The following is a 72,089-nucleotide window of genomic DNA, read 5'->3' on the forward strand; positions in this document are numbered from 1 at the left end:
CTCTTGCTTGAAATTTGTTTAAGTAGTCATTAGGTAGTGGTAAAGCATCACATGAGTAATATGAAACAATTCCTTATATGTGGATGAGATCAAAAATCTAATCTTCCGCCTTCCTTTTCCTCTCTAGTCGAATCCTCTTCTCCCTCCCTCCAAGGTTTGGCCAAGGAAACCTAGGGCCCCAAGTCTTAAAGCTTTCAAAGGAGGGAATTTAAGGGAGAGTTTCTCCCAATGAGGTAGGATGCAAAAAGAGGGTGACTCGGAGGTTAAGGCACACGAGGGAGGATTTTGGGGTCTTTACTTGCACCTTATAATCGTAAGATCTAGCGAAAGGATGTAAGTACCTCTCGCATGTAGTATGAGTAGCTTCGTTAATACATGTTATAATATGTTTTAAACGTGTTGCATGTTAAAGGAGATAGATGCTATGAGATGTAAGATATCCTGTAAAGTTTTGAGATTAAGAGCATGCTTAGATCATCTTGGTTTGCTTCCCATTAAGTTTTGGGACTAAGAAGTATAATCAAATGCCTAAAGTGCTTTCCTATAAGTACGGGGTAATTAAGCGCACATAAGGTGTTTGGTTAAATGCCAAGCAAATGTAAGTACAAGAAATTAATAGTTAAAAGGAAGTATTTTACTTTAGAAAGGCATGTACTAAACACAAAGTCCTTGGGTGGGCTCCTAAATCGCTCCTAGGCTCCTAGACCGCCAAGTAGTACCTTAATGAGTTCGGGATTAGCTACATCGAATCTTATTAAGGATGCGCACTAAATGGTACAATGTCGAGCCAAGCAAGTGAGTATTATTTTCACTATTACGTAATATAAAGTTTTTAAACTTCATGGGTTGTCTTAGTTGAAGTTTTCCTAAGTTTAGAATTGAGTTATGTAGTGCAGTAGTGGCAAACTCAATAATATGCCAAGATGATTGTTTTATTTAGTTACTAGCATAATTTTTGGTTGATGGTTTGCATGATAAACTGGTTTGAAAATACATGTCATGTGCATATTTCCAAGGTACGATTTTGGGTATGAACTCCTGGCAAAAGCTTGTTACAATGTTGCATTTTTTTTCTTCAAGCAGTTTAAAAAGCATGTCTTCTTTTAATGTCTCGTTTTGTGAGTAGATTGTACTTACTAAGCATCCGCTTATAGATTGCATTTCCTTATACTGCAGATACAGGTAAAGGAAAGCTCGAGTAGGAGGAGGTAGCAAGAGCAGTGCTTGGGGGTGTGTGTGTGGTGGAACAATGGAAAGAGATCAGGGAATTTGTTATTTTGGAAGCATATAGAACTCTAGTTTTGTTTTTCTTCTCTCCGCTTTACTTAAGAATCTGACACTAATTGGTTTGGAATGGATTTGACGGCTTGGCAGAATTTTGAATGGCAAGTGAAAGTGGAAAAGAGGAGAACAAGCTTTTCGGGTGGAGAAAGGGGGTCCTCCGCACGGCTCGTGGCACGGTCGTGCGGGTTTGCACGGCCTTGCCCTTCCTCCTCTCGGCCAAGGTGACACGGTGGTGTGATTCCACACGGTCGTGCCCTTCCTCCTCTCGGCCAAGGTGACACGGCCGTGTGATTCCACACGGTCGTGCCCTTCTTCCTCTCGGTCGAGGTGGCACGATCATGTGGAATCACACGGTCGGGCACCTCCTTCCTTCGCCCAATGCTACACGGCGATGTGATTCCACACGGCCGTGTCTCTCCTTTCTCGGTCGAAGTGACATGGTCGTGTGGGTTCACACGGTCGTGCCCCTTTCATCCTCTACCAAGGGTCACAGTCGTGCGACCCTCACACGGTCGTGCCCTGTGTCAGTTGGGAGTGCAATAGCTGTCAGGGCCACACGACCCAGACTCACCAGAAGCTTCAGACTCCCTTCAGGCCTACGTGGCTGCAAGTCATATCCTACCAGTCATAACAGGTTAGGATAGATCTATGGACTAAGCAGCATGTAACGGGTAAAAATGCCTAAAAATTAGATGTACGGGGAAAGAGTAACGTTTGTCCTATAGCTTAAGGGTATGAGTAAGGGCGGGTGTTACATATCCTGTAATCATAAATGCTAATTTGAATGAGAAAGAAACTCAGAGATTATTGGAGGAGCTCAAACTACATAGGAAAGTCCTGAGATACACTATTAAAGACATAAAAGGGATAAATTCATCTTATTGCTTGCACAGAATTTTACTTGAAAATAATTATAAATATTTAGTAAAGCATCAAAGATGGTTGAACCCAAATATGAAAAAGGTGGTTCGGAAAGAGGTATTGAAGTTTTTAGATGAAGGAGTGATCTATACAATTTTAGATAGTCAATGGGTAAGTCTGATTCATGTGGTCCCGAAAAAAGAAGGAATAACAGTAGTTAAAAATAGTAATAATAAGTTAATTCCATCTAGAATAGTTATTGGATGGTGAATATGCATTGATTATAGAAAATTGAATAAGGAAACTAGAAAAAAAAACCATTTCTCTTTACCTTTTATTGATCAAATGTTAGAATGATTGGCCAAACACTCACATTACTACTACTTGGATAATTTTTCTATATATGGAACCAACTATTTCGATTTATATTTGACAAATCTTTCTAAAGTATTACAAAGATATGAAGATGTTAACTTGGTCTTGAACTAAGAGAAATGCCATTTTTGTAGGATCGAAAGCAATAGAAGGGGTGGATGAATATCGCTTATGACTTTCACATTCATTTAAAACTTGGAGAGTAAAAAATAGTAGAATAAAAAATAGAAGAGAAAGAAAACACAATGCTAACACGACTAAGTTTTATTTGGTTTGGAGTCTGTGATGACTCCTACTCTAAGGCTCACATGTGAGAGTTCTTTCGTTGGACAATCATTAATCAATTGAAGGATACAAATATAATTTTAATTGAATACAAGTAACTTGAACAATAAAAAAAATACCGACAACATAGAGGAAGAGATCTTCAGTGTAGTTGTCATTGGAGTAACTTTCGAGTATCATAGAGACCTTTTTATTGCAACATGCAGGAGCAGAAGTTGTTCAGAAGGATACTTTTAAGCTGTTGGTCGAAGCCTCCTTTTATATCCCCATTCGGGCGCCTAGATCCCCTCCCAGGCACCTAGAGTATGCTAATATGGTGAGCTCTCATTAAAACTTCATCCGAGAAGTTTATCCATGTCCGGGTGCCAGGACCCCCTCCTAGCGCTTGGACCACTGACATGGGTCATCCAGTCGTTGCACTCTAACTCAGTGTGATGATGAGATTTTGCTTGTCCGGGCACTTGGAGCAACTCCGGGCGCCCAGATCGCTAGGGTGGTTGGCTAGGCACCCACCCGGGGCGCTCCCTCATCGTTGCTTACCCGAGCGCCTGGAGCAATTCTAGGCACTTGGACATCCGGGCACTCGGACGTTCGAGCGCTTGGACAAGCTCCTAGGCTCCTGGAACCCTATTTTTCAACTAACTCTTACTTTCGACCACCTGCACCACAAAGTAAGAAAGATAAACAATAACATGAAAAGTAAAGTGGTTTTTGACTGCCTTCGGATTGTCCGGTCCTAACTTTGAGTTTCACTAAAACTCTAAATCGAACCGACGCCTATTGTTCCCTCTTCGAGAAACACGTCCTCACCTACTCCTCTCAGGATAGATTACCTTTTGCTAGACCGACCCTCCAGACTATCTGTACTTTTGCTCAGTATATAAGACCTCGGGTCTTTCACTTAGTGTCCTCGACCTTAGGATTTCCTGCCTGGTGTCTGCAACCCATAGGACTTTTACCAGCGTCCTCAACCCTAGGATTTCATCCAACATTCTTGACCTACCGAGTATTTGCCTAGTCTTCCAGATCATGACTTCGCTGCCTAACCGCAACTAAGACTTTCCACTTGCTTAATGCCCATTAGGACTTTTTTTGCCTAGTCTCAACTAGGACTTTCACCTTGCCTAAGGTCACTTAAAACTTTCCTACATACTTAGTTCAACTTGTTAGAACAACAATTAACCTTAACTTTGAACCTTTGCTAATCATCAAAATCAGGTTCGATTATCTGGTACTCCATACACCAATAGTTTTATAGTCAAAGAAGGGATAGTTTTGGGACACATGATTTTTGAGAGAGGCATCAAGGTTGATAAAGTAAAAAAATCTAAGTTATAAAGAAGTTACCTCCTTCGATAAATGTGAAGGGAGTATGAAGTTTCCTTAGGCATGCTGGATTTTATCGATGATTTATAAAAGATTTTTCTAGGACTTCTAAACCATTGACCAATTTGCTTTTGAAAGACACCGATTTTAATTTTGATTTGGAATGTTTGGAAGTCTTTCATAGAATAAAGAAAGCCTTGGTGACAACCCCAATAACGCAATCTCCAGATTGGAATATACTTTTTGAAATTACGTGTGATGCTAGTGATTTCACAGTTAGAGTAGTGTTGGGACAAGGAAAAACAAGAAGTTGAATGTCATACATTATGCAGGCAAGACATTAGATGATGCCCAACTAAACTATGTCACTACTGAAAAAGAACTGTTAGCCATAGTATTTGTATTTCACAAGTTCATATCATATTTAGTGGAATTAAAGGTAATAGTTTGCACTGATAATGTAGCAATTCGATATCTTTTGAACAAAAAGGATGTCAAGCCTCGACTCATTCGATGGATATTACTACTTCAAAAGTTTGTTTTAGAAATTAAAAATAAAAAAGGATCATAAAATATGATAGCAAACCACCTTTCTTGATTGAACTAAGATGATAAGGAGGGGAAGGATAACAACTTACCAATCGATAATTCTTTTCCCGATGAGTAACTTTTAGCTGTTAGAAGTTCAGGTGCTCCATGGTATGCAGACTTAGCTAATTTCCTAGCATTCAGAATTTTACCCTCAAAGTATACTTATCAACAAAAGAGGAAATTCTTAGCGGAAGCAAAATATTTTATTTAGGATAAAGCATTCATTCATAAAAGATGTGCAGATGACATTTATATAAGAAGTGCCCCTAATGAGGAGATTCGTGACATTCTTCACCATTGTCATTCTTTAGCATACAGTAGACATCCAGGGGCAATGAAAATTGTAGCAAAAGTTTTAAAAGTCGAATTCTATTGGCCTCATATATTCAATGATGCTTGGGTTTTTGTAATGGCATGTGATCATTGCCAGAATACAAGGAACATCACCAGGAGATAAGAAATGCCACAGAATGCCATTATAGAAGTTGAAATTTTTGATGTTTTAGGAGTGAGTTTTATGGGTCGTTCCCCCATATCAAGGGTGAACAAGTACATTCTGCTTAGGCCCGTCACAAGATTTCTCCTCCAAATGCTCCTGATCCCTCTTCCAAGCCTAGACGACATTGAATCCCCTTCAGATCATCTTCTCAAGTTGCCTTGGAGTCCTATGGCAACTCCAGATCGGGATCCCTTCTCAGGAGGTTGAAATCAGCCTTTTATGGGCAAAGGCTAAGTGGCACGACATGGATCGTGCCGACTGACACGGGTGCCCTTGTTGTGTTTGACGGTTGTAGAGAAGCTTTGGCCATAAGTTGTGCAGGCGGGCATGGGCGCTTGTGGCAAGTTGGGCTGATTGAAGTACGACCCGTGCCGACTGGCATGGGCACCCGTAGCAGGTTGTGAACTTTAATTTATTGATCTTCAATCTCCATTTTTACACCTTTTTGTGCCTTATCAAAAGAAATACATGGAAATAGTTTTCTAGAATAGAAAAGTATCAAAATGAAGCATAAAGGGATGATATCATGAAATATATGCATATACAATAGGTCAAAAAGTGCATCAAAACATAACAACCCTATATAAAATACTTACATCACTCGGGCATGTCAATCTCTAAGCAAGAAGCCACAGTGCTTGGGAAATTAATATCTGAATCTAGGTGCTCGGAGGAGCTGATACCATTAAGGGATAATTCCAGATACCATCACATTCCCCCCTTGAGTCGAACTGAAGAGAGATATCAAATGAAGTTCGATTAAAAGTGTTGGGTCAACAATGGTCAGCTTGGAGATAACTCCATATACCATTACATGCCCCCCTTCTAGTCAGACTAAAGAGTAGAGTCAAATGAAGTCTAATTAAAAGTGCTCAGTTGATGAGGATCAACTCAGAGATAACTCCGGATACCATCAGTAATCAAATAATATTTATTTGAAATGTAGTGAGTATCATGAAATCTCCATCATTTTTTGTTTGCTCATTGTAATATTATTTTAATTTGGTTATCACGAACAAAATCAAAATATATAAAGTCACGGTTGTAGAAGCTAGATGGTAATTTCTACAACGTATAGAAGCTAATTGTTAGATTCTACATGGATGAATTATTAGATAATGTAATAATATTTTTGATAGTTCATGTTAAATGAGGTACCTATTTGACTTTAATTAGAAATCAGGCAATGATGTCTCCATCTGATGATTTTACAAACGATGGATGCCCTTTTAATTTTTACCCTATAAATTTTTATAATATAAATTTACTCATAATATGTTAAAATTAAATAAATAATATATTTTATGAATTAGATAAATATTTAATTAATTTATAAGGAAAATAATGTTGCTACTTTAGCTCTATAAAAAGTTCAAGCTCGATTGGAGCTTAATAAGTTTTTTAATACGTAAACTTGAACAACCTCAATAAATCACTAAATAAGCTTGAATACTGTCCCTAACTTGAATATTGTCCTGAGGGCTATGATGCCACGGTAAAATATCCATGTTATCATTCAGATACTCGCGATTCAATCCTTAACTATGACGTATTTATAAGATTTTTTTTCTCAAAATAGGGCGCACAACTAAAGAATGCTGAGCTTTTGGGCTGCCCACTATGCACACTTCCCAATTTATCCTAGTGGTCAGTGGGAAAATTCCCTAGGGCCGGGTTGATCACCCTCAGAGCTAGTCAATGAGGTTAACTAAGTTTATCAATTTTTATCCCCGAGACTATGGTGTAATGACAGGACATTCAAGTTGTCACCCAGGCATCTACTATTCGATTCTCAGCTATGACTAATTTGTAGGAATTTTTTCTTTAAATGAGTTGTGCAACCAAAGGATGTAGGTCTTCTTGACCATTTGCCGCGAGCGCTTTCCAATTTACCTTGATGACTGGTCAAAATATTCCGTAGGGCCGAGGCGGTCACCTCCAGAGCTAGTTAATGAGGTTAACTGGATTTATCATTTTTTTATGGGGCAGGGCAAGTCATCTTCAAGGCTAGTTGGGTTGAATATTATTATTTTTAAATAAGCTTGAATACTTAAGAATGATAGACTGAGTTTAATATTATTATTTTAAAATAAGCTTGAATACTTAAGAATGCTAGACTGATGAATTATTCATTATGAACTTTTTTGATTTAATCTAGTGGTTGATAGAAACTTTTTTAGGGTATCATGAGTTATCCTAAATTAATCGATATAACTTGAATATAAGTGCTAATTAAAAAAAATAAAACTTAAATACAGATAGTTCAGTCCATTTGTACCCTTACCATCAATTTTGGCTCAAATAGGATACATCATAACAAACACCTTCAAGCAAAATATCCTTATGGTATCTCATTCGATATACAAATTAAATTTCCATATATTTTTTATGACATGAAATCAAAGTATGATCCTGAATAAATGTCCTGTCCAGTGTCCATACTACAAAATTTTCTAAATTTGACACTACCTTTCCTATCACAGGTTCGGTCCGACACTCGGAAGACGCCCGACGCAACGCAGGTTTGGTCGGCACACGGACTGTGCGTAACGCGACATGTGGGATAAATCATGGCTGCCTAACACGATACGTAGTCTGAGCTAACATATGGCTGACGGGCTATATCGGGTACGACTTCAACCGTATCGGGTCAGCTAGATGGACCTCTCTACTGGCAATACTACAAGTGGGCTTGTGGTCCTGGTCAGAGCATCGCTTTTACATTCATAACGCGGGCAAGTTGATCTGGTGCATATAAAAAAGTGACATCATTACTAATTGGAGCGTTTTTGCAACAGTGTCCATATACGGTCCATGTATTTTTCACATTCTTTTTGTCGATTAATTTTATTTATTTGAGAACACCTCCGACGCCCAATCTACTCCGCTTTGCTGCTTTACACCGTCGCCACTCGTTCGACAGTGCCTGATTCCGTCCCATTCGGTAGTCTCCCTCCGATCGATGGGCAGTTCCTCTGCTGGAGCGCTGGTGCCTTCCGTATCGAAGACGGAGGAGATGGGGGCTTCGGTCGCACCCCCCGCAGTCTCCTCCTCGGAGACCACGGACGTCGCCGGAACGCCAGCCGCGCCGGAGGCAGATAAGGTACCAGACGGAGTTCGGGATCCAGCGCCCGCGGCGTCAGAGGAGGAAGCTGAGCGCGACAAGGATCTTCGCTGCCCTATCTGCATGGGGGTCATCAAGGACGCCTTCCTGACGGCCTGCGGCCACAGCTTCTGCTACATGTGCATTGTCACCCACCTCAACAATAAGAGCGATTGCCCCTGCTGCGGAATTTACCTCACCAAGAATCAACTCTACCCAAATTTCCTCCTCAATAAGGTTAAATTCGCTTGCTAGTTATCTTCTATTTATTGGTTTTCCTGCTTGACGCTGTCGATTATTTTATTTTATTTGATTTTTAAGACCTATTTGATTTTCATATGGTCGGAGAAACAATTATCTAACTATTCAACTATGCACAATCTACTATCAACCATTTCATAAATGACGTTTTATATTTATAGCAAGATGAGCTTGGATTGGCATGAACCAAATGTGTTCTCACCATTGTAGAAGTCATTATAGGAAGGAAGCCAAGTCAAACTAATGTAGGTTTGTAGCACCTATGAATATTTGCTGATTGATCTCGAACGTGTAATGCTACTATTGCATGTTTGGTTTCAATATGCACCATTACATGAAATTTCTATACTAAGACAACATTTACACAGATGCTTTATCTCAATGTAAGGAGATACTGAGAAAATTGACAGGTAGGGAATGATAAACAATAGAAAACTCCTATTTTATGAATTGATTGGAAAATTATTAGGGAAGAAAGAGCTTTGTGGCATAAGGGCTGAGCATTATCACCGAATCAATGGTAAGTAGAGGAGAGGGTAAACTGGTCTAAACATGGCTATGATTTTGGCTGTCTACAAAATTGACAAAGTTCTTTTTTGTTGGCTTACTGGAAAATCTATAGCTGAGTGGATACCTATTTAATAGTGATCTTAACATGTTTATGTCAAATATTTATCCTATCTTGTGATGATTCTAATCTCTCACCAAAATAATTTATCATGATTTGTTAAGAACTATGATAGTTAAAGGATTATATGCTTCTTGAGAGTCATTGACTTACGGAAGGAGGATATGCTTAGGCAAAGGTTGTGATTCCTAAGCCCTTGATGGGTCTAGCTCTTTTAATCATAGTCATTAAAGCTCATTACCTTACATGAAAGTAGAAGAGTCAAACATTGTGCTTTGTGTTTGGATGCTTATTGTAATGTTACTAAACAACTGACCTATAGCTACTTGAGGAGGCCTATAGTTGGAGTTGTTTCACAAATTAAGTGTATTTGGAACCTAAAAGCCATTTGCAATCTTTGAATTCCTTTACACTTTTGTGACATGCACAGTGGAGGTAATACAATATTCAAGGTTATGCAGTTGACCCACTATATAGTACATATGCAGTTTGCAGAAGACACTTATGTTATCATTATTAATCATATTAAACAATTATTTAGATTGATAAAATAGGGATTGCCAACAAAGATTTAGATTTAAAGGTCAAGCAATATAGCAATGCAAAGGATAAGCATCATGTTAACATATACCAATAAGTAAAGAAGGAAATCATTAAATAACATTCACCCATGTTTTAGCCCCTTCTTTAAACTTGTTTCCCTATTCAAAACTTATAAACACCTATTTAATCCCTGTTTCTGAAATGGACACATAATCATTATATTATTGTTATCCACTTAACCATGCAAAAAATGGTGTTATAGAAGCAAGCAAGCAAGAGAGACCACCTGTTGAAGAACTCCCAATCCATTTGAAATCTCATTCTGAGCTGGGGTATTATTCCTCGATTGGAAAGAGATAATGTTGCGTCGTTAGGTGCCTACATGCCGTGTTGAAGGCACTATGGAGGAAAAGGAAGAGGAGAAGACGAAGAAGATTAGGAAGAGGAGGGGAGAAGAGTACTTACCGGTGAAGCCTAGTTGATCGAGCAATTGGTTGTAGAGAAATTGAATCAAAGTTGTTCCATCATTTTTCAAATGAAGTAGGTGCCATTGAGTGACACCCATGAGTGCTTTGTTGTGATGATGTCCAAGAGAGATGTGCCATGAATAATGGTGTTGTGATGAAGCGAGTGATGCCGTTGTGAGTGACACTACCACAAGTGATGCTGCTATTGTTTTATTTTTCGCCTAGCAACTTAGCTATGGTTTTTTTGTTCCATGTGGTCATTTTGGTTGTTTTCCTCATTGCACGTGGAGGAACGAAGAAGAAATGCAATTGTTATTGAGGAAGATGTTCTATGGTCTTAGGTATTATTGCATGCCAGATGGTAAGTGTAGAGGTAAATTTCACTTGTGCCAACTGACATAGAAAGATATATTAAATTGTGCTCCCAATTCACTGCTAATCTACCCTCAAGAACACTCCTAAGCTTCTTTAATTTCTAGTTGCTCAAGATATTGATATTTTTGACTATGATTCTACACCATCTAAAATGTAGATCATGGTAAAGGAAAAACTTATTTCACTCTCATATCACAGCCATCAAGTGAGGAAGGAAAGTCGACCAATTTCCAAAAACCTTCTCTAAGTAAAACTACAAGATCATACCATCATAAGAGAGCCATATTACAGTCCAGACAAATAACACCTTATTAAAGCTCGAACTCAAGAAAAAGGTATTGCCTATCCTATAATGACTTACCTAGAAGAGACTTAACATCCATAACTTGACGAGGGCTTCTGGAATTCTTCACAGCTATGGCCCTAGGTGGATGAAAGTTGCTCGATTTCAAACCATGAGAAACTCCCTTACCGGCGCTTAAGAAAAGTGGAAGCTTAAATCTTACTAGATTGGCTCACTCTAGGATTTGAATGCACAAGATTTGCTTGACTGATGAAATTCTTTGAGAGTTGGTTTAGAAGTTGTTGCCTAAATAATAGAGAAGGAAATCTTTGAGTTGGGTTCATCAATGATGTGGAAAGGAAAATAAGATGAACTCATCTCAATTTAGAGGGGATTAGCCGCTGCTCACTACCAAAGGAGAAGGAACATCACTGCGCTACAATGGAGGAGAGAAATGATACCACTATACTCCTTCAATGACCCTTATGAGATAACCTTATTGAGGTCTATCGACCACCTGAGAAGTGGTTGTGTTGAAGCTTGCGAATGAATGTCAAAGCTCATGGGGAAGAATAGTTTCTAGGAGATCAAGATGGGAGAGGGGCTGGTCTCAATTACTTGTTTGAGTCCAAATTAAACCCAATTTAAGACAGATTTGATCTCAACACTATACCCTTATTTATATATCCAATTATTTCCCTAGCAAAACCCAATTAGGGCCTTAAATAAACCTAAACTGATTTGGTTCAACACAATTATATAATGGAAATAACAACTGACCATAATTTAAAATGGAATAGGATAAAATTGATAGTATATAGTAGGTTATTAGTTGCCACTACTCTCTTTTTATCCCTGAGTCTTGATCTCCGATATATCAATCACCATACAGTTCTTTTTTACCATTTGACATGTTTAATCTTGTGCCTTGTGATGCTTGAATTGTCATGCATGTTAGTTCATGTTCAAATTAAGCACTAACCTAAGTTGTCTTTTACTTTAATTTCGCTAAAAATATCCACAATCCATTATGGAAATGTTTTATGCAAAGTCCATTCAACAAGAAATATAATAGAACAAGTATTAAAGGATAAGTAATGCAAATTAGGAATTTACTTCTAATAGTTTTTAGAATTTTCAGATATTTTGTTAGGTACTTTTTAGGAGACTAAATCTCTAAAGATTGTCCTTGAGGTGGTAATTGTTATATTTAGGATTACAGGGAACTTTTGGATAAAGTGTAATTTAATTTGGTTTCTGTCCTAGTTTGCAATTTATTTTTTTCTAGTTTGATTGAGTCTTTTAAAGTATGTGTCTTTTTTAGAATCTACTTCCCTTTCAATGAGCTTATGGAGTTTGGGTTTGTGATATTTTATGTGTAGGCTAGTATTCATTTTCAACATTTTTATTGTGTTAATGTTATATTCAATCTCCTGGGTTTGATATTGACTTTCTTTATTAAAGTAGATGAAAACAAGTTGCCTTCTCTATGAATTTTAGGCCTAAATCCACTTATAAATCTACCTTAACATGCATAGGCTTATATCTGTCATTTTTTTTTGGAAAATAATATGATTCTCCTCTTAACATAGGATAATGGGATTGTGACAAGGTGACTATTATCTATTGAGGAATGTGTGAAAATTAATTCATTAACACAATTTGTACAGTCCAATCTAGTTTTAATCAATTAGACCTTGACCTTTATATAAGCCTAGTTTGGTTTATGTCCCTTACTCTCAAAAGATTCATATCTCAGATATCTAGTGGGGCAATAGAGGTGTTTCCTTTTAATTTATTATATTGACCTAAGCAGGGATGGTGTCAATTTTTATTGTGGACTAAAATTTAATGGAAGATGGTTAAATTATACAAGAAACTATTTATATTATATTGTTTTTGTGATGATTTTTCAATTTGACAAATGGATGATAAACTAGGGTAAGATTGCATCTATGAATTTTATGAGGAAAATTAATTAATTTTTAAATTTGAACTAATCAACTAATTAAATTTAAGAAATCTTTAGAAGAAAGATTTTGATTTTATTGAGATATGTAAGCTTATTTTGATGTTGAAGTCACCATAAGATCAAGCCTTGATCAAAGAATGAAGGGATTGTTTTTGGTGTTTCTTCTCTCTTACATTTTTATAACTAGCTTTACACCAGATCTAAACCAACCTTGTTTTAGTTTTCAATTTTTCCCTTTTGCAAGATCTGTTTGAAATTACCCTTGGATTGGATCCAAGAATTGATATACTAGTACCCAATGATGACCCACTGCTCCAACGACACTGTGATTTATTTTTATATTTTTTGTAGCATTTTTTCAGTTTCATAAAAAAAAATTCATTTATTATCTCTTTATTTTGTGCTAGTTTAACCATAATCTATTACTAAAAAATGTATCATATTTTCTATGTTGTGGATAGATTATCATAAAAACTTCTTTTTGTTGGGATCTACTAGGCTCATAATGGTAGTGCAATAGAAATATAAATTTTTTATTTGACCTATTTAAGCCAACCTATAGATTTGAAAAGAAGACACACATACAAAAAATAATTAAGTCCGTAACTTATGAGCATTGGAGGTGCTAGCGTCTTGACATCCAATGCCTTTCAAAAGGAGGTCATCATTCAACCTATGAGCGATCACTAGAGGAGTTTATCAACTCTTGAATTAAGGACTAGGAGGAAGAAATGCACCATCATTTGATACAAAGGAGGGAGAGAAAGGGGGTTCAACTACCTTTGGTTATCAAAAGGAGTGGTTGATCACCCCTTTTTAATTGGGCTATTTGACCAAGAGGAGAGAGAAAAAAGTTCTAACTTAAATCTTTCCAACTCCCCCAATTAATTGCATGCCTCAATTACTCTTAGAAGATAAGATAGGTTCTCTTTCAATTAAAAAATAATTATTAATTAATCCAAGGAATAATCCCATTGAAATCCAATTCTACTTTTCAAATTTCTAGAACTTTTAATTGGACTTATAGAAAGGTAATAGACAATAGTTGAAAATTGATCCTTATAATTAAAAGCCAATTAACTCATAATTTTTTTTAATATTGTCCTCTAATGTGTGAATATAATATATCAACTACTTAATTTATTACAAACCCCTTTAGATTAATCACTCTAAGTAATAAATTGTGTTCCAACAAAATTCTTTTTTTTTTTTCTTCTTTTGATTACTACTATGCAACTATGTGTTGGAGACTCATATCTTGTGCGTGCGACTCTAGAATTATTAGAAGATCAAACTCTTACGTCCCACATGCAGATCTTTTTTTTTTTATTTATATACATAGGTAATGGATGATCTCTAGTAAAATATCATTAATTCCTAATATTCTAGAAGAACGTATTAATCCATAAAGCCTTGCTACGCAATTCGGTGCTTTTATTATTGTATGTCATGACGTGGCCTAAGGTATGGAAAAGTGTCTATCCCTTCAACCCACATCATATTGTCATTCAATTTCTTGATGATCCACTTGCTAGAAAGTGAACCTTGTCTCAATTCCACTTGTATTGTGCATAGAATCCTTAGATGATCTTTAATCGAATGGACAAGTAATATATCTCCTTCTACCAAGGGTGACCTTTGTCGAGTAAGCACCACATCCACCTCCATATAGCTCATAGTATTCTCAATGAATGTATATGAATTCTTAGGATAAGACCCACCCACAAGTGTTAGAGCACATCGATCCTCATATGAGATAGGTGTGATAATCTTAAATCTAAGGATTAATTGCACCATTGTTGTATGAGATTTCTATAGACATTGTAGATATCATATTATTTCTCATTAAGAACCACTCTCACTAGCTTGTCCAACAATTCCACCTATATATTTGTCTAAGCATCAACATGCTATTTGCATGAGAATATCTACTGCTATCCTATAACAAAATTATAATATATAGTAGTACATCTGTAATACTTAATGTCCAATCTTGAGATTATTACTATCAAAGATTTTTAATAATGCTACATATATGTATAAATTTTGTCTCACACCCTGTTGGATCAATATACTAATACATACTACATAAAATTTTATAATCATTGTTCAAATAAGTGAAAGATTACATAAAAGAATAATTTCATGAATAGTGCAATTACGTATTAGATGTCCATATTGTTAAAGTTAATTGGCTTATCACTTATCCCAAAAGCTACAGCTGTTAAGAAATTGATCAATTTCATATTCTTAATATTCCCCTTTATGTGTGTGTGGTATACTTTATTTGATTTAATAAAATATTAACACATGAATCGATGATAATTATTTTTGACACCCTTAGCATTCAAACTATAGACTATGTTAAAATTAATTAATTAATATTTATTCTTAAGCTTAAGCTAAGGGACCAATTTTTTATTCTTAATATCTTAAAAAATATTAAAAATGAGATCATTAGGAAAATTCCACTCCTTTAGTCCCAAATCTTAAAAATGAGGTTTCTTAAATATACTTAAATAGACATTTAAGTTTGTTGGCATTTTGGGTTGGATCAAACTCTTTCTTGTGATTGTGGTGTGAGGGGGCATATTAAAAAGTGGAAGTGAGACGAAAAAGTGTTGGCACAATCAATCCTTTTGGTGAGTGGGATTGATCACAGATTTTGATATTTGGGCAAAGAGTTTAAGGTAGGATTTATTCTTGTATTTGACATATGTGTTTGAGGCATTAGTATTTGGAGATATGCATATGGAGATGACTTGGCATAGCTAGGTCGGTTAATAACTCAATGGCCCAAGGTCTATGAAGATCGAAGAATGATGACGTGTAACATCTGAGGGACCCTAGTACGAGGAGCATCGGAATGTGATAGAGTCGAGGAAGTGGACTACATAGGCAAAAGGCATGAAGAATGAGGAGCCGAGGGCTCGGGTATATCTGAGAGACATATAGCCCGATGGTAGGCGACTTTAGGCCACAAGTATAACTCTTGTGAGTTGAGTGTTGAGAATAGACTCAATTTAAGTGAACTCAATCTTAAAAATGGTCGTAGTTGAGTATCTAGTTAATTGGTACTTGTAACTCTTGTGAGTTGAGTGTTGAGAATAGACCTCAATATAAGTGAACTCGACCTTAATTGACTGATGGTTGAAACACTTGATATCCCAAAATTTATTTTTGGGGATTGTGGTTATTTCAAGTTGACTAATGATGGACATTGTCCAACTGGTAACGGGTGGTAGCTAAGTCGACTAGGCAGTCTCAAATGGATAGCAAACACAATATTTTTGTTCATGGACTAGTCGACTAGATCGGTTGATTGATGGAAGTAACAATAGACAATGTGGAAAGTGTCGTTGATAAAGCAACAATAGTCAAATGTGCTAACTACATAAGAATAGTCGACTAGTCGACTGATGAATGTCACTAGTCGATTGATAGGTGTACAAGGAGGACTTCAAGTAAATTTGAAGCTAATGTTCCCAGATTCAATTCAAGCATTCTTCGGGTTTTCTTGTGTGCATTTGAGAGCCTTCTTGTGATCTTCATTGTAATCCAATCAAGAGCATTGTAAGAGGTTTTTCCACTCTAGTAATTGAACGAGAAGGAGAAAAGTAGTGGCTGATTCAGGGTTGATCCACTTGAAGGATCGATATTCCGTGAACTAGGAGCCATAGGCTGCTAAACCACGTTACATCATAGTGTTTTTGAGTTTGTTCTCTTTTCTTTATTCCGTTGCATTTTATTTTGTTTTATCTTTGCTGAGTAATCAGTAAGAGTTGTTAAGTTGTGAATTTAGGGACGTTCACTATTCAACCCTTCTAGTTTGGTCGTCGTGGTCCTAACAAAAAAGAACATTCCATCTCTTTAGTCACACATCCGAAGATAAATTGGGGTTCTTAAATATATATCTAGTATCCAGTGTGTTCGGATTTTGGATTACATTATATTCTCTTTGATATTAACATATACAAAATTACATTCCTCTAGGCACAATTATTAACAATCTCTCACTTGTACTAGCGCCAATCACCCACGTATCTTGTACTAAATAATGGAATATGATTTCTTCTAGGATAAAGATTTAGTCAGTGGATCCATGACATTGTCATTTGATGATTGTCTTTGCAATATGAATTCCCCACTTTTGATAACTCCCTCCTTGGCTTGTACGATTGTCTTTTTTTTTTATCACAATAAATTATTATTGCACTAGCAATGCTGGAACCACTCCAAGTTCATAGATGAAGTTGCAAATTTAAACTCCCTCTCTCTTGCCTCCGCAGCAACAGTCTACTCAACCTCAATATGGGTGAGCAAATGGATTTGTAGGGCTAATTAAGCAAACTGACAACTTTTATCAAGATAAAATGAAATAATGCTTTGCTAGAATTAGGATAGCACAATAATGCAATGAGATGATATGACACTCAAAATAATGATAGTCAAGGAATTCACATACAGTGAATGAGTAAACCAGTACTCTTCATAACTAAACCAAACTTAAATGGAGAAATCCCTTAACTACTAAGGTTAGAAATCATAGAAGCAAACAGTTGAGTAACCACCAAGGCAAAAATTATCAAAAGTTTATCTTTCACCCCTAGTTTAAATATGAGAATATGATGATAAATGGATTGGAAAAACGTCAATGTATATCGATTTCCAGATATTGTCTCTGCCTTTAGTATAAAAAAGCAACATTGGAATCATCTTCCATGATGTTGTCCAGTTCAATGGCACCTCAAATGTATAAGTTGATGAACTTTTACAAAAGTTGAATGCTTCTTCCCTTGGCAACTATATATCAATACCAAAGTAAACCCCAGAAATTTCTATTTTTGTTGCTTTGTGCATTTGACATGAGACAATGTTGCACTTGGCTATTGGGTTGCCTTCATGCTAGCCAAAGTGAACCACATTTTGTACCCTAACATAAGCCTTGTTTTGGCTTGACTCATACTGCCTTATGCTCCAATAGTTACATGAATACTTGAAGAAGATACCTATCACATGGTGGATGTTGTAAAATAAAAAGAATTGTCAAAAGGTAGATAAGATACCATATGAAAAGGTTGGATGGAGAGAATAGAGAAGAAATAAATATGGAGTTAACCAAAGGAAGAAAAGGTTGGTTGGAGAGAATACATAACAAATGAAGATGGAGTTTGTGTTAGTGCAATTGTACCCCAAGTGGTTGAGTTTACATTGTTTTTGATGTTTGTGCAAAGAGTTTAAGTTGAGACTTGCATTTTGATTTGATATTCAAGTGTACAGGGAGTTGACATAACACACATGGAGTTTGGAGAGCTCATAATTTGATAAGATCCAGTGATGTTGAACATGACTTGGCATGTTTAAGTTGGCAGCTTGATGGCTCGAGGTCTGTAGAGAACATAGAAGTATAGTATGGGATATCTAAGGGACTTCAGGATTGGGAGCATCAAGACATAACATTGACAATAGTTGGTGGAGGTGAACTATGTTAACAAAGAGTAGAGAGTGAACGATGACACGTGGAGCTAGTCAAGGGCTTAGGTGCATTTGAGAGACGGGCCTTGCTAGTGAAGTCAAGCTGCAGAAGGTAAGTTCTAGTGGTAAATTGTGAGAGTTGAGAGACTTGTACTTGTGAGTGAGGGTAGCCTTTACTTAGATGAGACTCGACTATTAGGATGATCAGAGTTGGAGTTCTAGTCATCTGGAACTGAGTCTAGCTGACTCGAGAGCTAAGTTGACTAAGGGGTCGACTTAGGGTGATGAGCTAGCAAAAAGAATGTTTCTGTGCAAGGCTGAGTAGATTGGGCAGTTGACTAACATATACTTAGTTGACTGATGACAGGATATAGTTAATTGATGCTCCAGTAGGAAAGCAGGGACCTATTACCTATTGATTTGATAAAGTTGTGCTGCAATAGTCAGATAACCTAAGGGCTATTATAGATAGATGGTGGAACCGAGTTGATTCAAATAATCATTAACAAACTTTGGTTGAAGTGACCAGATAAAGTGATAAAGCAGATAAAGCAGTTGACTGATGGGCAATTCAACTGATCAACGACAGATCAGTTGAACAACTAGTAAACATTAGACGAATAGAGACTATAAAAAGAGAGCAATGTGGATGTCTTATGGTAGGTGAAATAGGATTGGTTAGATCATATTGAACTATCTCTTGTATTCTCTTTGAGCCTCCTTTCTAAACTTCATTGTAGTGGTTTTTCCACCTCTAGTAGTTCTCCAGTAAGGAGAAAGATAGTGAGCATTCTATAAGTGATATAGTGAGGTTTTCGAGAGTGACTCATTTCATAGGTCGCAGAGTAGGAATGGGAGTATTGAGCCTCATTATATGCCTGCATTAACATTGTGGCATGCTTAAATTTTGTGTATTTTTTTTTTTTTATTTTACTGCTCATTGTTTGCATGACCTTGCTAGGCATTAGCAAGAGTAGTATAATAATTCATTTATATATATAATTGCTATTTCCCCCTCTTTAGTTCATTTGGCCATCCAACACATGGGGTCCCAACAGTTTGGTTGTTACTGCAGTACCATGTAACCTAAAGAAAACTGAATATAAAGGAGAGGGGAAGTATGGAGAAAAATAAAAGAGAGATATCTGGCAGAAAAATCTCTTATCTTTTCGATTTCTTTCTTTTATGGATGAATACCATGGACCTAATGCCCTTACATGACTAGTTCAAGCAATTTGGTTTAATTATACTGCTTCAACCATACCTCCCAGACTACATACATTCACTTGAGGTTGAACCACACTTCCCACTTTATTGTTAAGCTAGCAATGGGCAATGACTTCTTGTTTGGGTTTCATACAAAGCTTTGTAATCTCAAGCTGGTAGTCACTCACTATATTACTTGGACATTAGGGTTTGAGTATCCAACATGGGTGAGGATATAAATGTTTGACATTGTTATTTATTGAAATTTTTCCATGTGCTCAGTAGAGGTATCCAGTGTTGACCTTGAGTGTGAGTGTTGGGCATGGGTATGGAAAAGTTAAATGATTTATCCAAGTACCAATGGTTGCTTCATTTGTAAGCATTAATTGACATTCTGGACAATTAGACAAATTCAGTAAGTATATTGAAATTAGGACTTGGTCAATATTCTAACTATTATATGGCATAATGAATCCAAAATATTTGTCAAATGAATTTAAGTTAAACACATTCTTGTTCTCTTCCATTGTCTGACTTTAAATCAGCTCTAGGCGAAAGCATGTCTGATCTCATGGTAATGTTGCTATCTAAACTTGCAGCTTTTGAAAAAGCATTCAGCCTGTCAAATTGCAAAAACAGCATCCCCAGTTGAGCATCTTCGTCTAGCATTGCAACAGGTCAATTCTTCTTCTCTCCACCAGATATTGGATGTTTTATCAATGTATTAATTTGGAAGTAGTAAAAATTGGCTATGTGATTGTCTTAATCTATCAAGACACGATAACTTCTGTTTTGTTTCTCATTTAACATTTTCTCACATATAAATTTTAGGATGAATACTGATTGTTATTGGCATATTGCTTGTTCAATCATTTTATGAAGCAGTAGCACACTTTTATTATGTATTGCAGAAAGTTGTTCAATCATTTTATGAAGCAGTAGCACACTTTTACAAATATGTTGGACTACCTTAAGTTTTGCATGATTCTATGCTGCAATGTTTTTTATGCCAAACAGAAAGGTAATGCTCTGGGCTGCATCAGACTTCCATGAGTATTTAAGCATGCTGCTGATGATAAGGCTTTATTTCAGAATAGTTGGATGTGGTACTGATGGAAATATGCTACCAATGAGAAGCACTTTTTTGGATAATTTCTTCATATAATTCTAAATAAAATATTTTTCTGCTTAGCACAAATAATTTCCTGCCTGATTCAGTCATTGCTGGTGGAAATATGAATTTTTCTTGTAGACAGGGATGTGAGATGTCAGTTAAAGAGTTAGATGGTCTGCTGGGTCTGCTCACTGAGAAAAGGCGGAAAATGGAACAACAAGAGGCCGAAATGAATATGCAAATTTTGCTTGACTTTTTACAGTGTCTAAAGAAGAAAAAGTTAGAAGAGCTAAATGAGGTTGGTCTCACTAACATCATATGGCAAACTAATTCGAGCATAAGTTAGTTTAATTTGGTCTAAATTGACCTATATGTTAATATATATCTTTGTTCAGGTACAAACTGATTTACAGTACGTCAAAGAAGATATAAATGCCGTTGAGAAGCACCGAACAGAACTTTACTGTGCAAGAGAAAGATTCTCTGTCAAATTGCGCAGTTTGGATGATCCGATTGCAACAAAATTGTGGTCTCCCAGTGCTAACCAGCATAATAGTATACTTGTCTCAAATGCTCGAAGCTCTCTTGTGGGAACATGCTCTGGAAATTTACAAGCGAAGAGTAATGATGTAAAAGTTCAACTGAGCCATCAAGAGTACCAAAGGAAAGATGCTTTTAGTGGTTCTGAAACGAGTCCTCTGATTCAATCAGGAAGAATCATAGCAAGAAAGAGAAGAATTCAAGCTCAGGTTAGTGATTGGACTATTAATATTTTCTTAATCTACAACTACAGGTTTCTTATAGAGCCTTAATTGTGGGGTCAATTGCACATACCCTCTATCCTAATCTATAATTTTAGGCCTTTCTTAGTTTAATGATTGCTAAGACTCCCTCTGGATGTGCTCAGCCAACAGAGATGATATGATTAGTCATTGATGTTATCATCATCAAAGCATGCTTGTCTCAACTATTAGGGTTAGCTACAGGAGTTTTATTCCTTGATTGCATTCTATACAAGATTATATTACTAGAATGTTGGTGCAGGAAGCACTAGACGATCGAATCTGAGTTTTGATTATGTCAAAGGGTTCAAAGTTAAGTTGTCTTGTGATCTAACAAGGTTGATTGAGCTTGCAGGAAAGTCCTAAGTTGCCTTAGGCAAAAGTCCTAGTGGATTCTAGGCAGGTGGAAAACCCTAGGGGGAGGTAATCGTAGGTCCTAGGGGCAGTAACCTTAGGCGATGGAAAGTCCAAGTTGCGATTAAGCAGATGGAAAACCCTAGGGGTGGTAACCCTAGGTTATGGAAAATCCTAGGGGGAGGTAACCCTAGGTCCTAGGGGTGGTAACCCTAGGTTAAGGAAGGTAACCCTAGGTCCTAGGGGGTGGTAATCCTAGGTCCTAGGGGGTGGTAATCCTAGGTCCTAGGGGGTGGTAATCCTAGGTCCTAGGGGTGGTAACCCTAGGTTATGGAAAATCCTAGGGGGAGGTAACCTAGGTCCTAGGGGTGGTAACCCTAGGCGGAAAGTCTTGGCAGGTCGGGCGCTGTGCAAAAGTCCAGTCGGTCTGGAGGACCGGTCTAGCAAACAGGTAACTTCTCCTGAGAGGAGTAGGTGAGGACGCGTTCCCCGCTGAGAGAATAGTAGGCATCAGTTCGACCTAGGGTTTCCGGAGGAAATCCGAAGTCAGAACCGGATAGTTCGAAGACTGTCAAGTTATTTATTTATATATTATTTGCTGTTTTGTCTAACTCTATTTTGTAGGAAACTAACTTAGCTTTGATTGGTTGACCGAACAGCCAGATCGGTCGACGGAACCCCAGTACAACAGAGTTGATTTCCAGCCAGCTGACCAGATTCGACCGAAAGATCGGTTGACTGAATCTAGGATCGGTCGACCGAACAGTGAATATACGGTGACCGAGATCAGGTCGGATTGATCGGATCAGACCAGATAAGCCAGCGAGGATAGTAGGATCGGTCGACCGAACGACGAGATCGGTCGACCGAACGAGGACTCATCCGAAGCTGAATCTGGACGGGAAGACGGACAGATTCAGGCAGGATCGGTCGACCGAACCAGGGGATCAGTCGACCGACCAACGACGAGTTAAATTTGATCCCGAGATCAGTGGATCTAGATCAAGCCTAGCTTGGCTATTTAAGGAGGGTTCGACCAGTTGCTTCAACAACACAATTTCCGATATCAAGAACGAACAACTACTACTCTCTCTGACGCTACTCCAACAATCGACGAAAGACTTATATTTCTATTGTTGTCAGTAACTTTATTGTATCGCAATTGCACTTAATATCTGTACCTATTTCCGGATCTATAGTGATTGCCCAACGTAAGCGATCAACGATCGCGAGCCTTGGACTAGGAGTCGTCATAGGCTCCGAATCAAGTAAAAGAAATTGTGTTAGCATTGCTTTTGTCTTGTTCTTTATTCCGCTGCGTTACTTTGAGTTTTCCGAAACGAATGAATTAGCCACGAGTGCTATTCACCCCCCTCTAGCACGTCATCGATCTTACATAGAATAGCCATGTTAATTAAATTATTTTTACAAACAATGTGATTTGCTATCCCAATGTATTTTAGATTTAAACATAATATATGTTTAAATTTGCATTTGATTTGGGTACAATTTTGTTCATATGAGCTGTGCCACAATAAACTCAAATTAGGTTGACCAGTAATTAGATAAGAATAAAATGCAGTTTGATGGAGCACCATAGCGGTGGCATAGAGGTGGGGTTCTTGGTGATGTTGGAGGGAGGAAGATGGGATTTCTTGTGCTTCAAGAAGGCGGTATGGGTGGGCTCATGGCAAAGTCATAGGAGGAAGATAGGGATTCTCATCCTTCAAGAAAGTGCTATGGGAAAGGCGTCTAATTGTGCGATGAGCTTGTGAGATTGAAAAAGGGAGGCTTCGAGTTACTGTGACAACTTCACATGAGAGATGATGCGGTGATTTTGAGAAAGAGAGCAATAGAAGGATCTTAACAAGGTTTAAAATTTCTAGCCGTATCGAAGTTGCGATTTATGATTAGAAAGATACAATTTCTATACCATATTGTGCATATACAATTTTAGTACTTTTTAAAATATAAATATATTAATTAAAAAATATTTTTATTATCACTTGATTGTTATATAGAGGCTTACTATTGAGTTATAGTTGAGTTCAAGTTTTAATATTATCTTATAAAAAGTTTGATATTTATTGAATAAAAGACAATTTAGAGTTAGTTGAAATCAATAGTCTAAAATTTGTTAGGTGCTAGTCAGGCGCAGACCAACGCGTAACGCCTAATCCACCTAGGTGGGGACTAGGCGCCGCTAGGTGGATTCCATGGTATCAACATAAATTACATATTATAACTTCAACACAATAACATCAAATTTAAAATGAGTTCAAAATTATACAACTAATAAAATATCACATATTTACTTCTTCTCCATAATTTTCAACTTATTCTTAATCGGCCTCAAATTCAATATCATCATTGTGATAATATAAATATGATTTATATGAATTAATAAGATTTATTAGAGTTTTTAAATTTTATATATAAATTACTTAATAATATTTATTAGAATTTTTTAATTTCAAATATAAAATTATTAAATTATTAGAATATAAAATAATTAATAATATTTATTATATATATATTTTAATTTTAATTATAAAATTGTGAATATAAATATGATTTATATGAATTAATAATATTTATTATTATTTTTTTAATTTTAAATATAAAATTATCAATATATATAAATTAATAATATTTATTAGAATTAATTTTGTTCATGACGAACTAGTCATCACCGACCCCAAGTCCTGATAAAAGAGGAGGGTTATGTTAGGTTGCTGGCCAGTGTTAAAACTATGACAAATGTTCAATGAATGAATCCATTAAATTATTGTGCTAATGCTAGGTTGTTCCACGGAAGGAACGCGTTGTAGGGTATGACTGTAATGTCTCGGCAATGACCGCTACATCTCCAGAACTCGGGTGTAGTGCTAAATATGTAAGAGTTTGCGTTGTAGGGTCTGATTATAACGTATCGGCAAGGACCACTATATCTCCATGAGAAGTTGGGTGTAGTGTTAAATAGGTAAGAATTCTCATACAATAGGTTGGATAAGAACAAATATTATAGGAAAACTAATAGTCTAAGATTTGGAGCATGGAATATAGGAACCCTTATTGGTAAATTAATGGAGGTAGTAGATATGGAAGAATTAGTATTTTGTGTGTACAAGAGACAAAATGGTAGACGAGAAGATAAAGATGATAGAGAACTCGAGTTTTAAGTTATGGTACATAAGAAACAGTAAAGCAAAAAATGGAGTGAGTATTGTTGTAGATTGTTCGTTAAAAGATGAAGTTGTAGGAGTAGTTAGAAAAGGAAATAGAATTATAACCCTTAATATAATAGTGGTGACAGAAACTATGAATATAATTAGCATATATGCACCACGAGTAGAATTAGATGAAGTTATCAAATCAAAGTTTTGTGATGACTTAGATGAAGTATTATAAAATGTTTCGCAAAATAAAATGATTTTAATAAGAGATGAACTAAATAAGCATGTCGGAGTGAAAAATGAGGAATATGAGAGGGTACATGAGGGTTATGAGTTTGGAACGAGAAATGAAGAAGGGAAAACTATATATTTTTTAAGAAAAGATAACACTTAGTCACGTTCAAAAGTGGGAATAATAAATCGCAAATTGACTTTCTTATGAAGAAGGATAGAAAAATTTATAAAAATTGCAAGGTCATCCGTGGAGAAAACTTAACTACCCAACATATGTTAGTAGTATTAGATATATGCCTTAGAAATAAAATATATACGACTCCTAGAATTAAGTGGTGGACGTTAAAGGATGAGAAGCAAAATATATTTAAGGAGAAGGTAGGAGTACAAGTATTAGGTGAAATATATGGTGACTCTAATACGACATGGAATAAGATGATATTAAAGTTGAAAATAGTAGCTAAGAGTGAACTCAGTAAATCAAAGGGATATACACTACAAAGTAAGGAATCTTGGTGGTAGAATGAGAAAGTACAAGAGAAAGTGAAGGAAAAATGAATAGCTTATAAGGAATTATATATTTGTAAGAACGAGGAAAACTTAAAAAATATATAATAGCTAAGAAAAATGTTAAGAAAGTAGTAAATGAAGCAAAAAATGAAACTTTTGAACAATTATATCAAAAATTGGATAAAAAAGGGGAAAGAGGCATTTATAGAATAACTAAAGTGAGAGAAAGGAAAACAAGAAATCTTATCCAAATAAAATATATTAAAGATGAATGTATAGGGTACTAGTAAACGATGGAGAAATAAAAGAGCGGTGGAAGATGTATTTTTATCAACTTTTTAATGTAGGTTTAGGTGATCAATTTAACTTAGATAATTTAAGTAGGTCAAATAAGTATAAAAATTTAAATTTTTATTGTAGAATTCAAACTTTAGAAGTAAAAGAAATTAACTTAGATAATTTAAGTAGGTCAAATAAGTATAAAAATTTAAATTTTTATCGTAGAATTCAAACTTTAGAAGTAAAACAAACTTTAAATGAGCTGCACAATGGAAAAGCCGTTGGATCAAATGATATTCTAATAGAGGTATGGAAGTGCCTAGGGAAATAAGGTATTGAATGACTTGCAAAATTATTTGACATGATATTGAAAATGAAAAAAATGCTTTATATAAGAATAATGGAGACACACAAAATTGTGCAAGGGTATTAAACTAATGAGTTATACCATGAAATTTTGAGAAAAAGTAATAGGAAAAAAGATTAAATAAGGAAACCACAGTCCGAAAATTAATTTGGGTTAATACTTGGAAGGTTGATAATAGAAACTATACATCTTCTTAAATAATTAATTGAAAAATATCGGGAGCAAAAATAAGATCTACATATGATATTCATTGACTTAGAAAAAGCTTATGATAGAGTTCCAAGAGAAATTATATGCAAAATTCTAGAAAAGAGATTATTAGCGTAATATATATTGAACTAATTAAAGATATGTACGAGCATGTAACAACCAGAGTAAAGCGGAGTAATTATGGACAAACTCACTACACACATTCAAGACAGTACTGTGGTGCATGTTGTTTGTAGATGATATTGTTTTGGTAGATGAAACACGTGAAAGAGTAAATGTTAAACTAGAATCTTGACAGGAAACACTAGAAGGGAAAAAATTTAGGCTTATTAGAATAAAGATAATATATAGAATTTAAGTTTAGCAATATTAGACGTAATAAGACAATTGTTAAGATGGGAGATGACGAGTTATCCGAAACCGAGAGTTTTAAATATTTAGGATTATTTTTGCAAAACGATGGGTGGATTGAGAGAGATGTCTTATATAGAATACAAGCAAGATTGTTGAAATGGAGAGGAGTGTCGGGTGTTTTACGTGATCGTAAAGTACTTCTAAAACTTAAGAACTTAAAGGAAAGTTCTACAAAACTGCGGTTAAACATGCTATGTTATATGGAACTGAATGTTGAGCTATAACTTGAGCACATGAGCAGAAGATGAGAGTTGTAGAGATAAGAATGTTTAAGTGGATGTGTGGACATACGGGAATGTATAAAATAAGAAATGAGAGCATTAGAGAGAAAGTCGGAGTTGCATCTATTAAGAGAAAACTCTGAGAAACACGTTTAAGATGGTACGAGCATATATTTTGACGACCAATAAATGCTCCAGTTAGGTGATGTGAAACTATGATAAACACATATCAAATGAGGAAGACCAAAAAAGTCTTGGTAAGTAACAATAAAACAAAATAAAGTTTATTTAAGTATAGATGATGGTATAATAGGAGATAGAGCTCAATGGTGTAAAAAGATCTATATAGCGTTCTTCACCTAGTAGGATAAGACTTGGTTGTTGTTGTAATAATATTTATTAGAATTTTTTAATTTTAAATATAAAATTATTAGAATATAAATAAATTAATCAAATTTATAAAAAGATTTTAATTTTAGATATTTTTTTTATAGTTTATTGGAATAATTTAATTAAGATTTATAAAAGTCTATTCGAATTACCCCATTTAAGTGAGGAGTTGTTTGAATTAAATAAATCATAAATAAATAAAAAAAACATCGGCGATGCATTGTGACGCCTCTAGTGGCGTTGAACGCGTTGCGGGCGCTAGACATGTTGTGGGCGCAGGACGCGTCACGAGAACTTTCGATGACACTGGAAGCGTCGCAAAACGCTTTCGGCCCTGTCAGAAGTGTCTCGCCGCGCATTCGGCGCCGCTGGAGGCGTCCTCGATGTTGGAAGTGTTGTGAGAGGCCTAAAAAATTAATTGCAATAAAATAAATTATAGAAAAATTCTTACTGTGATCGTGCAGACGCTTCCGGAGGAGGTGAGAGGTAGTCGAATCGGCGGAGAGAGACAAATGAATCAATGAATGATAGGATTTAGGGCTTTAAACAAAAAAAAAAAAGGAAATCTCCTTGAACATAGTAGCGTCGCCTAACGCCGCACAAGGCCGCCTAGCGCCGCACAGGCCGCCTAGCGCCGCACAGGCCGCCTAGGCTCACCGTCAAACACTTGTTTGGTGCAGTTGGCGTCCGCTGAGCGCCTAGGCTATCGCATATCCCGAAATTTAGAGCGCTAGTTGAAATGTACTAAATAAACATGATAGGATCAGGTAGGTTAAAATTGAATTTAATTTAGATTTACTTTGATTAGTTTAAAATTAAATAAATTTATATATAGAATAATTTAATTTATATAAGGTTAGAAATTATATTATATTTATTTATTTTTATTTTTCTAACAATTTATTTTCTCCATCATAAAAAGGTTTTGTTCTCTATTTACCTCGTGTATTGATGAATGGATGGAGAAGGGGAAAAAATTAACCATCCTATAAGAGAGATTTTCTTTCTGTTTACCTCATGGATGAATGGAGAAGAGAAAAAGTCAATTATCTTTGAAGTTTTTAAGAGATTTTTTTTACTCTTGTGGACATATGAAGCATGGAAAAAATTAACTATCCTTAAAAGATGAGACTTTTTTCTACTTTTGTAGACGTATGGAGGAAAAAACTTAACATGAAGGATAGAAAAAAATTAACTGATTAAGGAGGGAAAAAAATTAACTGATTAAGGAGGGAAAGAGAGAAAGGAACAAGGAAAGGAATAAAAATAAAAAAAATAAAAAAATAATAAAAAATAAAAATAAAAGTAAAAATAACAAAGCTTGCTGTGCAGCTTCCTTTGTAGACTTGGTGAGTCGCATGAGGTCACGGTGAGACCCTCGAGGGGTCACTACGAGTTCACAACTCCGACTTCAAAATCGTGCCTATTGGTGGGTGCCTATTGGTGGGTGAAACGGTAAATTCTTCCGATGCCGACAAGCACAAGTTGCACAACATAACATCTTAACCATGGATTTATTTTAATACCCTAAAATTTTTAATTACAATTGAACGATTCACATTGGTTCTCCATTGGTTTAACTAAATGGTCTAAATCAAGTTTGATTTGGGTCAAATTCAAACCCACAGGAAACCTAAACAAAAACCACATTGGCCAACTACCTAGATCCTAAACCTTAAACCCTAAATCACCTACCTTGTGTCAAATTAACACCAAATTGAATGCAAAACCCATCAAATCAGAACCTAGATACCTTGATTTAGTCCTAAGACCCCTAATTACATCTATCTAACCCTAAGTAAACTTCAAAATATAACATAGTTTCTCAATATTATTTTGGATTCTTACATATTCTTTTTCCTGATGGCAAAATGCGATTCGCTCGTCCCTGCGCGTTCGCCATCCCGTCCCCAGGCCAACACGGAAAAGGTAAATCATGGGTGGCTACTAGCCTTGGGCAGTTCAATAGCGCATGGGGGAGGGCAGACACTTGGCCACCAGTCGAAATTTGACCTCGGATCTTATGATGACAACACCATCATGCGTTACCCAATTGGAACTACATATTCTTTTTCCTAATAATGTATAGTGGTAGGAAACCTTTTTCCATTCCCTCTAAAGAAAAAAAAATTTATATGTTGTTTGCCATATTTCCTTTGAATTAATATTTACAAACTATGAACACTATGTTCAAGAAGTTTTTTTTAATAGCTACATGAGTTGTGAGTTTGATCGATCTACAAATCTAGTGACATCTAAAACATGGTTAAAAATTTTGGTACATCAAAACATAGATTAAATTTTCATTCTATTGCTATGAGTGAAATATGTTGTTTTGCACATTAAATGGCCTGAGACCAACAAAACCCCTTGAAGAAGTGTGAGGTGTAAGTCACATGAGTCACTTTAGCACATCTATCGTTTCGCGAGGCTTCCATAATGTGCAATGTGAGCCTTTTGCGCACATGTCTTCCTATGGGATACCTAGGGCACATAAGTCATGAGCTCATCTTCCTTCCACCATTTTGCAAGTCTTCTACAATGCACTTTGTCGTTTTACTAGTCTTTTGCAACACATTGAAGGCTTCCCCAAGGTTGCACATTTTGTTCTTCTTACCTCAAAAGGTAAATCTACTTCTTCCAAAGGCTTCCATGATGGGCACACCCCCTCCATGAGACTTCCTCTTGTTCCTCCTCTTCTCCATTCTCTCTTCTCCCTTCTCCCTTTTCCCTTTTCCCTTCTTCGACACTCAGCACACTTAGACATTTTTAAGTGGAGGAGGGACTGAAACATTGACTTGGTTTGGAATTTTAAACCTTGATCTAAGATGAAGTGAGCATAAATAGCTCCACTTGTTTGAATTTTTTTTTTCTCTCTAAATAATGTTAGAACTTGTATTACATAGTAGTTCAGTAAATATTTTTCATATATGCTCTTAAGCATATCATTTTGATTGGCTCTCTAATTGGCATGTTATAATGTGGTCTGATTCAAGTAAACCTAGTATATTATCCTCAGATATATGTTTACTTTAATTCAATGTTATCTTCATTTTTGTTTAACAAATTTAGTGAAAAATCCTTTGATTATGCAATCTTGTTTCTTAATATTTTTTTTTATGAACTGAATTCTTTATGACTATTCCTTATAGTACTTTTTGCCTTTTCATTTGTATAGTTTAATGAGCTTCAAGAATGTTACTTACAAAAGAGGCGGCTCAGAGCGAACCAAATACATGGTCAAGAAGAAAAAAAAGTAAATGTTAAAGTGAGAGAAGGATACCATGCCGGACTAGATGATTTTCAATCTGTGCTAACTACATTTACAAGATACAGGTTATAGAAGCAATCTTTGCAATTCAATATTCCATGAGTTAACATTTATTGGAATATTCTTTTCATTATCTTACCTTTGTAATGTTATTTCTTTTTTTTTTTATTTATCTAATTTCTTACATACTTCTTTTGTTTATGTTGTTTTAGTCGGTTACGTGTTATTGCGGAACTTAGACATGGAGATTTATTTCATTCAGCAAATATTGTGTCAAGGTATGTATTTGGTGATCATAGATGATTTTATTTTTCTATTATTTTCAACATGATGAATTTCATTTATGGTTTTATCATCCTCCATAATAATCCATGCTTTATGGTCACATACTCATTTGTTTAGGGTTTAGAGTGATCATAGATGTATTTGGTGATCATAGATGATTTTATTTTTCTATTATTTTCTATATGATGAATTTCATTTACGGTTTTATCATTCTCCATAGTAATCCATACTTTATGTTCACATAGGGCCTTTTAGCTCATTAGCTTATTTGTCAATTATCACGTTGGATGTCCAAATAATTAGAAATTAGGTATCTTACTTTCATGGATTGAGTGAACTTTTCTTAGTTGCACACAGTTCCATCATTACCTCTATTATGCCGAATATTGACTATGTTTAGGGGCCAATAAACACAAGTCTTTACACAAAATCTAGCAAGTACAAAGCATGTGCCAAATAGTAAAAGAGCAGCAAATAAAAAGATCTGAAAAAGGTCATATAACACTTTGACCCTGATAATAGTATCTTGAAGCAACCATAATAGTAGTAATGCTTAATAACTCATCTTAAATTGATCTAGGTATAAGTGCAAAATACAAATTATTAGTATCATTGGTGGAAAAAATCCTACAAAAGAACAGGGAAGAAGAGAAGGATGGACAAGAATAGATGAAGATTGATGCAATCATGCAATGCACCACCTCTTAAGTTTATCCATCTATTCCTTGCACAATTTAAGGCTTATGCTTAACAAAAATTGAGTGAATCAATCAAAAACTCGAAGGGGTTGAATAGTAAAAAGCCAGCCTCTTGTAAAAGTTATCGAGATTAATGGTTAGATATTTACAATGCCTCATAATGACTCTCATGATCTTTAGTTAGGTATTGACGCCCCTAATCATCATGGGCTCATAATCATGCTAGCCATGTGATCTCCAGATAGGTAGCACTTGGCTATCATAGATCCATAACATCTCTAATCCATGAAGTCACATAACCATCATGTGCTGCATAATATTGCTGAATTTATGTGATTCCAGTTTAAACTTTGACAGTCTTGACTGTCACATGCTTTCACATGCTCCATCATCAATGTTTCTATAAACCTTGTTGACAAGTTCAAGATACATGAAACAACTTGCATCTTATTTTGGCTCATCTTATACAACATGAATAATAGATTTTCTTAATAAGTTCGTTATTTTAGCATAAATATTTTGCATATGACATGTTAGAACAAGTGACATCTAGTTAGAGTAATTTTTAAATTCACATTATTAAAAGATGGTTTTCAACATTGGTACCGGTGGTGGTATTGTAGTTGATGTTTCAAAGTCGTTGGGATCAGCCGAGTTGAATTGGTGGGATCAAAACCTAAGAAGAAAATAAAAAAAAAGAAAAAAATGTAAAGAACAAACAAAGTTTGTTTAATGAATGAGAAAACAAAACACATACAAAGAACCTAAGAATTAATGCAACTTATATTTCTTTATACCATTATCATAGAAGTAAAATTTTCTTTAGAACGTTAAATATTTACATTCAACTATTTTAAATTTAATAATTATCATGTTCCCATCTAATATCTAACATGCTATTTTTCTAATTGAATCTCTTTGATTGATTTTTTTTTATCCAGAACTAATCATCTATTATTTTTAGCTCTTTCTAGCAATAAGTAGCAATAAAATTATAAATATTTATATTTTACAGATAATTACATATTATATATAACTGGAGGATTAACAATGAAAAACAATTAACATAAATTTAAATAATAATTATATAAACAATAAATCTAATTCTAATCTAGTTTGCTAATGGAATCCAAATTAAAATTAAATCAGTTATAGTCTAATAATCTGATATCTTATTATGAGTTTAATAACTATGCCTAATATGTAGTATTAGTGATATATATCTTATAATTTTAAGATAATTCATGTTACATATATACATGTAATCCAATGTTAAAAATAAATATATAATATTATTAATCTATAAAAACAATTGACATGACTATAAATAACATAATAATAAATAGATTATTAAGTAATGTTACTAATGAGGTTACCTTGATAAAAAACAAATAGGTAAATAAATAACCCCCATGGGTGTGGTGCATTGGTAAAACATTTAGAGGTTTAGGATTTGAATCTCAAATGGAACAAATATCTTAGAGGACGACTTTTGAGTGTGCATAAGTTGTGTTCTAGATTTACTTGGTAGGTGAACCAAGCGGAAGGTCGTCTATCTCCAAAATTAGATACCTGGATTATATAAAAAAGATAAAGAAATAAATATTATTAATTAGATATTACACATTACATGATATAATTATTATATAAAAATGGAAAATAAATAAATATAAAATATTATAAATCTGCTGTAAAAAAATGGATGCATAAATAAATAATAATAAATTTAAAAGTAATACCACTTGTAAGTTTACCTTAGATATAAAATAAAGAGATGGCCCTTAATTATTGTTTTCCTCAAAAAGATGCCCCTTGCTTTAAAGAGTCAAAACAATGTCCCAACATATTTCTCATCCCGAAAATAACCTTATTCTAGTGTTGTTGGTAGCTAGTACAACAATTTATAGTGATTTTGACTATGTTGAAGCGATTTTCATCAAGTTTAAATAATTTTGATAGAGTTGGTAAAAAGTTTTTTTTTATATAAAAGTGCTCTATGCATAGTATTTTTGACATTAAATTAAAAAAATAATTTACTTTAACACGTAATGGCTACAACGTAGTTGCTATAACAACGTTGGAATAAAAGTATTTTCTGGATGAGAAATATAGTGGGTCGTTGCTTTGACTTTTTTTTTAAAAAAGGGTCGACCTTTTGACAAAAATGATAATTAGGGCCACCCTATTGATTTTTGCCCATTAATAATCATATGTTATGAACAAATACAAGTATAGTTTAAAGTGTCATGCCATGCCAGTTCGTACGGACAAAATTTTCTCCTCTGTCTATCAATTAGCATGATATTGAATTCATCACAAGAGCCAATGGAAATTTGAAAGAGAACGGAGAGGGGAAGGAAGGAGGATTATGGGGTGGCAGGTGGTGGTGACAGGCTGCCTAAGGGTGGGAAGTGGATGATGTTGTAGGAGAGGTGACGGGTGGTGGGTGGGTGCTGCAGGAGGGGTACAGCAGTGACATCTTTTAAAAATACTACTACCTTAATTTAAAACAATTGAACTACATTATTCTGTGTATAAATTTAGTTCAGTTTTAAACTGAACAAAATAAAATAAATTCAGACTGAGTCCGGTTTCAACTTACTAGATCCTAATCTCCAATCTATTTGATAAGCTCTACCTTTTGCTACTAGTGTTTATTTCTTGCTTTTAAATAACTAGATGCAAATCGTTAATATGTGGGAGAACCTACCCAATCCACATCCGAGTATCACAATCTGAAGATGACCTTAATCATGAAATAAAATATTTTTACCTGGAGCACTTTTGAGGTATCCTAGTTGCTTCCTAAGGGTCATGACATAGGTTCTTTAAAAATTTACCAATCACACTAACAACAAACAAAATATCAACTCTAGTGATTGTGAGATAGGTAAAAGTTTTTCTACTAGTTTGTCTGTATTTTCCTAGATAAGTTTTTGGCTTCCTTTTTTTTTGATGAGAGTATCTACTGATTTAGCTATTAATATACCAGCCTCCTTGAGTATATCTACTATATATATGCATTGCAAAATGTAGATATCTTCTTTTGAATGAGCATTTTCTATCCCTAGGAAGTGCTTGAGGTCAATCAAGTGATTAGTTTGAAAATATTTATGAAGATAATCTTTTGGTCATCTAATTCTATCACTGTCTCACCGGTATTGATAATATTGTTTGTAGGAAACACTTTCATGATTGAGAGATGAGGTAGAATAACTAAGTGGTTTGCTTGCACTTATTTAATGCTATATTGAAGGGAAATTGAGTTAAACTTTATGAAATAAGCTCTCGAAGATTTTTTTTAGTTTATGTAAGGTTTCATCAGTTTACACACAAGGCGAGTCTCTTCTGAGCAACAAGCATAGAAGGTTGCTCCATATAACCTTTTCCTGAGAGAGAGCACCATGAAAGAAGAAATTCTTAATGTCAAGTTGATAAAGTAACTAGTGCAAAATAACAACTAGGGAGAGGTACAAATGAACTAATCTTAGTCACTAGAGAAACATCTACATATTCAACTTTATAAATGTGCATGTTTCATCAAATGAGCTTTTAAACAATCAAAAGAGCTATTGGGAGAACACTTGACTGTTAAAACCCATTTACACCTCAGATAGACTTCCAAGGGGTGAGAGCTACAAGTTCCTAAGGGCTATTAATAGAGTCAAGCACCTCTATTTCATCATTCATAGCCTACTCCTAATTAGGAGGATCTGAGAGAACCTTTAAGACATTTGTAGGAACAAATTGTGAGGATAAAGAAGATAGAAAGGGATTTGGGTGACAGTGAAACATATGACAAAAAAGAGCGAAAAATGATGGAAACACTAAATCAAAGTTGGGATAAGAGATAACAGTAGATGACTGAAGAGCGACAAAGTTTGAAGGAGGTGCAAGTATCTATATGACATCATCTCCTACCCTTCACTTATAGGGAGGCATGTCAGATAATGGGACCTTAACAATAAAAGGTGTAGGTATGAGAAGGTCTACAATTGCTAAGTGAAAGCATGGCAATGAACTTGGAGAATTTTTTTGCATGAACCTGATAGAGTGGTGTGAAGGGAAAGAATTGAATAGACTCAAAGGTCACATTAGCGGACGAGGTCTGATGTGATTAAGGACAATAACACAACATCCCTTTTAGAGGCGAGAGCATTCAAGAAAAATGAGATAACTTATCTTCTAGAAGATGCTCAATGAACAAAATAAGTGTAGCCAAACACGCTCGTGAGATAAGGTATATAACCTCTTGACTGGTGAAGGGAATTTGGCCACAGAGATAACAAACAGTAAGAAAAGCATCAACTTGAAAAAGGAAAATGCATGTCTTAAAAGAGTGCTTGGGCATTCTTGACTAGGTTTTGATATTTCTTTCAATTACACCGTTCTTCCTAGGGGTACATAAACATGGAAGTTGATGAAGAATACCTTTAATCAAAAGTATTCCTTAGGATTATCACTACTTAAAGACTTGATAGATGTTTGAAACTAGTCATTGAATTCAACATAAAAGAGGAGAATATAGAAAATATTTTAGGTCATTCCTTCATTGTGAAACACAATGTCATTCAAGAATATCAATGACCTTTTTTCTGGAGTGAGCGTAATCACCTTTTGCTATAATAATTATCAATGACACAATGCCATTCAGGAATAAATCATGGATGAAAGTGTAGAAATGGTATAGTTAGGACCATAAATAAACCAAAGTAAAAGGGTACAAAGCACATTTATGAACACTTCTAATGAAACTTTTATATTTGCCTAACTAATAAGATTTATGGTCTAGAGATTTAAGACTAGAAGACTAGAACTATTAATTTTAAATGCTTAAGAGCTGGATGACCAAGATGTAGGATAGTAAAGCGCACCAGAGGGAGGGTGAATAACGCTCACACTTTTCTCTTTTGTTTTGTTCTTGAGTTAGTACGCGGCGAATAATAATAAAATAAATAACTTAAAAGAGAAGGGCAAATCCGATTTTTTACTTGGTTCACACCTCCCAGGGTGCTACGCCCAAGGCTATGCATGGATCATGCCATCCATTATTCTTTTCTTGAATTCGAAAACCTTCCGGTGGTGGAGAAAATTTAGATCAAATACAACATACACAAAGTAATAAACTAAATAAGCATATAAGCAAATAGGCAAGTTTATTGAATGTGGATTGCTTATGGAGATCTTGAATGCTGATGCACCTTGTCTTGGAGCCTCTTGGATTGCACGAATAGAATCTTTGAGCACTTAGAGCAGAGAGGATATCATGGCTTTGAATCCGAATGAGTTGTGGATCCTTGAGCCTTTGCCTCCCTTTTAGAGCTTGATTCTACCGCTTTCGATTACTGAAAGCTTATCTAGATGACCGAAACTTGGTCAACTTTATTTGAAGATTGAATCTCGCAAACTCAACATTATCAAGGTTTTACGGTCGACCAGATAGTTTCTGGTTGCTCGGATCAAGGTCCGATTGCCTAGACTATTCCGGTCAATCATAATAGTGTATGGTTGCCCGAACTAAAGGTCCAGTCTTCATTCGTCCTCCAGTCTTCCTATTCTTCATCTATCTATGTTCCGATCGCTCGGACTAAAGGTCCGGTTTCCAGTCGTCCTTTGGTCTTCCAAGTCTTCATCTATCTAAGCTTTTTGCAAGACAATAAGCATACAAACAAGATGAAGACGCCCTCCGGTCTTCCTAGTCTTCATCTATCTATATTTTGGTCGTTCGGACTAAAGGTCCGGTCTCTGGTCTTCCTTTGGTCTTCCGAGTCTTCATCTATCTAAGTTTTTTGGCAAGACAATAAGCATACATATAAATAAGCCTAGTTCTTAGTCTTCCTGACATACTAGGCCTACTTAGAGTTCACTCTTCGAAGACTTTCCACATTATCTAGGGTTTACTTCCCTAGGATTTTTCCCTTTGCCAAGCATCTGTTCACACTTGACTTGCTTCGACTTTTCCCTTATTAGAATAGTATGCACAACCTTATTAGAATAGAATGCGTCCTTGTGAATCATCTCATGAACACTGGAATTGGAGAATCTCACCCACCTCCTTTCTTGTTACTCACGAATTCAAGAAGAAGAAGAAGAAGGGGGAAAACAAAAAGACTCACACACCTTCTCATCTTGCTAGAAATGACTACTTAAGGTGGCAATGAATAGACAACCCAACTCTTCACCTTATCCTTCTTAAAGACCCTCTTTAAGAGATGGTTATCAAGGTGCCATAAAGAAACCACTAACTCTTCATCTTCTCCACCATCTGAGATGAGATGACTATTAGTGTTTCTCTTGTTAAACTCTTAGTTGGGTTGGGCTTTAAGGTTTGAACTCATTTCGAGCTTAAGATTCAAACCCATATTATTTTAGTCAAATTAAAATAAATCAATCTCCAAGTCAACATGTTTTTTGTGTGTGACCCGGTTATCGTAATGTTGGCAATGTTTCTAAAATAACATTTTAGATAAAAAAATAATGAGTGGTATCTAGCAATGCATCATTGCTACCAAGTGATGAGAATGTCAAGATCCGACCTAATCTTTCTGAGTCTATTATCTTGTATAACTTGGTTCTTCTATCTTTGATATCTAGATTGATCCATGAGACATAGATCGTATCATCCTTTTATCAATGTTTATGTTTCTTAATCTTCAAGTAGACTCATTTAACTAAATGAGCTCAATATCTCATATTGACTTATTTGAGCATGACCATGCATTTTAGTAGTCCTACTTAATTAAGGGGCCCACAATCACTTATGTAATAGATCTCATCTATATCACTCACATCTTTCTGCATAACTTATTGCATATCCAGCGATCGACTTTATAGTCCACCTTATTACAGGTGACTTTTGTCGATACCAAAGTACACAATATAGGGAACCGTAGTGACTTCACGTATAAAGACTATTCATATCAATATTCACTATGAGAATGACATTCATATAAGGATCCAAGAAACATTCTCATGATGGGTCAATTTAGTACATATTTTCTAATCTATACCCATATGCCAATTTGATATCTTATATCTATGATTTGTGAGATTAAGCCATCAATTGACCTACATGCTAATCTCAACGCATTAATATTGCCCTTGTATATTAATTACTTGATTAGGAATAGTTAAGAGTAATGTTCTATATATATCTATAGTCTTCTACTAGCAATTTGACCAATTGATATGCTATAGGTCATAACTTACTACCCTAGGACATTATTATACTTCTTCATCCGACATAGATTTGAACTAAATATAATAACCATAAACTTCGCCTTTTATTAATGAAATGTGATACAAAAGTTTCCTTGTCAATCATCTTATAATTGACTCTAAGGTCTAATACTAACATCTTATAATTGACTCTAAGGTCTAATACTAACAATATGAATTGTGGTTGAGGCTCGCAACATATGCATATATACATGTTGATAAAGGAGGAATAGAAGAGCCATCTAGAATCTGAGAACTTTGACTCTAACTCAGGTTGAACCATGTGGAGAAACATGATAGCGAACAGTCTATAGAGCACCTAAGAGATACTTAAACAACAGTTATACAAATGCTGAACGTGATATAGAGCAGCATAGTTGGGCTTTTCGATTCTGCTAAATACGGAAGTCTTTACACCCTTATTCTCTTGCTCTATAAAAATTAAAATTGCTTTGTTCAGTTCTGAATCTCTGATCCTGTGGTTGGTCTCTCTCATACAGCATAGAGTTTGATCGTGATGATGAATTTTTTGCTACTGCTGGTGTTTCGAAGCGCATTAAAGTGTTTGAATTCTCAACAGTAAGTGTTTTTTCTTATCTTTTATGGACAGTGTCTTGTGTATTCAATTTTTTAACTAATTATAAATCTTTAATATGATCAGGTTGTTAATGAACCATCAGATGTGAATTGCCCTGTTGTAGAATTGGCAACACGATCTAAACTTAGTTGCCTAAGTTGGAACAAGTACTCAAAAAACATCATTGCAAGTAGTGATTATGAAGGGAATGTAACTGTATGGGATGTAAATACTCGCCAGGTGTCCATTTTTCTGTATGATAGAAATTATTTTAATTCATGTAATGGAGCAGGAAATGATTGGGACTTCTTTCTTTCTTTCTTTTTTTTTTTTTTCAGAGTGTGATGGAATATGAAGAACATGAAAAACGGGCATGGAGTGTTGATTTTTCTAGGATGGAACCAACAATGCTAGTTTCTGGTAGTGATGATTGTAAGGTAAACATCTAATCCTTATTTTGTCTGTGATCAAACTACCTGAATCAACTATCATAGGCAGTTCCAAACTAACTAAACTTTGATTGTGCATCCTCAAGTAAACTTTGATAGACTGCTGCCAGGATTGATTAAACTATACCAATTATTAAAATCTGCAAAAATTTAACCTAAAATAGAAGTTAATAAAAATTGCATATGAGAAAGTGCATGTTGTATACAATAAATTAGTTGTTCTTTTTCTGTATGTATCTTCAAATTTTCATGTTTCGTCACGGACTGGCCAATTTTTTTTAGCTACAAGGGTGGTCTAGAGTAACTTTGTACATCTTGAATTTTGATCCAGAATGGTCTGATTGGATGCAATCAAACGGGTGCATGCTATAAATTACTCTAATATTATTTAGAGGTAATTAAATTGAAAATTTTGGACTTGAGATGGAGGTTGGAGTTTCTTCCTGCATGCAGGTGTCTAGATTATTTCTGTTTTTCAAGATTACTTTTCATTAGTTGCTTAAATTTTGTCTTAAAACTTCTTGCCTATGGAATTATAATGTTCCAGTTGAACTATAAAACCATACATGATATGCTACATAATGTACATCATCACCATAGAAAGTAATGCATGTTACCATATTTCAACAAGATGGGTGGAAACTGTAAGGAAACAATCAGGTTTACATACTATACTTGTAAAATTTATGATCATTATTTTTCTATTGTTGGGATGGTTGGATGTTGTCAACATGCCATTTTTCATATTAATCTGCACACGTGTATTATTTATTTCATGACTGAGAACGGGTTTTTATGCATTTCTATGGACATATGCAGAAAAACATGTAAGATTGCTATGGTTGGCTAATTGAATCAGCTGATAATTACAGCAGGTTCGCTAATATGCAATTCCTGATGTTTCTATTCTAAAGGTGTTCATATACCTTTTTTTTCATTGTGACAAGTAGGTGAAGGTGTGGTGCACAAAGCAAGAAGCCAGTGTTATCAACATTGACATGAAAGCAAATATTTGTTGTGTTAAATACAATCCAGGGTCAAGTTTTCATGTTGCGGTATGTTTTGATTGATTTCCTTTTTTTACCTTCTCAGTTTGTTGTTTACTTTTTACACTCTTCCCATGTCCTTTTCCAGATTGGTTCTGCTGACCATCACATTCACTATTTTGATCTGAGAAATACTAGTACTCCACTACGTGTTTTCAAGGGGCACTGGAAAGCAGTATCTTATGTAAAATTCTTGTCCACCAATGAACTTGCATCTGCATCAACAGACAGTACATTGCGACTTTGGGATGTAAAAGACACATGCCCAGTATGTTTTACTGGCACTGGTCCTTGTTGATAACTTCAATAAGTTCCCAACTAGTTTTGAACTTGTTACTGTGTTATTCAGTATTCTATTTACAGTTTTTCTTATCAACAAGGATTTCATTGATTGGGGGAGTAACATTTTGTTTTGAAAGACAGACACTTCCATTTTTTTATGCAATAATCCAAAAGTTTCATATGTTAGTTTCTAGATAATTTTGTGGTAATATGAGTTTTGCTATCATAAACTCAATAATAAAAATCCACTCTGAAAATGTTAAGATCATTAGCTTCAGCCTGAATAGATGAGTTACTCAAATAAAACCTCCTATACTTTTTTAATGCATGTTTCGTGCTTGTGCAATAATAACTTTATTAGCTTAGGGCCACATGCTGCTTGCAAAATGCTGGTCTTGGATCCATGCCAAGGAAGATTGAATTGCCACTCAATGACTATTATCCAAATTCTGTATCTAGATCATCTGAACTTCCTCCAGATTTGTTGACATTGCTGTTTCAGTTATGTTTTATTTATTGTACTGTGATCCATCAGAGCAGTTATTGTGATGATTATATATGGCCATGCATTCTTTTATTTAAAACTGTTAATTTAATCCTACCTCTAATGATTTCCAGATTGAAAATGACTAACTACTTACTGAATTTTTGTACTGTTCTGGATGATTCATTCAGGTGCGGACTTTCAGAGGGCACACGAATGAGAAAAATTTTGTGGGTTTAACAGTCAACAATGAGTACATTGCTTGTGGTAGTGAGACAAATGAAGTATTTGTGTACCATAAGGTGAGTCAAATTCACTATGCTGGCCTAATTCTCCAAGCGGTAGTATCCATGCTAGTTTGGTCTGCCTACAGAAGGATATTTTCCTCTGGTTCTTATGCCCGTTTCTAGCTGTTCTAAAAATGCTGCAATAACAATCATGAATCGCAGGCAATCTCGAAACCAGCTGCATGGCATAAATTTGGATCTTCAGAACTTGATGATGCAGAAGATGACGTTGGTTCATATTTTATTAGTGCTGTTTGTTGGAAGAGTGACAGTCCGACAATGTTGACAGCCAATAGCCAGGGAACAATCAAAGTTCTTGTACTTGCAGCATAGACGTATAGAATAGTGGTACAAAGCCACTCTATAGTCAACCCTTTGCAGTCAAGTGCTGTGGGTAGATTTAATTTAGTTTCTCATTTTATTTTGAGTTGCTCTTCCTATTATTTTCTTGAATCATCGGACTGGCCAAACAAGCCATTGGCGATTACCGTGACTTTGTCATTTCTCTGTGTACAATGTTGTTTGTCAGTATGGGGTAAATTTGCTGGTTGATTTTGTTATACTTCTCTTTTAATTAATGTTTAAAGAGCCATGTGGTTGTGATTATTGCTTTTATAAGTATTTCCTGATTTATCTTGATGGTCGATGAAAAATTTCGGTGGATCGGATTGATCATCTTTAGGATTAATTGATTTGAAAAATTGAATATTTAGATTATTAAAATTTTAAAAAAGCTATGTGATGATAGCTTTCTACCCTTTCATAGGAGTTGATGATTTGAAACAAGAAGTTCAGTATGTATTGTTTGGAGTACTTGTGATTTTCTCTCTTGGTGTTCTGGAACTTTTTTTAGCATCCATTCTCGTGCAATGTTCACACACCTCAAAAAACGTGGTACCGCTCGCTTGTATACAATGTTTGATCGAGATGTGCAGTCTCGTTGATCGTTTCAGAAAGGGCAAATCAGAAGAGCCTTTCTGATTTTTTTTTTTAATTTAATCTTTTGATTAAAGTTTTGCGTCACTGAGTTTCCGTTTTCTGCCATTCACAACTTGTGGAATCAGTGGGGATGATTAATGGAGAAGGAAAGAGAAAATGGACTTTGACTATTAGTACTTTTTTTCCTCTTTTTTCTGCATATGATGATTCTTCTTTTTCTCGATTGTCCAGTCTAGCTTTTTTTCTTTTTTCATTTTTCTTTTTTGAAATTGAAGCCTTCAGAGTTGCAATGGCTGTTTCAGAAACAACGGTGCATCTGGCGATTCCTGAAAGAAACTGGCGTTTCGAACATAATATGTATTCGTGGTTTCAAAATGCAACTTACGTCTGCTTTACCCAGCAAATTGATGAACATAAGCACATTAGAAATGTCAATTGTTAACTACTGCAGCTGAGGAACTTCTGTACCGAAATGTTTTTGTTTCCTAGCAAACTTTGTTGTTGCGATCGTTTCGAAAAAATTGCTATACAAATCTGAAAGCATATAACAGATATATACTACAGGCCGACTTTTCTAAAAGTAGAAGCGTAAAAATTGAATGCTAAAATGAAGTTATAAAATAAATTCAAGTTTCGAATTTATTTAATCTCCTTTTTTTTGGTGAACTAAAATAAATATAATTAAATGCTAAATTGTAAATTTTAAAACGGGAAGAAAAAATATCATATGTTTTAGGATAGATTTTTTAAACATGATTTCCAATATGGTTATGTACGGTGATAGTTAGCGTATAAATTTAGGAAAAATTAAGAGGGTGTTACATTTTATTGGATTTATTAAAGGAGTGTCTCTTTTTTATTTTTTAATCAAAAGGGTGTCCCATCCATCAACCCTATGTAAAATGATACAGTAGCATTCTAGTATACTATTTGATATTATTATCTCTTTCCACTCGGTCTCATCAACCAGTTCTATGAGCAAGACAAGTTTTTATTATAATAGTTACGATTTTGAATATGAATATTATTGAACTAGATAAGTTCAAGTTATAATAACTACGGTTGGTAACTACTATAATATGAATGTTGTTGAACATAATAAGTCTGAATTGTAATAGTTACAGTTACGTAATTGTTACAACGTAAATACTATTTCGTAACTGTTACAATATGAATGTTATGTGAACAAGTCAAATTTACATTGTAGCAGTTACGAAATCGTAGCTGTGACAACGTAAATATTTTGAACATGTTAAGTATGCATTGTAATAACTATAAAATTGTAATTGGTACAAATGTTATAACAATTATGATTTCGTAGTTATAGTTATTACAATATGGATTTATCCTGTTCATATAATTGGTCGATTAATTTAAAATTTAATGTGTAATAGAAAAATTAAATATTGAATAGTGTAACAAAGGTAACTGTATAATTTCATAGAGGACTGGTGGATGGAGTGTCCCCTTCGATGATTTCAATAAAAAGGAGAGTCCTTTAATTAGTGTCATATACATGTTATAGAGTATTTAGAACTTAGGAAATCCATAGGGTATGTTTTGGTGGATATCAGAAATCCATAGGGTATGTTTTGGTGGATATCAGAATGAGGGTTTTTTTTCTTCCTTTTTCATCGTTTCTTCGTTAATACTGAAAGCGGAATTGGGATTTTTAAATTATCGAGTTTTGATTATATTGTTACTTCATACTATATAGGGTTGTAGGTCTACCTTGCATCCATTAAATTGTCCGTGTTGATAGAGTAGATCTGTTTTTTTAGTAATCCCTCCCCAAGCGTTAGTTTTTGAGAATCGATTCTTGACCATTACGTCAGAGATATTATACGTCCACTGTCTACACTATGCTCTGGGGTAAATTGTCTGTGTTTATACTATTATACAAGGGAGAGAGATTGCCTAGATAAAATTAAATTGTGCATGAGGATTTGTTGTTTTAGCTTCAAATGCTAAGAATAATCAATGGAAAACAATACAACTAATAGAAATGTGAACACACTAAAGTAGAACCGCGAAGAAGTAATAGCAAACATAAAGTAATGCAATTAATGGAACTGTAACCTTGCTAAATTACGATCGCAAATGAATTCATGAAAACGTAAAGCAAGACATGCTAATCTAATCTAACTTACCTGCATTCATTGTACAAACAAATAACAAACATTAATAGTTTAAAACATTACTAATATTTAAACACAAATTAAATAGGAATTAAACAAATTAAAATGCATCACTAAAGTAAACATACTGCAGAGGAATTAAATCAAATACATTCCACGTGGAGCAAAACGAAACTACGCGCTAGAGAACTATCGGATTGCGGATGAAAGATCTCGTGGAGGGGGGCAACGGAGGAGATTTGGAATCCCAGATCTCTCCAATGAGGAAGGTGGCTACCGTGAGAGGGCCGAAGCTTAGAGATCTCAAAGACCGTGGAATCCCCTCCCTTGAGGTGCCGGTGATGATGGAGATGGCTGGAGGAATCCCTCCGGTTGCGATGTGGATGATGATATTGACGATAGAATTCTAACATATTATTAATGATAGCATATGATATATATAAATATCATTATAAGTGAAAAATAAAAAAAAATATAAATTAGGAAAACGATAAGTATTTTCTAATAATAATTATTCTCTAATAACAAGAAAACAAATAACTATTTTCTAATAACAATTATTTTCTAATAACTAGGAAACAAATAACTATTTACTTATAATAATTATTTCCTAATACGCCCTTTCAAGATGGTGTCTTAGAAATGATACCAATCTTGTTGCAAATAGCAAACAACCGAGATCAAGAAAGTGATTTTGTAAGTGCATCAGGCAACTGATCCTTAGCAGGAATATGAATAACTCGTAGTTCGGAGGCCTGCACCAGATCACAAACAAAGTGATAGTCAATAGCCAGATATTTCATCCGAGAGTGAAAAATAGGATTAACTGAAAGATATGTGGTACCCAAATTATCAGTAAAAAGCGCAACAAGCATGGTAACCGAAAGAAACAGACCTGTCAAAAGTGACTTAATCCATTGGATCTCAGTTGCTGTAGAGGCAATGCCATGATATTCAGTCTCAGTCGAAGAGCGTGCAACCATGCACTGTTTGGTAGATTTCCAGGAAATCGGATTAGCACGTAGAAAAATAATAAATGCGCCCATAGAACACCGATCATCTGGATCTCTTGCCCAGTTTGCATTGGAGAAACCATGAAGAGTAAAAGGTGTATCCACAAGAAGACGAATGCCAAGATCCCTAGTGCCATTGAGATACCGAAGTAGACGCTTCACATCACCCCAATGCGTCTTTGAAGGAGCATGCATAAACTGTGAAAGCTTGTTGACCGCAAAGAAAATATCATGACAAGTCATACGGAGATGTTGTAAGCCTTCAACCACTTGTCGGAACTTAATCATATCAAAAGATGAAGACCCATCATGTAAAGTAAGATGAGAGCTAGCAGCAATAGGAGTGGAGACTGGCTTGGAATCAAGCATGTTGTGTTTGGAGAGAAGATAAGTGACATACTTTTGCTGCGCTAAGAGAAGACCATTTGAGGTTGGGCGAACTTCAATACCGCAGAAGAGGGAAAGAGCTCCAAGATCCTTAATCGTAAATTTTGCATGAAGTTTACATACTATGATGTCAACAGAAGAAGCATCACTCTCTGTAATGATTAGATCATCAACATATACAAGGAAATAGATAACAATATCATCCCGAGAATAAACAAATAAGGAGGTGTCAACTCGGGATGCGATAAAGCCAAGAGAGACTAAGAAAGCGCGAAGCTCCAAATACCAGGCGCGCGGAGCCTGCTTCAGGCCATAAAGCACCTTATGCAAATGACACACATGATCCGGAAACTCAGCATTGTGCATACCCGAAGGTTGTGCCATATAAACCTCCTCTGCAAGATGACCATTAAGAAATGCATTGTTTACATCAAGTTGGCGAAGACACCACCTCCGATTCACAACCAAACTAAGAACAATGCGCATGTTATAGGATTAATAACAGGGCTGAGTGTATCATGAAAGTCGACACCAGGGCATTGATGAAAACCCTTGGCAACAAGGCGAGCCTTATACCGACCAATTAAGCTATCAGAATTACGCATAATGCAAAACACCCACTTATTACCCACAAGATTTTGGTCTGGCGAAGGTAGGACAAGAGTCCAAGTCTGATTACGGAGAAGAGCATCATACTCTTCATCCATGACTTGTACCTAATTCAGATCTTTGAGCGCCTGCGTGACAGAGGAGGGTTCACAAGGTTGTGGAAGACTAGTATGAAAAAGATACTTTGGATTGAGTTTGTAGATGACATTTTTGGAGCGAGTTTGCATGGGATGTTGGTTTAGAGAAGCGAGAGATAGAGAAAGAGTAGGTGGGCTAGAGGGTCGGTTGCCACCAGGCAGCGTGGACAACCCAACAACAAGAGGTGATGATGGCGGCGATGATGACAGCGGTGAAGAAGTCGCTTGCGGGCGGCTACGATTAGTGGCAGGTTGCGACATCAGTGCTAGAGGGTCCACGAGAGAATTGGTGCAGCAGAGAGCTCAGGTTAGTGTCTATTACTGTGGAATACAAGGAGGAGGTGATGGCAAATAGAAAAACATGCTCCACAAACTTAACATGATGAGATACAAAGACTCTTTTGAGAGCTACATCATAGCATAGAAGACACACTGGGTGAGAGAATAGCCAAGGAAAACATAAGATGTTGACTTGGGATTAAGCTTGTGGTGAGACTAGGGGCGCAACCACGGAAAGCATAGACACTCGAAAACTCGAAGCTTAGAAAGATCAGGAATGGTAGTGAACAATTTTTCAAAAGAGGACATATGGGAGACACCGACCTTAGGCATGCGGTTAATCAAATAGGCTGTCGTAGCAAAGACATAAGGTCAGAAAGTGAGTGGAATAGATGTTTTGTGCAACAAAGTGAGACCAGTTTCGACTATATGGCGATGACGACGTTCAGAGTATTCATTGTGTTCAGGAGTGTGTAGAGGAGTGGTAAGATGACTAATATCATGAGTAGTAAGAAAGGAGCGAAGGGCTAAGAATTCATCTCTATTATCAGTGAATAGTATTTTTATAGTCATCGAGAACCGATTTTCAACAAGAATTTTGAATGCAATAAAGGTAGAGTATACATCTGATTTATTGCGTAAAGGATAAAGCGATATATACTTTGTAAAATGATCAACAAAGATAACATAATATTTGAGTCCATCAAATGATGATATAAGAGATGTCTAAACATCAGAAAAGATAATATCCAAAGGAGCACGAGATGAAATACTAGATTTATGAAAGGGTAATTTATGACTCTTATTAATATTGCACGAAGTGCATGAAAAATTAGACAAAGCATTCGCAGGAAACGAAAGACCCAAGGATAAAAAAAACGTTGCAAAACATCTAATGACAGATGACCTAAACGACTATGCCATAAGGAAATAGATGATGAGATAGACATAGAAAAGGCGGAAGGCGATGATAGCGTAGACACAAATTTTGGCCAGTAATAGACACCATCTCTATGGACCCCGCCGACCAGTGTCGCTCCCGTACGACAATCTAATACCTGAAAATAGAAATCAAAGAAAAGAAATGTAACAAAATTAGTAGCACAAAGTGCTGCGACAGAAATCAAATTTTTTGATATAGACAACACAAATAAAACATTGGAGAAAACTAAAGGGAAAGATGGAGTAGAGAAAGAGAAAGAACCAGTGTGTGTAATAGGTAGTCTATAACCATCACCAATGACGACGCTATCATTCCCAGAGTAAGGCTCATGCAACGAGAGAGTAGTGAGATCAGTGGTGATATGATGAGAGGCGCCAGAGTCAACAACACATTCCCGAGAATCAGACGAAGGTGTATAATGAATGGCAGTGTGCGCAAATGATACACTATATGTGGGACGCGGAGCACGCGGAGGAGCCTGCAGAAGCAGAGCAAGCATCGAGGCAGTCATATGATCGCACTAGAACGTAGAGTGACCTTGGACACCACAAATCTGATAGTACCCAAGATAACGATTGGGACTGGACAAAGTTGGATGTGTAGGAAGACGCGCAGATAGCCCAGGAGTAGACATGCATGACTGATGGATATAGGCGGAACCTGCTGGCGACCATCATGATAGTTTGAATACCAATTACGAGAATTCCCTGTTGGAGGCACAAGAGTAGTCATTGGCATCGAAGATGGAGATGGTATTGAGACTTTTAACTAGGCTTTATAGCTGAGGAACTTCTTGTTAGAATGCATACTAAAAATCTAGCTTTTTGTAAATATTTATTTTGAAATAAGAATCACATTGGTCAAATGTCTATATTTATGCTAAGTGTAGTTGTCCATTTAATTTATATTGTAGATAACATGATGTGAGGAGACACACAGAAGTTTATGTTATCAGTTCTTTATAAATTATAAACAGTTGCTCACAACCAAGATAGAATGAGACAAACCATTAGAGTGGTTGTAGTTGTTAGTTAGAGCCCTAGAGCCAATCATTTGATGATTGTATGGACTCATGTATATCATATTCATGTATATATATTAAGGCATTTGGTTTTTGGTTATTATGCTTATTTGTATTAGTGCCGGATAAAATAAGTATAGTAACGTCCTAGAGTAGAAGGTTCTTACCTATATCAATCGATTGGTTGAATCGATAGTGAGATGATATAGGGAACACTACTCTAAATCATTCCTAGTCGAGTATTAACATTCAGGGACAATGTTAATACAATAAGACTAGCATGTAGGTCAGCTCGATGACTTGATCTCACAAGTCACGGATATAGAGATATCAAGCTGACACATGAGTATGCATTAGAGAATGTATACTGAATGACCCACCATAAGAAAGTATCATGGATCGTTATATGAGTGTCATATACTTTCTTATGTGACTATTAGTATGACTATTAGTCCTTTGACCTGAAGTCACCATGGATCCCTACATAAGGAGTTATGTACTTTCGTTTCGTCAAACGTCACCTGTAACTGGGTGGACTATAAAGGCGATTACTGGGTATATAACGAATTATGTAGAGGGATATGAGTGATATAGATGGGATCTATCCCTCCCATATGACGGGAGCGACATCGGTATTCTTGATAGAGTTAGACCACGAAGTGCATGACCATGCCTAAATGAGTCAACATTAGATGTTGAGCTCATTTGATTGAGTGAGTCTACTTGGAGTTCAAGATTTAGATTGATTAGAGGATGACACGGTCTATGTCTCATATTGATCAATCTAGATGTCTAGGATAGAAGGACAATGTCACATATTTTGTGAGGAGTCACAATTGGTAGTCACAAGGTGATGTCGGATCTCGACATTCTTGTAACATGGGTAGTAATGATGTGTTTCTAGATACCGCTCATTACTTATGCTCCTAAATGGGTTTAGGGCATTGCCAATGTTACAAGAACCTATAGGGTCACACACTAAGGACAATTAGATGGAGATTTGGTTCATATGATGAACCAAGAGGATTAGATTCATTTGATAAATCATATTGGATTAAGAGTAATCCAAATTGGGCTAATTGAGTTAGACTCAAGTTGATTCATGTATTCAATGAGTCTAATTTAGATTATGACTCATTAAATCAACTTAATTTAATGAATTAGATTCATTATATTAAGTTGGCTTGAATCATATGGTTGGATTAGATCAACCATGAGAGAGATTTGATCAAGTTTGACTTGATTTGAGAGGAAGAGAAAAAGTCATGTTTGACTTGACTTTTTGCCACATCACTAGTGAGTTGGCAAGATGTGGACCAATAGGATTGCTCCACATCATCAATGTGTGCCACCTCATGGAGGTTACAAGCCTCCATAGCATTTAATGTGGCCGGCCCACATTAAATGAGGAGGTTACACTTGTTGCCATGTCATTTAGTGAGGTGGCAAGATGTGGACCAATAGTGTTGATCCACATCATCCTAGAGTGCCACCTCATGGGGGTTATAACTCTTAATGGTCTCCACATTAATTGGAATTAATGTGGGGGTTACACCTCCTAGAGTGGACGGCCACTTGATGGCTAAGGGGTTGTTTTGAATTTCCTCTCATTGATTTCATTCACTCTTCTTCTCCCTTGGGTGCTCTCTCTTCTCCTTCTCCCATTCCTTGGCCGAACACTCCATTGGTGCTAGCACACCTTGTGTTTTGGTCATCTCCTTCTACTTGTGTCCGTGTGGATACATATAGAGGTTGTCTACTTTGACAACTAGAGATCCGGCGACATCTTGGACAAGCGGGAACGCGAAGGGCTTCGCTACAAGGGTAATGATCTTAACTTTAATGTAGATCTAAAGTTTTACAAACTCGTACAAGAAAAAGGTTTTTCAAAAAATTTTGTTTACGAATCTTTGCACGAGATCCATGGCTTTGGGTGACTCGGGGTTTCCGCGACGCGAAAAAGCGGTTTTCGCGGCCCGACGAACCCAACAGTGGTATCAGAGCCACGTGCAAAGACTTGTACGAGTTCGTTTGTATTTTTATGAAAAATATACCTTCTGTGATTTTCTGTAAAAATTGAGTTTTTAGAGTTTTTATGAGTAATTTTTCCGTAGAAGCGAAGCACAAGTGTCTCGGCACTTGTAGGCTTCGGCTACCGGAAAGTTTTCTTTTAAACGGCTTCGTTTTGCCCCAAATCCGTTTGGGACAGCGGGGTCGGGTGCCATTAGATCGCAAAGGAGCAACTCACGATGGTTAGATCGTGGGTAGGGGCATTGCCCCTAACCCCGCAAGGGAATTTGCTTCGCGATTGCACCCGAAATCGCTAAAAACGAACCCGCCGGGAAGATTTTTCCGAAACGGCAATGTCTCGACCCAAATCGTTTTGGGACAGCGGGTTTAGGCGCTGTTGGATCGCATAGGAACCCTCGCGATGGTTAGATCGCGGGTAGGGGCGCTGCCCCTGGGCCCCGCAAGGGGATCCGTTCCGCGATTGCGCCCGAAACCGCTAAACGGGACCGCCGGGAAATTTTACTCATAAAAATTGTAAAAATTATTTTAAAATTACAGAAAAATTATGAAAAATATATAATTTTGAATTATATATTAATTTGTGATAGTCATGGCCCAAAATACCCAATAAGATTGGATTTGTGTTGTAATTCATAATACGGCCTGCGTGCCGTCATATGATTGTGTGTGCTGTATTTTTATTTTTATTTTTTTTCCCACGGCCTGCGCGTCGTACCTTTCTCTTATTCTGGTTGTAAATTAGATTTAGACTCGAATGTAACTCGAGTTTCAAATTGTAATGTATAAATTGGAGCGGTGGAGGGTCCACACGAGACGGAGTTCCGAGGCGGGCACGAGCAACACAAGGTGGTCAAAGGGAGGAGCTTGGAGAAGCTGTTGACCCTAGGTTGACCATTCGATCTTCTCATTGGTTTGAGAAGATCGTAGTAGGGCCATGACTAAATCACAAATAGATCAATTAATTAATTGTTATGTATCTGATGCATGTTTAATAATTAATTAATTAATTAGTGCCTTAACGATTAGATTAGATCTAAGTCGTGCACATGATGCACCCTTGCGATTAGATTAGATCTAAATCGTGCACAAGATGCATCCTTCTCGATTAGATTAGATCTAGATCGAACCAACTCTAAATGCCTAACCGTGCCGTGATACCTATCACTACCTCGATCATATGTATTGTTGAATCTGCCAAAGCAGAGCAATACATATTATCTTGGTAGGGTACGGAGGGACAATCTTGGTCCCGCCTATCAACGCATGGGTGAATACAAACTCAATTAGATTGAGTATTCCTAGTTACTCGATTGGATCGAGTCAACTATAGGCATTCTTCCAATAGTTGGAAAGGTAGGACAAAATCACGTTTATATTAACTCTCGGGCGTATTAGCCAAAGCTAACTCGAGTTTTAATATAAATGCGGATATTGATTCTATAAACAAGAGTTGCATAGAGATGTAATTGGTAATCGTTACCTACCGATCATACTAAGCCTTGGGCGTATTAGCCAAAGCTAACTCAAGGGTTAGTATGATGTGGATCTTGTCCCACAAGAATTATTGTATTCAGTGGGAGCATCATTTAGTTAAAGGCCTAATTAAATGATTTTAAAAGAATATGATATTTATTTCTGCAAATTTTCTGTTGTAGATAACCATGACGTCGAACACGAATTCCTTCTCCTTGCGATCATCCTTGAGAAGGACAAGCTCAACGGAGCGAATTTCTCGGATGCAGGAACTTGAGAATAGTTCTCACTCGGGAACGTAAACTCGTTCTCGAGCAGCCCATTCCGGAGGCTCCTCGCTGCCGACCGGGATGCTTATAAGAAGCATCAAGATAACGCATTAGATGTGTCTGTCTAATGCTCACGACCATGAACTCGAGCTGAAGCAACATGAGTTGATGGGCGCTTATGATATGGTTGAGCATCTTCGCCAACTATATCAGGGACAAGCGAGGCATGAGAGATTTGAGATCTCGAAGACACTGTTTCAGTGCAAGATGTCAGACGGGGCTCCTGTAGGTCCTTATGTACTCAAGATGATTGGGTACATAGAGAACCTACAAAGACTGGGGTTCCCACTTGGCCAAGAGATGGCCACTGACTTGATTTTGCAGTCCTTGTCAGATAGCTATAGTTAATTCGTTCTCAACTATAACATGAATGAGATTGACAAGCCACTGCCCGAGCTACTTAGTATGTTACGAACTGCTGAGATTAACCTTAAGAAGGTTAAGCCCATTCTGATGGTCCAGAAGCACAAGGGCAAGGGCAAGCCCAAAGGTAAGGGAAAGTCCCAAACCAAGGGCAAAGGCAAGGCACTGAAGCCTAAAGGAGGGGTCGCCAAGGATGCTACCTGCTTCCACTGCGGTCAGACCGGGCACTGGAAGAGGAACTGCAAGGTATACTTGGAGGATCTTAAGAAGAAGCGAAGTGAGACTTCCACTTCAGGTATATATGTTATAGAAGTCAATCTATCTATTTCTACATCTTGGGTATTAGATACTGGATGTGCTTCTCACATTTGTATTGATGTGCAGGCGCTGAGAAATAGCAGGACATTGACAAAGGGCGAGGTGGACCTACGAGTAGGCAATGGAGCATGGGTTGCTGCTGTTGCTGTAGGGATTTACTTTCTATCTCTGCCCTCTGGGCTTGTACTAGAGTTAGTCGATTGTTGTTATGTGCCTGCATTAACTAAGAACATAGTTTCAGTTTCTTTTTTAGACAAGAAAGGATACTCTTTTGTAATAAAAGACAAATGTTGTTCTGTTTATTTAAAAGATATGTTCTATTGTAGTGCACCTCTGATAAACGGACTCTACATTCTAGACCTTGAGAGCCCTATCTATAACATAAATACCAAGAGGATCAAGTCGACTGACTTGAACCAAACCTATCTCTGGTACTGTCGCTTAGGTCATATAAATGACAAACGCTTATCCCAGCTCCATAAGGATGGTTTGCTGGACTCATTTGATTTTGAATCATATGAGATATGCGAGTCATGCCTACGAGGCAAGATGACCAAGACTCCCTTTAGTGGGCACAGCGAGAGAGCAACTGATTTGTTAGGACTCATACGTAGTGATGTATGTGACCCTTTCAATGTTGCTGCTAGAGGCGGTTATAGATACTTCATCACATTTACTGATGACTTCAGTAGATATGGTTTTGTGTACTTGATGACACATAAGTCTGAATCCTTTGAAAAGTTCAAAGAATTCAAGAATGAAGTACAGAACCAGCTTGGCAAGAGTATTAAAATACTTCGATCAGATCGAGGTGGTGAATACTTAAGCCATGAGTTTCGTGACTATTTAGCTGAGTGTGGGATTCTATCCCAACTCACTCCTCCTGGAACACCACAGGTGAATGGTGTGTCCGAAAGGAGGAATCGTACCTTATTAGATATGGTACGGTCTATGATGAGTCACACAGATCTTCCGACATACCTCTGGGGTTATGCTCTAGACACGACAACTTTCATTCTCAACCGAGTTCCATCCAAGGCCGTGATAAAGACACCATATAGGATATGGACTGGGAGAGATGCCCAGGTGTCTTTCATGAAGATTTGGGGTTGTGAGGCTTACGTACGACGTCAAGTCTCAGACAAATTAGGACCCAAATCCAACAAGTGCTATTTCATTGGATATCCCAAGGAAACTAAGGGATATTACTTCTACATTCCCAGTCAGCACAAGGTAGTTGTGTAACGCCCCAAATTTCCTCAATTAGAGTCCTAAAAGTAATTTTAAAATATTTAAAAATGCTATAGAAATATTCTAGGGATTTTTAGAAATTTTTAGAGTATTTTTATGTAATTTTTGGAGGTCATTTGGTATTTTTATTAAACGAAGGAAGTTTCGACAAAAAAATGTCCAAGCCGAGAATAGAACCCGCGACCTTTGACTCGGTCAAAACACGACTGACCAGGTGGGCAAACAGATTTTTCTGTTAAGAAAAGGTAGCGAATTTATTTAAGATAGTTAACAGAATATTGGATTATAAAAGGGATAAGTTGATCTTGGATTTGTTTGTTTAGAAAAGGTAGCGAATTTATTTAAGATAGTTAACAGAATATTATAAAAGGGATAAGTTGATGTTGGATTTGTTTGCTTAGAAAAAGTAGCAAATTTATTTAAGATAATTAACAGAGCATTAGATTATAAAAGGGATAAGTTGATGTTGGATTTGTTTGTTTAGAAAAAGTAGCAAATTTATCTAAGATAATTAACAGAATATTAGATTATAAAAGGGGATAAGTTGATGCTCTATTTTCCCGTGACTTAAACCATTCTCTCCTTCTCTTCTGCGTACGATGGCGGAGCTCGGGCAGAAAATGAAAGGGAGTTAGGGTATCATCTCCGGCGAGCGGCCAAGGTCCTAGATGCCCTTTTTGTTCGGTTGTGAGTCCAAGAATCAAGGTAAGTGCTTCTCACCTGCAGTAGGAGTAGTTTCGGACCTTTGTTCTTCTTGAATTCGAAGCATGAGAAGCGTTTATAGTGCAGATTTTTAATTAAGCCTATAGTGCAGATTTTAATTAAGCTTATAGTGCAAATTTTTATATAGGCTTATAGTACAGATTTTAATTAAGACTATAGTGCAGATTTTAATTAAGTCTATAATGCAGATTTTTAATTAGGCTTATAGTGCAGATTTTAATTAAGCCTATAGTGCAGATTTTAATTAAGCTCATAGTGCAGATTTTGATTTAGGCTTATAGTGCAGATTTAAATTAAGCCTATAGTGCAGATTTTAATTAAGTTCATAGTGTAGATTTTTATTTAGGCTTATAGTGCAGATTTTAATTAAGCCTATAGTGCATATTTTAATTAAACTTATAGTGCAGATTTTTATTTAAGCTTATAGTGCAGATTTTAATTAAGCATATAGTGCAGATTTTAATTAAGCTTATAACTGTAGATTTTTATATAAGCTTATAATGCAGATTTTAATTAAGCATTGCAGTGTAGATTTTTCATTAAGCATTTTAATTACAAATTTTGAGTTCCCTATCAGTATTTTGAGTTTAAGAGAAGTATAAGAAAGATAAAGAAAAGTATAAGAAAGATAAAGAAAAGAAAGAAAAGGCCGAGGCCTTAAGTAAATCCCAAAGTCAAGACATTAGGGATTTTGGCACACAAGGTGCTATTAAAATGCCAAGACATTTAAAGAAGAAGTAATTAAGATTATAAGTATTTTACTTTTAAGAAGAGGCTAGTACCCGACTTCCGAGGTTGTCGTTAAACAAATCCAGGTGTCCAATTCCGAGGTCTTGGCCCTGGTAGACCGAGGTCTGCTCTTTTAGGATTGGTGGCTCGCTACCCCAACCTATTAGGGAACGCGCATAAGATGGTACTATGCCTGGGCCCAAGAAGAAGTTGATTATTATTTTGAAGTATTATAAGTATAAGTTTTTGAACAAGTAAAACGAGTTTTACATAAACATAAAGTATTAAAAATTAAGTTAGAACAAATGAGATAAGTTTCATCTAGTTCTAAAAATCAGTAAGTTTAGTTCTTTATTCTACCATGTTTATCTAGTAGATGAGTAGTTTTCATGTTTACCTATTAGATGAGCAGCATGATTAACTATTAGAATTACATGAGTAGATTCCTTAGCTTTTCTTTGCTATTAGTTTGACATGAGCAGTTATGTTTATGCTTTATTTCTTTTTAGAGCATATAGTTTCTAGTTCTTTTCGTATACATGCACATTCGTGATTTTGTGAGTTAGATAGCGCTTACTAAGCAAATTTTGCTTATAGACTACACTTCCTCTTACTGCAGATAAAGGAAGAGAAAAGGTTTAGCAAGGAAGGCGACAAGGTGGCGCGGATGGTGTGTGATGCCAGGACTATGGAAGCCTTGGGACTTAGTTTAAGAATGTATTAGATGAGTCATTTAGTCTTCCGCTGTTAGTTAATTGTATGTTTTTATTTTGTTTCTGCTATTCATTACTTGCATGATTTGATTTCATTAAACTGCGTGGTGATGTTATTCCTTTTGGTTGATCGATATGTGTTCCAGCCGCTTGTGGCTGAGTATATATTGCATGTATTGTTAAATATGGTCACCGGTACAGGGGAGATTCTGCTGGAATTTTTCGGTAAGGGTTTCCATGTGATTTTTAATCCTACCGGTTAAGTAGAGTTAGTAGTTAAGTAACGGTCATCCTTAGAAAATAGTAGTAGTAAGAAGGGTGGTCGTTACAGTTGGTATTAGAGCAGTTCCTATTCTCCAGCATCACACATCAGCACCATCTTTGCCGTCTTTAAGTAAGAAAGTATTTAAGTTTTCCTTTTATACTTTCTTTATTATTTGCAGTATGGACTAATTGCTTAAATGCGCTTTAGTAAGATAGAAGTTTTGTCTCTCTTATATTCATATACATAAGTATGTTTAGAAAGGATAGAGAAGATATCAAGCCTTCCAAGGACCCCTAATGGGTACGATGCGATATGAATAATAGAGGACCGAGAAGTTAAGAGACTAAGGAACAAAGAGTACCATTAGTGAAAGTCATTTAGAACCAGAAGCACGAGGAAGTTACTTAGGAGCGTGAGGACAGTACGAGACAGAGATATTCAGAATTATTCTAAGTTCGAGGACGAACTTTTTATAAGGTGGGGAGAATTGTAACGCCCCAAATTTCCTCAATTAGAGTCCTAAAAGTAATTTTAAAATATTTAAAAATGCTATAGAAATATTCTAGGGATTTTTAGAAATTTTTAGAGTATTTTTTGTAAAGCCCGAAAAAAATTCCCAAATTTATTTTAGAAATATTCTAGGATTTTTCTGGAATTTTTAGATATTTTTCCGGAATTTTCCGAGTAGCGGAAGTAGGAAAAAGAAATATAAGCGTAAAACGGCCTAGGCGGGGATTGAACCCGAGACCTATGATTTAGAGGGACAATGTCATAACCAGTTGACCCAGCAGGGCTGTGCTGAAAGAGGAGGGGAACGATTATATTTAAGTTGGGTTTAGCCGAATTAACCACTTAATATAAATAGAAGGTTTAAGTGGGTTTGGTTTATTTTTGCTTGGTTCGACAACCTTCTCCCTCTCCAAACCCTCAACGCCGACTCCTCTCCCTCCTCTCCTTCTTTCGGCGCCACACTAAGGAGAACCTAGGGTTCTTCTCCTAGGGTCCCAAGATCACTTTCCGGCGACGATTTCAACACAAGGACGTTCCCCTCCGCGAGTAGAGCACGTGGACGCGAGCGAAACGTCGAGAAGTCGTCTCCACCGGAATTCCTAGCGATTAGAATCGTAAGAAATTACGATCAAGAGGTAAGAGACCCCTCACCTGCGGTATAATAGCTCCGTTTGGTTTTCTACGCATTGGTTTTAGCTATATGCAGGTTTTTCGGCACGTAGGGTGTGTTTAAACCCTCCTCGAGGATGTAGGGATCTAGTTGAACACCTCTAGACGGGCCGGACGCGTTGTTCTCCTTTAGTTGGAGATTCTAGACGTTGTCGGGTGCCTAGAGGTGATCTCCCGATTAGAGGAGAGAGTTGAAGCACGCCAAGTGTTCGGTAAATTGTTGGTGTAGCTAAATACCACTTCAGTTATGTTTAATAGCTCAGTTAAGTGCATTAGGAGCACTTAAAACAGTACCTTAGTTTAGTTCAGCTTATTATATCTTATATGGATCAGATATCCAATGGGTGGGCTCCCACAGTCGCCTCTAGGTTCAGATAACCTAGCTCTAGGTTCAGATAACCTAGAAACAGCATGTTATATCAGTTAGCTATAGATATCAGTATTTTATTTTCAGTGGCACTGTACTGGATCAGATATCCTAGTAAGGTTCAGATAACCTAGTCGCTAGGTTTAGATAACCTAGTAGACCCTACTAAATTCGGGACTTGCAAACCCGGGTCTAGTTAGGGATGCGCGCACAGCAAGTACCCCAACAGTATGTTTATTATTTTCACTTATTATGTATTAGATTTCAAAACTCAAAATCAGTTATGCTAGTTGAGTTTGTTTCCAGTTACAGATTTAGTTTCCGTTAGTTTAGCTTATGTTTAGTTCATGTTATCATGCTTAGATACTAGTATGCCATGATTAGACTTAACCGTTATGCTTGTATGATCATATGCCATGCTTATATGTTATGCTTTATGACCTCAGTACTCCATGTCTTAGCAAGTTCAGTGCATATTTTCAAATAGCATGATTTAAAAGCATATTGCATCGAATGCATGATTTTGTGAGGTAGATGGTTTCTTACTAAGCGAAAGCTTACAGATACTACTTTTCTTATACTGCAGATAAAGGTAAAGGAAAAGTGGACCAGTAGCGGAGGCTGGAGGTCAATGCAGATGAGGATGTGTGTGCATGGAACTGGAATCAAAGGTCCTTAGGGGACGTAGCAAATTGAGCATTGGACTCCTTAGCATTTACTTTAGCGTTTTATTTATTGGTTTTGGTTTCCATGTTCTAGGCACTTTTAGTTGCGTGTTGCCATGAAATTCCTAAACTATGTCTTATGTTAAGTTAGATTACTAGTTTATGCCGTTAGAATGTTAGTACATGTGGTTAGAATAGTTTCTGATGCATTAATTAGTTGGTATGTGGAGTTGGTACAACCCAGTTGCTGGAAATCAGAGTGCAGACTCGAAATCAGACCTCTGATCGGTCTACAGACCGATCAGAGGCTGAATTGTGCCACTGGATCGGTCAGCCGACCGATCCAGCGAGATACAGTAGCATACTGTATCCTCCTGGATCGGTCAGCCGACCGATCCAGCACGATACAGTAGCCTCCAGGAGAATTTCGGGTGCCTGGATCGGTCTGCCGACCGATCCAGCTATACCTGGATCGGTTGCCGACCGATCCAGCCTCTACTGGATCGGTCCCCAGACCGATCCAGCCAGTGTTAGCGTGGGGGGTCAGTGGATCGTTCAAGGGACCGATCCAAACCCTAGTTCCACCTCCTTAGTATAGCTATGAACATTTATAAGGTAGTGGGATATGAAGTCTCACCCTCACGGAGTTTAGCAGAGGCAACTACAATAGTTTAGTAAAATTTTTATTTTACCCAGTTTTCCGCACAGTATAGTTTAGCACTAAACTGTAGCGATTCGCCTTATAGCCTAGTAGTAGAAGGCGGGTCGTTACATTTTTATGTAATTTTTGGAGGTCATTTGGTATTTTTATTAAACGAAGGAAGTTTCGACAAAAAAATGTCCAAGCCGAGAATAGAACCCGCGACCTTTGACTCGGTCAAAACACGACTGACCAGGTGGGCAAACAGATTTTTCTGTTAAGAAAAGGTAGCGAATTTATTTAAGATAGTTAACAGAATATTGGATTATAAAAGGGATAAGTTGATCTTGGATTTGTTTGTTTAGAAAAAGTAGCGAATTTATTTAAGATAGTTAACAGAATATTATAAAAGGGATAAGTTGATGTTGGATTTGTTTGCTTAGAAAAAGTAGCAAATTTATTTAAGATAATTAACAGAGCATTAGATTATAAAAGGGATAAGTTGATGTTGGATTTGTTTGTTTAGAAAAAGTAGCAAATTTATCTAAGATAATTAACAGAATATTAGATTATAAAAGGGGATAAGTTGATGCTCTGTTTTCCCGTGACTTAAACCATTCTCTCCTTCTCTTCTGCGTACGATGGCGGAGCTCGGGCAGAAAATGAAAGGGAGTTAGGGTATCATCTCCGGCGAGCGGCCAAGGTCCTAGATGCCCTTTTTGTTCGGTTGTGAGTCCAAGAATCAAGGTAAGTGCTTCTCACCTGCAGTAGGAGTAGTTTCGGACCTTTGTTCTTTGAATTCAAATTTGCATGAGCGTTTATAGTGCAGATTTTAATTAAGCCTATAGTGCAGATTTTAATTAAGCTTATAGTGCAGATTTTTATATAGGCTTATAGTACAGATTTTAATTAAGACTATAGTGCAGATTTTAATTAAGTCTATAATGCAGATTTTTAATTAGGCTTATAGTGCAGATTTTAATTAAGCCTATAGTGCAGATTTTAATTAAGCTCATAGTGCAGATTTTGATTTAGGCTTATAGTGCAGATTTAAATTAAGCCTATAGTGCAGATTTTAATTAAGTTCATAGTGTAGATTTTTATTTAGGCTTATAGTGCAGATTTTAATTAAGCCTATAGTGCAGATTTTAATTAAACTTATAGTGCAGATTTTTATTTAAGCTTATAGTGCAGATTTTAATTAAGCATATAGTGCAGATTTTAATTAAGCTTATAACTGCAGATTTTTATATAAGCTTATAATGCAGATTTTAATTAAGCATTGCAGTGTAGATTTTTCATTAAGCATTTTAATTACAAATTTTGAGTTCCCTATCAGTATTTTGAGTTTAAGAGAAGTATAAGAAAGATAAAGAAAAGTATAAGAAAGATAAAGAAAAGAAAGAAAAGGCCGAGGCCTTAAGTAAATCCCAAAGTCAAGACATTAGGGATTTTGGCACACAAGGTGCTATTAAAATGCCAAGACATTTAAAGAAGAAGTAATTAAGATTATAAGTATTTTACTTTTAAGAAGAGGCTAGTACCCGACTTCCGAGGTTGTCGTTAAACAAATCCAGGTGTCCAATTCCGAGGTCTTGGCCCTGGTAGACCGAGGTCTGCTCTTTTAGGATTGGTGGCTCGCTACCCCAACCTATTAGGGAACGCGCATAAGATGGTACTATGCCTGGGCCCAAGAAGAAGTTGATTATTATTTTGAAGTATTATAAGTATAAGTTTTCGAAGAAGTAAAACGAGTTTTACATAAACATAAAGTATTAAAAATTAAGTTAGAACAAATGAGATAAGTTTCATCTAGTTCTAAAAATCAGTAAGTTTAGTTCTTTATTCTACCATGTTTATCTAGTAGATGAGTAGTTTTCATGTTTACCTATTAGATGAGCAGCATGATTAACTATTAGAATTACATGAGTAGATTCCTTAGCTTTTCTTTGCTATTAGTTTGACATGAGCAGTTATGTTTATGCTTTATTTCTTTTAGAGCATATAGTTTCTAGTTCTTTTCGTATACATGCACATTCGTGATTTTGTGAGTTAGATAGCGCTTACTAAGCAAATTTTGCTTATAGACTACACTTCCTCTTACTGCAGATAAAGGAAGAGAAAAGGTTTAGCAAGGAAGGCGACAAGGTGGCGCGGATGGTGTGTGATGCCAGGACTATGGAAGCCTTGGGACTTAGTTTAAGAATGTATTAGATGAGTCATTTAGTCTTCCGCTGTTAGTTAATTGTATGTTTTTATTTTGTTTCTGCTATTCATTACTTGCATGATTTGATTTCATTAAACTGCGTGGTGATGTTATTCCTTTTGGTTGATCGATATGTGTTCCAGCCGCTTGTGGCTGAGTATATATTGCATGTATTGTTAAATATGGTCACCGGTACAGGGGAGATTCTGCTGGAATTTTTCGGTAAGGGTTTCCATGTGATTTTTAATCCTACCGGTTAAGTAGAGTTAGTAGTTAAGTAACGGTCATCCTTAGAAAATAGTAGTAGTAAGAAGGGTGGTCGTTACAGTTGGTATTAGAGCAGTTCCTATTCTCCAGCATCACACATCAGCACCATCTTTGCCGTCTTTAAGTAAGAAAGTATTTAAGTTTTCCTTTTATACTTTCTTTATTATTTGCAGTATGGACTAATTGCTTAAATGCGCTTTAGTAAGATAGAAGTTTTGTCTCTCTTATATTCATATACATAAGTATGTTTAGAAAGGATAGAGAAGATATCAAGCCTTCCAAGGACCCCTAATGGGTACGATGCGATATGAATAATAGAGGACCGAGAAGTTAAGAGACTAAGGAACAAAGAGTACCATTAGTGAAAGTCATTTAGAACCAGAAGCACGAGGAAGTTACTTAGGAGCGTGAGGACAGTATGAGACAGAGATATTCAGAATTATTCTAAGTTCGAGGACGAACTTTTTATAAGGTGGGGAGAATTGTAACGCCCCAAATTTCCTCAATTAGAGTCCTAAAAGTAATTTTAAAATATTTAAAAATGCTATAGAAATATTCTAGGGATTTTTAGAAATTTTTAGAGTATTTTTATGTAATTTTTGGAGGTCATTTGGTATTTTTATTAAACGAAGGAAGTTTCGACAAAAAAATGTCCAAGCCGAGAATAGAACCCGCGACCTTTGACTCGGTCAAAACACGACTGACCAGGTGGGCAAACAGATTTTTCTGTTAAGAAAAGGTAGCGAATTTATTTAAGATAGTTAACAGAATATTGGATTATAAAAGGGATAAGTTGATCTTGGATTTGTTTGTTTAGAAAAAGTAGCGAATTTATTTAAGATAGTTAACAGAATATTATAAAAGGGATAAGTTGATGTTGGATTTGTTTGCTTAGAAAAAGTAGCAAATTTATTTAAGATAATTAACAGAGCATTAGATTATAAAAGGGATAAGTTGATGTTGGATTTGTTTGTTTAGAAAAAGTAGCAAATTTATCTAAGATAATTAACAGAATATTAGATTATAAAAGGGGATAAGTTGATGCTCTGTTTTCCCGTGACTTAAACCATTCTCTCCTTCTCTTCTGCGTACGATGGCGGAGCTCAGGCAGAAAATGAAAGGGAGTTAGGGTATCATCTCCGGCGAGCGGCCAAGGTCCTAGATGCCCTTTTTGTTCGGTTGTGAGTCCAAGAATCAAGGTAAGTGCTTCTCACCTGCAGTAGGAGTAGTTTCGGACCTTTGTTCTTCTTGAATTCGAAGCATGAGAAGCGTTTATAGTGCAGATTTTTAATTAAGCCTATAGTGCAGATTTTAATTAAGCTTATAGTGCAAATTTTTATATAGGCTTATAGTACAGATTTTAATTAAGACTATAGTGCAGATTTTAATTAAGTCTATAATGCAGATTTTTAATTAGGCTTATAGTGCAGATTTTAATTAAGCCTATAGTGCAGATTTTAATTAAGCTCATAGTGCAGATTTTGATTTAGGCTTATAGTGCAGATTTAAATTAAGCCTATAGTGCAGATTTTAATTAAGTTCATAGTGTAGATTTTTATTTAGGCTTATAGTGCAGATTTTAATTAAGCCTATAGTGCAGATTTTAATTAAACTTATAGTGCAGATTTTTATTTAAGCTTATAGTGCAGATTTTAATTAAGCATATAGTGCAGATTTTAATTAAGCTTATAACTGCAGATTTTTATATAAGCTTATAATGCAGATTTTAATTAAGCATTGCAGTGTAGATTTTTCATTAAGCATTTTAATTACAAATTTTGAGTTCCCTATCAGTATTTTGAGTTTAAGAGAAGTATAAGAAAGATAAAGAAAAGTATAAGAAAGATAAAGAAAAGAAAGAAAAGGCCGAGGCCTTAAGTAAATCCCAAAGTCAAGACATTAGGGATTTTGGCACACAAGGTGCTATTAAAATGCCAAGACATTTAAAGAAGAAGTAATTAAGATTATAAGTATTTTACTTTTAAGAAGAGGCTAGTACCCGACTTCCGAGGTTGTCGTTAAACAAATCCAGGTGTCCAATTCCGAGGTCTTGGCCCTGGTAGACCGAGGTCTGCTCTTTTAGGATTGGTGGCTCGCTACCCCAACCTATTAGGGAACGCGCATAAGATGGTACTATGCCTGGGCCCAAGAAGAAGTTGATTATTATTTTGAAGTATTATAAGTATAAGTTTTCGAAGAAGTAAAACGAGTTTTACATAAACATAAAGTATTAAAAATTAAGTTAGAACAAATGAGATAAGTTTCATCTAGTTCTAAAAATCAGTAAGTTTAGTTCTTTATTCTACCATGTTTATCTAGTAGATGAGTAGTTTTCATGTTTACCTATTAGATGAGCAGCACGATTAACTATTAGAATTACATGAGTAGATTCCTTAGCTTTTCTTTGCTATTAGTTTGACATGAGCAGTTATGTTTATGCTTTATTTCTTTTTAGAGCATATAGTTTCTAGTTCTTTTCGTATACATGCACATTCGTGATTTTGTGAGTTAGATAGCGCTTACTAAGCAAATTTTGCTTATAGACTACACTTCCTCTTACTGCAGATAAAGGAAGAGAAAAGGTTTAGCAAGGAAGGCGACAAGGTGGCGCGGATGGTGTGTGATGCCAGGACTATGGAAGCCTTGGGACTTAGTTTAAGAATGTATTAGATGAGTCATTTAGTCTTCCGCTGTTAGTTAATTGTATGTTTTTATTTTGTTTCTGCTATTCATTACTTGCATGATTTGATTTCATTAAACTGCGTGGTGATGTTATTCCTTTTGGTTGATCGATATGTGTTCCAGCCGCTTGTGGCTGAGTATATATTGCATGTATTGTTAAATATGGTCACCGGTACAGGGGAGATTCTGCTGGAATTTTTCGGTAAGGGTTTCCATGTGATTTTTAATCCTACCGGTTAAGTAGAGTTAGTAGTTAAGTAACGGTCATCCTTAGAAAATAGTAGTAGTAAGAAGGGTGGTCGTTACAAGTTGTGGCAAAGACTGGGATATTTCTAGAAAGGGACTTTGTTTCTAGAAAGACTAGTGGGAGCGCGTTCGATCTTGAAGAAGTTCAAGATGCGAACAATAGCACTGATGCCTTGATGGAAGTTGAACTGGAACCACAAAGTGTTGTGGATGATGTTGTTCCACAACGAGTTGAGGAACAACAACCAGTTCAAGTAGACATACCTCTTCGCAGGTCTGATAGGGTACGTCGTCAGGCTGAGAGATACTCATTTCTCTTGTCTGACCATGATGACATTGTGCTCATAGAGGATGAGCCTACCACCTATCAGGAAGCTGTGATGAGACCAGATTCCGAGAAATGGCTAGAGGCCATTCTCGGAGCTGGAATCTTCGATTCGATGATGCGATCAAACAGTTTGGTTTCATCAAGAACGAAGATGAGCCTTGTGTCTACAAGAAGGTTGTAGAAAACATAGTTGTCTTCCTCATATTGTATGTGGATGACATACTACTCATTGGGAAGGACATCCCTATGCTTCAGTCTGTCAAGACCTGGCTAGGGAGTTGCTTCTCAATGAAGGATTTAGGTGAGGCATCCCGCATTCTAGGGATACAGATCTATAGAGATAGATCTAAGAGATTGCTTGGCCTAAGTCAGAGTACATACATTGACAAGGCACTCCTACGGTTTGCCATGCAGAACTCCAAAAAGGGATTTTTGCCGATGTCACATGGCGTGAGTCTTTCGAAGACTCAAGGTCCCTCTTCTAGAGAGGAGAGAGACCGCATGGATCAGATCCTTTATACCTCAGCCATAGGATCGATCATGTACGCCATGCTATGTACTCGACCTGATGTCTCGTATGTTTTGAGCATGACTAGCAGATACCAGTCAGATCTAGGTGAAAGTCACTGGATAGCGGTCAAGAATATTCTTAAGTACTTAAGAAGGACTAAAGAATATTTCTTGATATATGGAGGCAATGATAAGCTAGCTGTAAAGGGTTACAGTGATGCTAGCTTCCAGACCGATCAGGATGATTAAAGATCACAGTCGAGGTTCGTGTTTTTCTTGAATGGTAGTGCTATGAGCTGGCAGAGTTCACAGCAATTCTACAACATTTCCATCTCATTCGAGAGATTATCGATAGAGGAGATGTGAACATTTGCAGAGTACTTACAGAGGCTAACATTGCAGATCCCTTGACCAAGGCTTTGGCACAGAGGAAGCATGATGGTCACACTAGGTCATTAGGCCTTAGAGCCTATACTGATTGGCACTAGTGCTAGTGGGAGATTGTTAGTTAGAGCCCTAGAGCCAATCATTTGATGATTGTATGGACTCATGTATATCATATTCATGTATATAAATTAAGGCATTTGGTTTTTGGTTATTATGCTTATTTGTATTAGTGCCAGATAAAATAAGTATAGTAACGTCCTAGAGTAGAAGGTTCTTACCTATATCAATCGATTGGTTGAATCGATAGTGAGATGATATAGGGAACACTACTCTAAATCATTCCTAGTCGAGTATTAACATTCAGGGATAATGTTAATACAATAAGACTAGCATGTAGGTCAGCTCGATGACTTGATCTCACAAGTCATGGATATAGAGATATCAAGCTGACACATGGGTATGCATTAGAGAATGTATACTGAATGACCCGCCATGAGAAAGTATCATGGATCGTTATATGAGTGTCATATACTTTCTCATGTCGCTATTAGTATGACTATTAGTCCTTTGACCTGAAGTCACCATGGATCCCTACATAAGGAGTTATGTACTTTGGTTTCGTCAAACGTCACCCGTAACTGGGTGGACTATAAAGGCGATTACTGGGTATATAACGAATTATGTAGAGGGATATGAGTGATGTAGATGGGATCTATCCCTCCCATATGACGGGAGGGACATCGGTATTCTTGATAGAGTTAGACCACGAAGTGCATGACCATGCCCAAATGAGTCAACATTAGATGTTGAGCTCATTTGATCGAGTGAGTCTACTTGGATTTCAAGATTTAGATTGATTAGAGGATGACACGGTCTATGCCTCATATTGATCAATCTAGATGTCTAGGATAGAAGGACAATGTCACATATTTTGTGAGGAGTCACAATTGGTAGTCACAAGGTGATGTCGGATCTCGACATTCTTGTAACTTGGGTAGTAATGATGTGTTGCTAGATACCGCTCATTACTTATGCTCCTAAATGGGTTTAGGGCATTGCCAACGTTACAAGAACCTATAGGGTCACACACTAAGGACAATTAGATGGAGATTTGGTTCATATGATGAACCAAGAGGATTAGATTCATTTGATGAATCATATTGGATTAAGAGTAATCCAAATTGGGCTAATTGAGTTAGACTCAAGTTGATTCATGTATTCAATGAGTCTAATTTAGATTATGACTCATTAAATCAACTTAATTTAATGAATTAGATTCATTATATTAAGTTGGCTTGAATCATATGGTTGGATTAGATCAACCATGAGAGAGATTTGATCAAGTTTGACTTGATTTGAGAGGAAGAGAAAAAGTCATGTTTGACTTGACTTTTTGCCACATCACTAGTGAGTTGGCAAGATGTGGACCAATAGGATTGCTCCACATCATCAATGTGTGCCACCTCATGGAAGTTATAAGCCTCCATAGCATTTAATGTGGCCGGCCCACATTAAATGAGGAGGTTACACTTGTTGCCATGTCATTTAGTGAGGTGGCAAGATGTGGACCAATAGTGTTGATCCACATCATCCTAGAGTGCCACCTCATGGGGGTTACAACTCTTAATGGTCTCCACATTAATTGGAATTAATGTGGGGGTTACACCTCCTAGAGTGGCCGGCCACTTGATGGCTAAGGGGTTGTTTTGAATTTCCTCTCATTGATTTCATTTACTCTTCTTCTCCCTTGGGTGCTCTCTCTTCTCCTTCTCCCATTCCTTGGCCGAACACTCCATTGGTGTTAGCACACCTTGTGTTTTGGTCATCTCCTTCTACTTGTGTCCGTGTGGATACATATAGAGGTTGTCTACTTTGACAACTAGAGATCCGACGACATCTTGGACAAGCGGGAACGCGAAGGGCTTCGCTACAAGGGTAATGATCTTAACTTTAGTGTAGATCTAAAGTTTTACAAACTCGTACAAGAAAAAGGTTTTTCGAAAAATATTGTTTACGAATCTTTGCACGAGATCCATGGCTTTGGGTGACTCGGGGTTTCCGCGACGCGAAAAAGTGGTTTTCGCGGCCCGACGAACCCAACAGTAGTGTAATTAGGTATTAGTTTATCTTAACTAATAAATTAACTAGTACACTATGAGTATATTGAGCAGGACCATTTGAGGTAGTATCTTTTTATACTGACTATATAAAAGAACAATACCTCTGTTATTATGGAAGTGTGTACTCTTAATCATGATATAATAACAAGCACATATACTTAATATTTATTTCTTTAATTTATCAAAGGGTGCGATTCAGCTTGTTAAATCAATATGCCTGATAAGTTGGGAAATGATATTATCTATATGGTGTGTTGTTGATTGTAGAATGAAACTGTGTCCTAGTAATCTAGGTTGATGATGTCCCCTTGAGGAGCTCATAAGGATTGTCATGTAAACCCTGCAGGTGGACTTAGTCCGACATGACGATAAGGTTGAGTGGTACTACTCTAGGAGTTAGATATTAATTAAGTGAGTTGTTAATAACTCATTTAATTAGTGGGCATTCAATATCTTAAACACAGGGAGACTAACACACTCATGGTAAGAAGGAGCCCATATAGTAATATGTGATTGGTGCGGTAGTGCAATAATAACTCTTTAGTGGAATGAGATATTATTGATGAACTTGAGTTGGGTGTTCAGGGCAAACACGGAAAGCTCAAGCTCATCGGGAGACCAAAACCAATTCCTCCTCTTGGTCCCTATTGTAGCCTCTTATTTATAAAGTCTTATATCCACCAAAACCCACTTTCTTACCACCTCTTGGTGGCCGGCCAAGTCTAGCTTGGATCCCAAGCTAGGGCCAACCAAACCAAACCAAGAAGGGAGCCAGGTTGTGGCCGACCCTAGCTTGGAGCCCAAGCAAGGGTGGCCGACCACATTGAAATCAAAAGGGAGTTTTAAATTTTGAAATCTTTCCTTTTGTGGAAGCCATGGTTTTAAAAGAGAGTTTTAAAATTTTAAAATCTTTCTACAAAGGATTAAGAGAAAGATTTGATATCTGTCCTTATTTGTAGTTAAGAGAAAGATTTTAATTTTTGATAAAACTTTTCTTTTTTGTAACCATCTACATGTTTTAAAAGAGAGATTTTAATTTATAAAATTTTCCTTTTATAACCAACCATGAAGGGATTTAAAGAACGAAATTTTTTAGTTAAAATTTCTTACCGGAAACAAATAAGGAAGTTTTAATTTCATGTTTAAAACTTTCCTTGTTTGGATTTAAAGGGGTGGCCGACCATGACAAGAAAAAAAGAAAGTTTTAATTTTTTGTTTTAAAACTTTCCTTTTTAGTCATTAGCAAGGAATATAAGGAAGTTTTAATTATGTTTAAAACTTTCCTTATTTGCCAAGACCAAGGAATATAAAAGATAGGGTAGAGGTGCCTCACCTAACAACACATCTATTATTCTTCCTCTCTTATTCCTTGTGGCCGACCCTTCTTATTCTCCTTCTCTTCCTCTTTGGTGGCCGGCGGCATCATCTCTTGGAGCTTGGTGGTTGGCCGAATTTTGCTTGAAGGAGGAGTAGAGAAAGGAGGCATTGTTTCCTAGCATCCCTTGGAGATTGGTTGGTGGCCGAAACTCATCATCCTTTGGAGGTTGTTGGTGGCCGAAACTTAGAAGCTAGAAGAGAAGGCTCAGGTGTATTTCCTCTTGGAAGATCGTCACCCACACGACGTCCAAGAGAAGTAGAGGAATACAATAGAAGATCAAGAGATCTATAAGCTACGAAAGGTATAACTAGTTATAAGTTTCCGCATTATAACTAGTGCATCTTTTTTGTATAGATCTTGTAAAACCAAACACAAGAGGTTATCAATTTAAGTTATCATTTTTGTTATCGATTTTATGTTTTCGATTTCATGTTTCGATATTGTGTTTCTATTGAGGTCTCTATAGTTAAACCTAGTTTACTGTAAAAAGTTAAATATCCAATTTCTTTGTGAGGCTTTGTCTAGGAAGTGGTGGATGCTCCCATACCTAAGAAGGCCTAGTGCCTCGTCATGTTTAACCTGGAAGCCGATCTTAGAAATAGATATTTGATAACTTTTATAATATGGTTTAACTTAGGAAGATCACATCGGTTGAACTTGGAGTAAGAATGTTAAGTTTCATTCCCAATCCAAGTTTAACTTCTAAAGGAAAATTTGGATTAATAATGTTAAGCATCGTTTGCAATCCAAATTTAACTTTAGTAGACCACATGGGTAGCTAGGATAGTTCTATGTTTGTACAATTTATGTATAGGGGAACTAGGACGGTATTCAGAGTAGCAACCAATACTGCTTGAATAACTCATCAAAGGTAATAGGGATGTCACGAACTTGCAGAGCATGTGAGATATTACAGTAATCTTGGCTAAGACCATTCAGGGCACGAATAGAGAGCTCATCAAAGTCAACTTTGACATTCATAAGTGCAAGAGCGTCAATATTTCTTTTGATGTCCTGCATATAATCAGTGATAGACCTGTTGCCCTGTTGAGGGCTGGGAAGATTTTGATGATGAGTCATAATCCTGCCACGTGAGGGAGCGACATAGGTTCTCTCCAGCGTCTACCATGCGTCTCTAGATGAAGTTGATGAAGAAATAAATTACACAAGAGTCGGAGACATCGAACCTATAATAGCGTTAAGGAGAAGTTGATCCTGGCGGAGCCAGAGAATATGATCAGGATTCGTCTAAGGGAGTGCGACATCTGTAG

The 72,089-nt window shown here is 36.3% G+C and overlaps 1 protein-coding gene across 1 annotated transcript; it reads left to right on the plus strand.

The window, feature by feature from the left end:
* The first annotated feature begins 8,072 nt into the window (after positions 1 to 8,072).
* Positions 8,073 to 42,788, plus strand: LOC122041039 (E3 ubiquitin-protein ligase COP1-like). Its single transcript, XM_042600572.1, has 13 exons — positions 8,073 to 8,561; positions 20,134 to 20,211; positions 20,791 to 20,946; positions 21,044 to 21,397; positions 30,764 to 30,921; positions 31,069 to 31,134; positions 39,558 to 39,636; positions 39,719 to 39,874; positions 39,973 to 40,071; positions 41,034 to 41,138; positions 41,218 to 41,397; positions 42,087 to 42,197; positions 42,345 to 42,788. The coding sequence occupies exons 1-13, from the start codon at positions 8,184 to 8,186 to the stop codon at positions 42,513 to 42,515; spliced, it is 2,091 nt and encodes a 696-aa protein (XP_042456506.1). The 5' UTR covers positions 8,073 to 8,183; the 3' UTR covers positions 42,516 to 42,788.
* The last annotated feature ends 29,301 nt before the right edge of the window (positions 42,789 to 72,089 follow it).

This window comes from Zingiber officinale, chromosome 2A (assembly GCF_018446385.1).
Source record: "Zingiber officinale cultivar Zhangliang chromosome 2A, Zo_v1.1, whole genome shotgun sequence".
Lineage (NCBI taxonomy): Eukaryota > Viridiplantae > Streptophyta > Magnoliopsida > Zingiberales > Zingiberaceae > Zingiber > Zingiber officinale.

Excerpts from the sequence above, each read along its gene's own strand:
- LOC122041039 (XM_042600572.1), top strand. The coding sequence starts at position 8,184 with ATGGGCAGTTCCTCTGCTGGAGCGCTGGTGCCTTCCGTATCGAAGACG. Across the intron at positions 39,875-39,972 it reads GGGATGTAAATACTCGCCAG|AGTGTGATGGAATATGAAGA; the intron begins GTGTCCATTTTT and ends TTTTTTTTTCAG. Across the intron at positions 41,139-41,217 it reads GGTCAAGTTTTCATGTTGCG|ATTGGTTCTGCTGACCATCA; the intron begins GTATGTTTTGAT and ends GTCCTTTTCCAG.